Source organism: Myodes glareolus, chromosome 2 (assembly GCF_982192425.1).
Source record: "Myodes glareolus chromosome 2, mMyoGla1.1, whole genome shotgun sequence".
Classification (NCBI taxonomy): Eukaryota; Metazoa; Chordata; class Mammalia; order Rodentia; family Cricetidae; genus Myodes; species Myodes glareolus.
This window is the reverse complement of record NC_142027.1, coordinates 25,031,535-25,103,623: the sequence shown is the minus strand read 5'-3', so window position 1 is coordinate 25,103,623 and position 72,089 is coordinate 25,031,535. Positions and strand designations below refer to the sequence as shown.

General features: G+C 36.5%; 2 protein-coding genes across 7 annotated transcripts; one reads left to right on the top strand and one right to left on the bottom strand.

Annotated features, from left to right (window-relative positions):
• Window positions 1-12,032: 12,032 nt before the first annotated feature.
• Lipi (lipase I) lies at window positions 12,033-54,108 on the bottom strand. Of its 3 annotated transcripts, XM_048422898.3 has the most exons (11): window positions 53,935-54,104; window positions 43,170-43,217; window positions 40,663-41,048; window positions 37,351-37,459; window positions 35,756-35,857; window positions 30,467-30,556; window positions 29,326-29,493; window positions 27,241-27,345; window positions 25,631-25,742; window positions 20,599-20,775; window positions 12,033-12,772 (listed from the first exon to the last, which is right to left on the bottom strand). In XM_048422898.3, the coding sequence occupies exons 1-11, from the start codon at window positions 53,978-53,980 to the stop codon at window positions 12,694-12,696; spliced, it is 1,422 nt and encodes a 473-aa protein (XP_048278855.1). In that variant the 5' UTR covers window positions 53,981-54,104; the 3' UTR covers window positions 12,033-12,693. The 3 variants fall into 3 exon arrangements, with proteins under 3 accessions (XP_048278855.1, XP_048278858.1, XP_048278856.1); XM_048422901.3 differs by lacking the exon at window positions 25,631-25,742 and having other exon boundaries at window positions 53,935-54,108; XM_048422899.3 differs by lacking the exon at window positions 30,467-30,556 and having other exon boundaries at window positions 53,935-54,107.
• Window positions 54,109-60,469: 6,361 nt separating this feature from the next.
• On the top strand, window positions 60,470-70,940 carry Rbm11 (RNA binding motif protein 11). Of its 4 annotated transcripts, none has more exons than XM_048422816.3 (5): window positions 60,470-60,630; window positions 65,020-65,182; window positions 66,777-66,849; window positions 67,361-67,457; window positions 69,567-70,940. In XM_048422816.3, exons 1-5 carry the CDS (start codon window positions 60,535-60,537, stop codon window positions 69,852-69,854), a joined length of 717 nt encoding a protein of 238 aa, XP_048278773.1. In that variant the 5' UTR covers window positions 60,470-60,534; the 3' UTR covers window positions 69,855-70,940. The 4 variants fall into 4 exon arrangements, with proteins under 4 accessions (XP_048278773.1, XP_085541823.1, XP_085541824.1 ...); XM_085685697.2 differs by lacking the exon at window positions 66,777-66,849 and adding an exon at window positions 67,016-67,044 and having other exon boundaries at window positions 60,494-60,630; window positions 65,010-65,182; XM_085685698.2 differs by lacking the exon at window positions 66,777-66,849 and having other exon boundaries at window positions 60,494-60,630; window positions 65,010-65,182.
• Window positions 70,941-72,089: the final 1,149 nt, after the last annotated feature.

Here is a 72,089-nt window from a genome sequence, read left to right as displayed (position 1 = left end):
AAAGTGTTAAAATTCACATCTGGACAAGGCAAGGATCAAGCAATTACAATTAAAGTTGACATGAGGTTGACACCTGACTTGCTATCTCTGCCCAGCCAGGAACAATCATCGGTAAGGAACCAAGTTCTGGCCTGAGATCGCCCTGCAGGTCTCGGGGATCAAGACTGAAACAGGCTGCTGTTTGCTGCTAAAGGCGTTTCTCAGAAGCACTGTGGCCTGCGGTACTGGAAAGGCTGAAAACAAGAACTGTATTTCATGCCTTGCCCTGTAGTTTTTGCTTACGTAGAATCTGAAGTAGAGGAGAGATACATTCACACGCTGGTGCATTCACCTGAGCTCCCTAATATGGGGGGTATAAAGAGTGTGACTTTCTTCCTTGGCATTTCAAAACATCGCCTGAGGAAAAGGTGGAGAACTTCCGTCCTTGGTTTAGGTTTTACCTCCAGCACTGAGGTCAGCAGTGATAAACACACAACTTGCAGAGGGCAAAGAACTTGCTAATAACCTTGCATTATCACATCAGTATTTAGTTTTAGATCAACTGCCTGGAGATTGCAAATCACAAAACAGCAACAACAAAAGCCTGTTCAAACCCTGGGGCTGTGAAGAAATTTCTGTTAAAAGGCTGCCCTCTTGTGGCAATGTGATATATTTTACTAGCCAAGAGCTGTTTTTCTCTTCAGACTGTAACTCGCAGTAGCTTAATAAGAAATATCTTAGTGTAGTATTTTGTTTTGGGTTTATTTTTTTAATATCTGGTCCTTTTTGTGATCCATATTATACTTAGCTAGTCTGATATTTAGATTTTGTAGAATATATAACTTCATCATGTAGAAATGTCAGGACAAAAGTCTCACTCATCAAATGGCAGACAGTGCACAGCCTCTGACTTTACACAGTGTTTGGTCCAAAGCTCAGGTCACAACTGTAAACAAGGCAAACATACATGTGTTATGGCACTGGTGTGTGTATCACACCTGAAAGCATGAAAGGGTGATTAGGAGAGGGTAGGTGAAGGACACCCACATGCCCTCCGAGGGCCAACTGACCTAGGCAGGTAGAGTAAACCATAGGTTCACCCAAACCATTGAGTAAATATATGGTGGGCTGTGGAGAGAGACAGGGCATGGGGAGGGGGCAGAATGGTTCATGTCAGCCACTAGCTGTGTCCTTAGTGACTGAAATAGTTGCCCCTAGACAAGGAATCTCACACCAGAAGAATGTCACCTCACAAGAGCCTATGTACAGGGACATGACATAATCAGTACTGAAGCAAAAGGACAAATTACTGTGCTGAGAGGTGGTGGCTTGTGGAGGGCCGGACCACATTCTCCATTGCTTCAAGGAACAAAGGTAGAGATTGACCTCTGTGACCCCAAGGTGTGGCAGTACACGCCTTTAGTCCTGATGCCTGGGCGGCAGAGACAGATTGACCTCTGTGACCTCAAGGCGTGGTAGTACACGCCTTTGGTCCCAATGCCTGGGAAGCAGAGACAGGCAGATCTCTGTGAGTTCAAGGTGATGTAGCACACGCCTTTAATCCCAGCGCATATGTTTGTTAACTCTCTACCACTGCGTTTCTGCCTACTCCCGAGGCATCATCTGGGATAATGGGCAGCAGACCAATCCAAAAATGACACGTCAGAAGCGAGGACTGTTTCCTTTATAAGGGCTGGGTTCTCCTCATTTTGGGTCTCCGCCATGTAAGCTTATGCTCTCCCTCTCAAGACACATAAAGCTTTACTGCAAAAGAATCCTAAGTGTCCCGCGTCGTTCTTGCTGGCGAGGCCGAGCGCGGGGCAACTGGTGCCGAAACCCGAGACGCTGAGGGACCCTGACAACTGCTCACACCGCCGGAGACCCCTTGGACACAAGGAGGATTCAGAACTACAGGGTGTTTGCTCAGAAAGGTATGACTATTCTTGGACTTTTCGGTTTTGGGCTTGACTTGTCTCCACCTTGGAAAGATTTTATAAAGGCCTTGGTACTTCTTAGCAGTTCTCTTATCACTTTAAAATTGCTTAGAAGATAAATCCTGCCAGGCTGTTGTTACAGACGGACAAAATATATTGGAGGAAGTCCAGGATAGCATATCAAAAACTAAATGCAATGAGAGATTAGGCGCGCCTGTAAAAAATAAAAAAATAAAAAAAGGACCCCCCATAATTCAAAAAATGAGGGAGACTAAAAAAAAAATTAAAAAAAAAAACCCCAATGGTTCTAAAAATGGGGGAGACTGACCTACAAGGTCAAAAGCTTTATGGTATGTTGTTTATGTTGTCTTTTATATACCGGACAGGAGAAAGATATTTAAATTTGCCTAAGGATATGATGTTTTAAAAAGGAGGTTCTGTTTTCATCTCCACAAAAAATGAGAGCCTAAGGATGTACTTGAGATTTATATGGTTTAAATCACCAAGACCTCCTAAAATGTTGTAATGTATACCCCCAAAATGCAACGGCCCAATTCAGCAGAAAATAGTCAGAGAGAGACTAACGACGCCCATATTCCCTAAAAGATTATTTAAATGAGGTCCTTACAATGGTTTCAGAGCAGCAAGCCTGCTTCTGAATTCTGCTTTACTCCATGCACCGAGTTTGGACTCAAAATGAATACAGCTGCGGCTGAAGGGTGGCTGAAGCGGAGCTTTGCTGGATGGCTATGATGGGGGGCACGTCGCGCTGGCTCAGTTGGTGCCTGGCCTGAAAGGTATCCCAGCAATACTGAGAATGAGAAAGGTGCCACAAGCTGCCAGGCCAAAAGGCTTGCAATGTGCCTAAAACTATGAGGGGCTCTGAGGCTAAAATGGCTTCTGTTCCGCTTGGCTGAGCTGAGCTATGCTGATCCTAGGTAACAAAGGCGGACCAATAGCCTAGGGTAACGGGCAGGACAAACAATACCAACTACTAGCCAGAGAGATTTTCCATCTAAATAAAAAACTAAAGAGATAACATAGGGGTTAAAAATGCTGCCTGCTCTTCCAAGGGTCGTGAGTTCAATTCCCCAATGACCACATGACAGCTTATAACTATTTGATTTTAAATCTAATGTTTCAGGATCCACAGGGAGGTAGATGCAAAAAGCCCTTAGATTTTTAAGATGATTGGGTCATTGGCTAAATCTATGACTATGACAAAAAAGCCCATAATTTCCAACATGCCTCTGGTAGACTTCTTGATGCAGCTGGAGAATTGCGCCCCTGCGATCCCAGATACAATGACTAATTATTAAACAATTGTCTAGTTATCGTCTAGGTAATTGGACTAAAAAACTTGATGAGAAAATAGCAAGGACGACCCTCTAAACAATGACAAGGGCATGGCCCATACCAATACCAATTCTTGTTAAAAACAAAAAAAGGGGGAATATTGACAGAGCTGCCCACGACGCCAAGGGTGGCTATCGCCATGGCTCTGTTCACCATAAATTTTTTAAATCTGGATGATAATGGCCAAAATGCTACAACACGACATTGTTCGGATCCACAGCGGCCCAAAGATTTGGTTAAATGGAAAGATGTGCTTTCTAATGAATGGAAAGGCCCGGATCCCATTCTATTGAGATCCAGGGGAGCTGTTTGTGTCTTCCCACAGGATCAAGAAAGCCCATTCTGGCTGCCAGAGCGATTGACCCGAACAATAAAGAGTGATCCACAACACACGGATTCGCCTGAGGACCTGGCTGCTGTTCCTCCTGCCATTTTGCGGATGGATGACAGAGCACCGATGGAGGACACTCTCAGCCTTCCTGAAGCTGTTACCAGTCAACCATAGGATGGCGGCGTCTCCTCGATTTTTTACAACCAATAAGACTCTGGGCCCCCTCCCTACCGTCCTAGAGATGATTTATAAGCTTGGCCGTAGGACTCCAGTCCTGGGCCATGTCTCTCATTCCCCTACTTCAAAGAATGGGTGGGGGTGGAAATGTTTTGGGACAGTCCTATGCTATGGATTAGTGTTTCTCCTCTGGATGGTCTGCTGACTCAAATCCCAAAATCGTAGGGACAAAGTGGTTATTGCACAAGCGTTGACAGCTCTGAAACAGGGGCCTCTACCGATATGTGGTTATCTATGCTAAAGCAATAAGGTTTATGCCAACCAGCTCCTGCACCCCTAGGACAATGGTCCATTGCACAGGGTGGAGTGGTTGACTTAGCTAGCCCTGAAGGTTGTCGAGCTGAAGAGCATCGCACAGAGAATGGCCCTCTCTGAGAGATATGTCGTCCTGCATAAGGGTTTCCTGTCGTATATTCCCTTTCCCAAAAAAATGGCAGAGGGCAGGCCGGATAGGTTCCAGGTGTCATGAACCTAGGGGCAGATTCCGTGCAAGCCCATCGTAATGTTTTCGCTCTGGGAAGTGCGACCTCTATCTTTGCCTTCTGAGGGAGTTGCCTTTCTGCAAAGAAGTAAAAAAAGGGGGATATGTGGAGGGCCGGACCACATTCTCCATTGCTTCAAGGAACAAAGGTAGAGATTGACCTCTGTGACCCCAAGGTGTGGCAGTACACGCCTTTAGTCCTGATGCCTGGGAAGCAGAGACAGGCAGATCTCTGTGAGTTCAAGGTGATGTAGCACACGCCTTTAATCCCAGCGCATATGCTTGTTAACTCTCTACCACTGCGTTTCTGCCTACTCCCGAGGCATCATCTGGGATAATGGGCAGCGGACCAATCCAAAAATGACACGTCAGAAGCGAGGACTGTTTCCTTTATAAGGGCTGGGTTCCCCTCATTCTGGGTCTCCGCCATGTAAGCTTATTCTCTCCCTCTCAAGACACATAAAGCTTTACTGCAAAAGAATCCTAAGTGTCCCGCGTCGTTCTTGCTGGCGAGGCCAAGCGCGGGGCAGTGGCTCACTGTTTAATCCCAGCACTCAAGGAGGCAGAGGCAAGCAGATCTCTGTGAGTTCAAGGCCAGCCTGGTCTACAGAGTAAGTTCCTGGACAGCCGGAGATACACAGAGTAAAACACAATATCCTTGACTCAGTTTGAGAAGCTTTTTGTGTGCATTGGACTTCCCAAGGAGAATTGGAGTACAAACCTAGCTGTGGTGAGTTCAGACCTGTGACCCCAGCTATTAGCATCCTGAGGAGTGTGTGTAGGGGTTGTTAGCTAAATACAGCCTAGGTTACAAAATGAAACCATATATCAAAAATAAAACATATTAAAAATAAAATAATAAATATATAAATGGATGAATGAGAAATCCTCCTTGGGTGGGCTGAAGGCTTTCTGGTGATTCTAGGCAACTTCTTGCCCCCTGCAGCCCTCAGGCCTTCAATACAGAAATATCTCAAAATGAATCCTCAGAGTGTGATTCTGAGAATATGATGGTAACATGTATGTTTCCAAAGTGTAATCTGTAATTGGGCAATGGAAAACAAACAGAGGTCCACTTATATGCAAGGTCAAGAAGAAGAGGTTTAAAGTAGAAATCCAGATGGTTTAAGGGGGTTTCTTTGATGAGTGATGCAATAATCTGTAGTTTTAAAGATATTAACCAACATAGGCAAAAGTTTAATAATATGAACATGTGACAGGATAATCGCATTTATTTTTACCCCTGGACCTGAGACATAGTAGTCATGGGTTTGGAATTCAGTTAATAGTACCAGACCAGACTTTTGTCTTGTGAAACGGATCATACAATGAAGTGATGAGTTATTCTTACACTATCCATGGCACTTTTGCACCAATGTGCAAACTAAGACAGTCATTGCTGCAGTTCACAATATTCCCAACCGGAAAAGATTACTGAGCAGTTTTCTCCCAAGATTGCATAAACAGAACTTTCTAGTACTAAGGAAGCTAGCCTGTATAAATGAAGTTCCAAGTCAGTGCTAGCATGATTTCTCCACATCCTATGAGTCAATAGGGTCTTAACATTAAGTTCTGGAATGCAACCAAGAGCAACTGACAATAGCCCATAATAGCTGGAGATCAATGAGACCCCACTGACCAACAACTTTAAATCTATACCTGGCACTGACCTTTTTATTTAATAGCCTGTGGTATCTGGGAAAGGCATTGTTCCCTGTTATAGAATAACTTAATTAAAACCCTGTCGTGGATATGTATCTGTAAATATTTATATGTAAATGTTAGATACTTTCTGTAGTAGTACATACCAGAGAGAAGTTTTAAAGTTTGCTAGTTGCTACTTATCACTTCACACACTATGTCTACTCTGCTCTTCCCTCCTTCATCCCACTTAGCTCCTCCTACACTATAATTCCCCTTTTCTCCTTCAAGCCAAATATACTATATCACAATTTTCTTGAAATCACTCCTGTGGCCACTCACTAGTTTTCTCACTTGGAAGTGGGGAGCATTTTAGTTTAAACAACCTAAAGAGCAAAATAGCACCAAAAGAACCTAGTGGTCTTACAACAGGAAGACATGGACATCCCGATGCAGTAGATGTAAAAGAAAAAGACCAGGAAAATTAATGTGTGAAGATGATTGAGACCGTTAAAGAAGAAATTAAAAATGTCTTAACAAAATTGAGGAAAAGATAAAAAATCAATATGTTTCTTAAAGAAACCCAAGAAAAAGAAATCAAACAGGTAAAAGAAATAGTTCAAAATTTGAAAATTGAAATAGACACAATAAAGAAAACATAAACCTAGGGAATTCTGGAATTGGAAAACCTGGGTAAATGAACAAGATCTATAGATGCAAGCATAACAAACAGAATGCAAGAAATGGAAGAGAGAATCAGACATTGAAGATACAATAGAGGAAATGGATTCATTGGTCAAAGAAGACATTAAAACCAACAAAGTCATAACCCAAAACGTCCAGAAAATCTGTACAGCATGAAAAGAGCAAATTAAAGAATAACAGGGATAGAAGAAGAATATCATCTCCAATGCACAGAAAATATGTTCAACAAAATCATAGAAGAAAACTTTACTAGCCTAAAGAAGTATTTGAGAATACTATGAAGATATGAGACACTTACAGAACACCAAATAGACTAGATCCAAAAAAGTCCCCTTACCACATAAATATCAAAGCACAGAACAAACAAAATAAAGAATATTAAGAGCTCTAAAGGAAAAAAGGTCAAGTTACATATAAAGGCAGACCCATCAGAATAATACCCAGCTTCTCAATGGAGACTCTGAAAGCCAGAAGATCCTAGACAGAAGTTATATAGCCACTAAGAGACCATAGATGCCAACCATATTACTATACCCAGTAAAACTTTCAGTCACCGTAGATGGAGAAAACAAGATATCCCATGACCAAACCAGATTTAAACAAAACCTATCCACAAACCAGCCCTATGAAAGCAGTAGAAGGAAAACTCCAACCCAAAGAAGTTAGCTGTACCCAAAAAAAGCATAGGCAATAGATAATCCCACACCAGCAAATCTTAAAGAAGGGAAACACACACGCCCTGACACACACACACACACACACACACACACACACACACACACACACAAAATAAAAGGAATTAACAATCACCAGTCACTAATATCTCTTAATATCAAAAGATTCAATTTGCCTATTAAAAGACAGAAGCTAACAGAGTGGATATGAAAACAGGATCCATCCTTCTGCATACCAGAAACATACTTCAACTTTAAAGAAAGACATTACCTCAGAGTAAAGTGTTAGAAAAAGACTTTCCAATCAAATGGACCTAATAAGCAAGTTGGTGTAGCTATGCTAATATCCAGCAAAATAAACTTCAAACTAAAGGTAATTAAAAGAGATTAATAAGGACATTTCATATTTTCACAGGAAAAATCGACTAAGATGAGGTTTCAGTCCTTAGCATTTATTCCTCAAATACATTTGTAAAAGAAACATTACTAAAGCTTGTATCACACATCAAACCCCACACACCAATAGTGAGAGACTGTGACATGCCACACTCTCACCAATGCACAGGTCTACCAGACAGAAAGTTAACAGAGAAATAAGGGAACTAACAGATGTTAGGAGTCAAATGGTCTTAACAAACATCTATAGAACATTCCATCCAAACACAAAAGAATATAGCTTCTTTTCGCCACCCAATGGAACCTTCTCTAAAATTGACCACATACTCAGTCACAAAACAAAGTTCAACAGATACAAAAACAAAACCAAAAACAAAAAATTGTAATAAGCCCCTGTATCTTACTGGATCACCATGGCTCAAAGTTAGAAATCAACAACACAAATTCCAGAAAGCCTACAAGCCACATGGAAACTGAATAATGCTCAACTGAATCACCCCTGAGTGAAAGAAGAAATAAAAAGAAATTAAAGACTTCCTAGGATTCAATGAAAATGAACGTACGACATATTTAAACTTATGGAACACTCTGAAAGCAGTATTAAAAAAATTTTTTTATCACTAAATGTCTACACAAAGAAGTTGGAGAAATCACAGACTAGCAAATTAACAGAACACCTGAAAGTTCTAGAACAAAAGAAACAAACCCACCATGGAGGAATAGACACCAGGAAATAATCAAACCGAGGGCGGAAATCAATAAAATAGAAACAAACAAGAGAACAATACAAAGAATCAAAGAAGAAAAAAAAAATTTCTTCTAGAAAATCAACAAGATAAGCAAACCCTTATCCAAACTAACCAAAAGGCAGAATAACTAAATTAACAAAATCAGAAACAAAAAGAGGGACATAACAACAGACACTGAGGAAATCCAGAGACTCATTAGGTCATACTTCAAAAACCTATACTCCACAAAACTGGAAAAGTTAAAAGAAATGGGCAATTTTCTGGATAGGGTCCATGTACCAAAATTAAATCAAATCCAGATGAACAATTTAAATAGTCCTATAACCCATAAAGAAAATAGAAGCAGTCCTTAAAAGTCTCCCAACCAAAAAAAGAAAGAAAGAAGGTTTGAAATAAAATAACATTCATACATTTCTTTAAAATCTCCATGAAAAGCACTCTTGAAACTAATGACACATTCGTCTGGTAAAGTATAATGATTTTAGCATCTTTATTGCTGTGGATGCTGTTTGTTTGCCAGTCAATATTAGTTTTCCTAAAATATTATTAATCGAAGACATAAAAATGATCATTATTTTATCTGTTCAGATACAATGAATGTTTTAATGCTCATATAGTTAGGAGAATATTTTTTAATTAATTTTTAATTGAACTTATTACTCGACTTGTCTTGGCTAAAATTTTGTAATACTGAATCCTTGTATTAGAAGAGTTTAAAGCCGTGAGACTCTCAAATTATCTCTAAGAACTCTCTAATCTTCAAGCAGACCTACCTTTAACATTTTGTTCCAGTTTGAATAATAATTGCTGCCCACTTTTCTCCCACTTAAAAGATAGAAACTTGAAAACATTATTGTTTCATTTATTTAATTTGGCATAGGTTGCTGAACAATTGAAATTATCCAGTCTTTATTAAATTTCTGAAATAAAGATACATGCAAACACTTTTCATGATGGAAGACAAATGTTAAGAGATACAGAAGAGCCATGCTACTGCGACACAGACATGGGACAGCATTTCTGGCTAACAGTGGAGACAATGGCAAAGGTGGGAGTGTGCTTGGAACAAATAAATAAACCATGAGAGCAGCCATGCCAAGGATCAAGGGAGAAGTGGTAGGTGGGTGAATCTGCCCTAAATTCTGATTGTTGCTGATAAGGATAAAGGGAAGAAATCAGGAGGTGTATGTGTCTGTCTGGGTGAATGGTGCCTTTAAATTTAGTCTTCAAACACTTTCTGTAATCTTGTGCTCCACTTAAAAGCACTTTTAGGCTGCATGCAAAAACAATCTTCTATGTCCCTGTGAGACAAAATTCTGCTCTGAGCCAAGAGGAGCCTAACATTCCAGAAATGTAAGCCCCAGTGCAGAAATCCAAATTCAATTCATCAACACCATCTGCATTACCAGCTGTTCACCTTCCAGATTTTCTTTCATTTTTCAAGCACCCCATGTTCACAAGACAACAAAATATTAAGGAAAATGCTCTTCATGTTTTGAAGTTTTCTATCTCGAAATGACCCGACCCCCCACCCCCATGTTCTTCGTTGATGTTGTTTATGCCACCTGAGAAGCAAAATAGATTTATTCATCTTGGAGCTACTTGGTAATGTTTAGCAATCTCTTCATCGGGAAATCTAAAAGCTCACCCCAGAGAAACAGCATGTGCTTCTTTGAATTTGACAAGATGGTCACATTCAGTAAATTCTGTGTCGTTTGGCTCAATATCCCCAGTCACATCACACTTTTGAGGCGCCCAGCTCCCCCAATTGGCCTGTGCTTCTGCAGAGGATTTGACTTCTCATTCATCCATTCATCCGTTTACTCATTCACAGATTTACATAATGCTCACTGATTACTCATTATATAACATACCAAAAAAGTCTTTCTGATATTGCCCATCCTTCAATTTTTATTTCTTGGATTATTCAGTCAGTCACTGAGGATATTACAAAGATATGCTTATGGAGAATTTGGAGAGGTACATGAGATAGTATTGCAAGTAAAGATTTTAATGAATAGATTGACTTAATAGTGCTATAACTTCATCTTAAATGTCAACTAAGTGAAGGATTATATGTTGAAGTTCTCAGTTGATGGTGGTATAGGGAGGTTGTGGAATCCTTAGGAAACTGGACTTAATAGAAGGAAGATAGGTAGTTGGGGTCAGTGTTGAAGAATCTATTGGAATCCCAGCTACCTTCTCTCCTCGATTTGTTATTGGTAATTTTAACATATCAGCAAAAAAATTCACAAAAATCACATCAACAATACGTTTAATAATGTTTTCGGTTGGATATATAATTTGGCTAGAAAACTAATCATTGTCTGGGGGAAATGGCCCTGTCAAAAAAGTGCATACTTGCTCCTGAGTCCAGTTACCTACCCAAACCGGTGTAAAAATGATAGAAATGGAGGCGACGAGGTGACTCAGCGGCTAAGAGTAGTTATTGGTCTTGCAGAGGACCTGAGTTCAGCTCCCGGTGCTGATGTCTGGGAAACTCAAGACCACTTATAACTCCAGGTCCAGGTGATCTGACAACCTCTTCTTAACTCTGCAGACAACTATACTCATGCACAAGTGTGCATGCAGACACACGTACATACATGTAACTAACCTAAATAAATAATCTTTCAAACAAAATGCCAGACATGGTGTTGCAAGTTAATAGTCTCAGTTCTGGGCAGTCAAAAAAGGAGGATTATAGGGGTCTCTGACTAACCAGCCAAACTCACTTGTGAGATCCAGGCCAATGAGAATTCTTATTTCAAAGGAGATAACCAACACTCATGAGACTAACACTTGAGTTGGTCCTCCAGCTTCAACACACACAAGCACATTTGTGTGTGTGTGTACTGACATGGACCCCTGACCCAACATACACAAGAAAACACACACACACACACACACACACACACACACACACACACACACACACACACACAGTTTTAATTTTAAAATGAATTTAATTACATCCAACTTCAGAGAGGTGATTATGTTAAAACAAGACACTGTGTGGGTCACACTCTAGTCTGGCTGATCAACTTATACTACACTAAGCAGACATTTTGAAACAGAAAGGGACAGGTGGTGTTCACATACATAGTAGATCCTGTGAGTATATAACAAGAAGACAGTCACCTGCAGACACTAAGACACTAATACAAAAAAAGAAAAAAACAACGAAGAGCATCCTTTTCAGTAGCATATAACAAACTATAGAGGTACAGAAACTCAAGGAAGAAATTTCTGTGGCCGGGAAGTGCCTTGATTAAACAGTGAGATAGAGAATGCCACGGAAATTTAGATTGCATTCCGAATTACAGTGGTAATTAATCAAACTCCTCACATTATTAAAAAAGTTGATGAAAGAAGGTAACAAGGTGATTGACATGCATCCAGATATCTCTGACAGGATTTGAGTTACGCATGAATCTTCAGCATCTTGATGCTGGGGTCTCTTCATCAGTTATGTAGAACTAGTTTCAAGTGGTTTTACATAGTTAGATGGGTTAATATTCTCTAACAGCACAATGATCTATGCAACTGTTAGCTATAATCATCTTTATTTTTATCATCATAAAACAGAAACTATTTGTAGTTCACTTGAGTAAATTTCATAAACATTTCTTAGAGAACTTAGAAGCACAATGAATTGAATTAATCTACTTAAAGTCATCAAGTTATGGATTTAGGATTACATCTTAAGCATCATAGGTTCATAAATTATTAATTTATTTGACACAGTAACACAACATTGTTATTTGAAGCACATAAAAATATTCATATTAACAAGGATCACATTAATCCAACTTATTTCACTAAACAATGAATTTTCAAATTAAAAATCATTTTTTACAATAGAGAGGTACAGTGGTATTGATTTTCTTCCACTCTAAAGCACTAAACTTGCTATTTCCCTTTAGAAAATAAGTTTTTAACATTTCCAATGATTAGGCTAAAATATAAATACTCAATTTTAAAATGTATCTAGGAAGCAGATAAGGGAAAACAAACAGCCTTGGAATATATTCAGAACATTTTTTATCATATGTATATTATTTTTTTCTTATCTTGAATCTCCAAAATCTGTTAAAATATATACACCTGAATTACAGATTGAATAGTTCATTCTAAAACAATGCTGGTTACATTATTGTAGCAGACAAATCCTTTGGCCAACAATTTTCAAATGGACCAAAGAAGGCGTTCACACCTTGCATGCATCTGGTCGGAGTTCTGTTATTCTTCTTTCATGAAGTACAAAATTATACTTACAAACTGGTGGTCTTGGAAAGAGAAGAAAAGAGGGAAACAGCTATTAGTAAAGTAGCAAAATTTATTTCCTTTTCATGCAAATATTAGAAAAGTCTAAATCTGAAACGAGCTGGTTTTCCAAAAGTACGCTGCTGGAAGGATCCCTTAGAACTAAATCCACTTGTCTCGTCTGTGTTGGGACGACATAGAGACAATGCTTGTGGAAAGAAAATAATTCTCCCTTTCCACTTCTATCTCTTTTGCGTCACAGAATATTCACACTGCATAGGCTAGACAGTGCTATTGGAATCAGCCCCTTCCTGAATTCAACTTTAAAGTAACTAAATAGCTCTTCCATTGTGACTGCTCCCAAGCACAGAGACTGACATATAAGATATTATTCATCTAAATTCTTTTCTTCCACCCCAGTTTACCTTTTATTACAATTAACTTTGAAATTACACCATGTAATATAGTGTATTTTTAATAAGAACATGTATACGGCACTGGAGATCAAACCACTGGAGTTAATTAAGCATCTTGCTCAGTTGCTTATTTTCCTGTTAATGTTTGGAAAAATTTGAAAATAAAAGAAAATGGATAGAAAAATGAAACACGGTATAAACATTTTTTTTAAAATCAATGGTTATTAAATCAAGAGAATTCAGATCAACCACACAGATTATCTTGGTTTTAGTGACAGGCTCCAGAGTTGCACGTCTCCCAACCTCCTTGCCTGGGGGAAACACTACTGGGTGGTGTTTGTTTGTTTTCCTTTGTCTTAGCCATGACTTGTTGCACACCTCAGGCTGTCCTTGAATCCATTTTAAACCTGTTCTGTCCTCTACATCCAGGGACCGCAGGCAGGCATGGACCACTACAGCTCTCAATGTCGCAACATGCTAAAGAGCAAATTTGGTTTGAATTTCTTGATTTTTAGAAGACATAAATTTTATGTTTGTGAATAAAATATAAACACCGATCTTTATGGGAATTAATACAGAATACTACAGTGCTTTCCATTTGAAATACTAAAGACTGCTTCCAACTGTCATTTTCGCATTGTGGCACCATAATTGCAAAATGATACTGTTCAGAGACTATAGAAATTTTCAGATGCTGGCAGAGGAAGCTTTCTATAAGTCACAGCAGATGGTAATCTGTTCCTCTAGGGACTGGCGGTGACTCAGCAGTAAAGGCACTTGTTGCTCTCCCAAAGGACCCTGGGGGTTCATTCCCAGCAACCACAGCTGTGGACAGTTCCAGGGCCTCCATGCCCTTGTCTAGCATCTGCAGGCACCACATGCAAACAATGCAAGGTCGCCTCACAGGTAAAACACAAACACAGGTGAAATAAATTAAAAGTAAAGTTTCTTTAAAAACTAGAGAGAAGTTCAGGAAAGGTTTTCATCCCTCAAACACTTGCACCAATCCCTGCTCTGTTTGGCTTATTTATGTGTGAATATACGCCTTCAATATTTGATTTTCTTGTGCATCATTTTTTCACTTTTTTCGTATTAAAAATGTGTCAGATCGACAAAGGAAAAAATTACCTCAACCACTCAGAGCCTTCCCAGACTGTGTGTCTGAAATATACGAGCAAAGCAAGGGTATCATATATTTTCTTTTTAAATAGAACCGAGGCTCACAAGCTAATCACCATGAATTTGTATTAACATATAGAGTACATGTCATATCAAATAGCCCTCACTCTCTAAAGCATGTATGACATTATAAGAACAGTTTAAACAGATGTGTAAAGCCTGCCAACCTTAAACTTCACCAATATTTATGAGAAAGTTTCATTTTTCTTCTCTTTACACTGTGAGTAGTCACATTTTTTACATAACTAATATTGAAATATCTTGTTTTATACAATTAATAGTTCGTTCATTCTTATAAAAATGCTGCTATTTCAAAAATGTGTATTTGTTAAAAGTTCCAAGAGAAGGAAGGGTTTCACATACTTAATTTCAGCATGAGCTTTGAATGCTACATTTCTACTATTTTGCTTATTACATATGAACACAAAGGAGAATATTACATTAATAAAAAAACTTAATAACAACAGAGGTAATTCAACGATTTTATCTAAAGTTAAACCTAATCTAGTTTTTAACTGCAATCCATAATTAGCGTAAAAATAAGAAATATATTTTTCTTATTTTAAATATCATTCTGAGATATCACATTATTTTTCAAATATTCTTTTGTAAAGCAACTTAAAGAAATATTTTAAAGCATTGAAAGACCCCAAATGTCAGGGGGTCTCATTTGGAGCCCTCTGTCCAAGAACCAATCCACTGGATGAAAGAGCAAGAGGCAGTTTATTTAATATACACAGGCACCTATAGATGCTTCAGCAGCATAGCTGACTAAGCATCCCAAGCTGAAGGCACATTATGTATTTATAGGGATTTAAGAGTTACATAAGAGGCTGCATAGCAACAAGCATTTCATTGGTTCTCAAATTGGCGGGCTTAGCTCACCCTGGGGAATGGCCCCATGTCTATTCCCGAATTTCCCTGAAAAACCACAAAGCGAGATAGAGAACCCTGCAGCAAGTTGACAGTTTAGATAGAATGCCTTGGGGATGGGGTACTCCCTCTCCTCAGCCTAGTCAGCGAGTCTGCAACCCATAGACATCCTGTTTTAGCTTCGACTGGGGGGGAGGGAGGGGGAACTGGACAATGACTTTCCTTCTATGGCCCAGCTAAATTTCGCAGAGTCAGTAACTGAGCCTGGGGGCTTTTTCTCCCTATGGCTCAGTTAAGTTTCAGCAGAGTTTAACATAGTATGGGGACATGGGGGTCTTTCAAGTACGGGGGTGGGGGGGGCTTCAGCATTAATACAGAGACAGAAATATGCCTAATTGCCGGGCAGTGGTGACGGACAGGTTTAATCCCAGCACTCAGGAGGCAGAGACAGGCAGATTAACAAAATCATTTTAAACTAACCTTAAGACATTATTTAATGTTTTATGCTGTGATATACACCGAAACCCCTGAACACGTCTAAGATTAAAAGAACTTGAGGTAGCCTAGCTTCTGGGGCTCAGTTGTTTTCCTGAATCAGTAACCTAATCAGTAAGTCACAATCTATAGGACTCCTGACAAAAAACTTGGAAGTCCTAACTGACAATCTCTTATTCCTATTTTCTATCCACTGCAGTTCCTGCTTTATCAGGGACAGGGATAACACTATATCCTATCTTTACCTATATTAATTTTTCCACTAAACTAACCACTATCATACTCCCTCATTACATTTGTTAAAAACCCTTAATTATCAAAATCATCACTACTATTGATTAAATCATTACTTCAATTAAACAGTACAGCTTAAGAGGAAATCATCTTCTTAATAATCAACAGGTAAAAATGCCCAGTAGAACTGAATATTTACATGAGGTAATCATACGACATTAAAAGCAGTGGGAACACTCCCACATCCATACACATTATGACAGATAACCAGAGAAAAATGGCAGCGGCCACCATGTAAAGACACAGTAGTAGAAAGAGTTATTCTGGAAGTGAAGCCCTCAAGGCTTTGCTTTGTCTGAGATTCTCCCATCAGAGACTTGGATTTTAGTGGACTTAACTCGGGAAGCTGCCACCCTCCTCTGACATGGCCAGAAATATTATCTTTCAGGATGAAGAAAACATAAGGAATTTTCAAAAGGTCATATTGGACTTCACAAACAGTGTAGACACAGGAGAATAAATGTTATGGAAACCATATTAGAAAGTAAGTTAAAGCAGATAAAAGATGCCCCTATCAGCACAAGAATCTTAAAGGGGGCTGAGAAGTTCCACTTGGCAAACTTCTTTCCATGCAAGCATGAAACTTTGAAGTCACACACCCCTGTAAAAACCATGCACTGGCTTACAAGTCTGTAACCTCAGGACTGGGGCTGATGGGGCTGATGGGTGCCAGAGAGAATGCCTCGAGATCTGCCTTAGACCTGCGTAACAGAATCATGAGTTCTAGATTTAATTAAAAACCATGTCTCCAAAGGAAAAACAAACAAACAAAAAAATCAGAAGTAACTAAGGAAAATTGATTTACTGATTTTATCTCTAGCCATTGTAAGACACATTCACACACATTTTTACACAAACATGAGCAAACACACACACACATTCACACTTGAAAATATATGCACACACATATACTATATACACACACATGTGCCATGTCTCTAATTATTTTTATCTCTTTCATAGACTAACTGTTTAAGAAGAAATGGTACAGTTCATCAAGAAGTTTTTAGGACATTTGAAAGAAAAATGCTTGCCAACAACACCACAAAAAGTATTACCAAAAAATGAAAGTAAGTAAATCACTTGAAGGTGAATTTCTGTAAACTAAACTAATATAAACTCCAAAGAAACCACTTGCAAATCCACATCAAGAAGCAATGAAATTTTATAACTCTTCAATTAATACAAAAGAAAGATTTGTAACAAATGGGCAGGGAACCAATAGGACAAATGGAAAACAAAAAGGCAAAGCTTGAATTAACATGCACTGTCATTAATTGTAATTGGTTAAATGTGTAAATGCCCAAATTCAAGAGCACAGATGACCTCATCATTGCCTTTTGAAAAACACAAATTAACAAGCTATATTTGCATACCTCTTAAAAAAGTAGAACTGAAAAAGACAAGAGACCAATCAAGCAGCAACATCATAACAAAACCAAAAACCAACCTAGTTGTGGTGATTTAAATGAGTGCCTCCAGAGGTTTCAGTTGGTGGTGGTTTGGCCAGGACTAGGAGGTGTGGCCAGGACTAAGAGGTGTGGCCTTGTTGGGGAAAGCACCAGGCCTGCTTACCTTCTGCTGTGCTCCCTGCATTAAGTTGATAGATGCCTATCCCCTGGGAAGTGCAAGTCCCACTGAAATGCTTTTTTATTTCTTTAAGTGGCTTTAGTCGTGGTGTTTATCACAGTAATATAAGGTAACTAAGACAATGCTAAAAGTACACTTGCCAGAAGAGCAATAAATACTTAATGTCAGCCAAAATAGTTACTTTGAAAAACACTTTGACTGTTTCTTATAAAGTTTAAGACACAACATATGACCAAACAACCCTATTTCTAGGTATCTATAGAAAACAAATGACACTTGATAGTCACATAAAAGCCCATATATAAGTTCAGGTTTGTTCGTAGGAAACAAAACTGTTAACCCATGTCTTTTAAGTGGTGAGTGGATGAGAAAGGTGTGCCAAACTTTTACAATGAAAGACTATTCGTCCATAACCTTCACTGATACAGGCAAGAGATAAGTGAAAAATTACACACATATAATGATCTACAATCTTGTGTATATAATAATCTAGAAAAATATGAGCCCGCAGCAGGTGAGGTCAGAATTGAGCTGATAATCAAAGAACAGAACCAAGAAACTTTGGTGAATTCTAAATGTTTGCTTGTGGTATTAAGTACTATTCTTCTACCCAATAAAATCTATGCAAATACACACAAACAGAAATATTTAGTACTAATTTTTTAATCAGTTTCAGCCAAGGAATTTTCCGGAAGTCATTGATGGTCACACCTCTTACGTGTATTTCTCTTAGTCCCTCAAAACAAGGAACTAATTTACTTGGGGCAGCTGGGAGGAGGTTCTGGCTGGTGTCTATCAAACTACCCCTGGAGATTACTCATCAAGGGTGTGCAAAGTAAGGTGGATCACATCCTTTATTGCTCACATCTCCAACAGCTGAACAGTCCAAATTCTCAATGACTGTATTATCTGTGTGGACATATCTAAATAGGAATGTAAATAGATGATTACAGTAATTACCCAGGCAATTAAACATTAAGCATACTTTCATCCAAGCATCATTTTGCGTTTCTCTCTCTGGCCAGAAGATGATGGCTGAGAGCTTCATTAAATATCCAGAAGATGTATTTTAGATTTTCACTTTTCTGAGTCAAAAGAATTGCATCCAAATTTTATAAATCTAGTAAATAATCATAATCCAGCCAGAGTTTAGGTTTTGGGAAATAAAATCCCATACCTGTGTGTTTTATGTACTGGAGCATATATGAATGGCTTTACCCTATTTCTTACTTATTACTGAGTTTTATGCAGCTTATATCTGCATAAAAATGAAATAAGAAAATGTTAATGGAAAAGCAGAAAACATTAATAATTCTGTTTTAGCAGAAACATTACATATAAAACAAATTTTCCAAATGTCTACAATGAATAAATTTACAGTTAATGGAAAATGTTTTTATTGTAAAAATAAATACCAAATCAAATGTAGTTGAAAACTTAAAACCTTGTCCTTCAAGATATGACATTCTGCTCCAATCACATATTTGAAAGGTAAATGTTCTTGCTTAGATACCTACTGGTTTGATATTCTTTGCACACACTTCAGTCACAGGAATGGTAGAAACTGCCTTTTGTCTCTATAATAACATTTTACTGATTTTTGAATGTATGTATATTATCATACTAAAAATCTGTAAAACGATTTGCACTTAAATTAGTTTCCCAACACTCTTCTGTGGAGGTAGAGCTGGTCAAATGTTTGTTCTCAGATTGGGAAACAGTTCAGTCAGTCAGTAACACAAGTGTGAGGAACCGGATCCCTAGCGCTCATGTAAAAAGGCTCAGACAAGGCACTCTCTTACAGTTTAAGCGTTGGAGAGGTGGAGAGAGGGAGAGTCCTAGGGATTATGACTGTGACGCCAGTGAGAGACCCTTTCTTCAACAAAATGTAAATGGCACTTGAAGAATGATATCTAAGGCTGACCTCTTGCCTCAACACACACACACACACACACACACACACATATGCACATGCATCATACACTCATACACAGGCATTATATATCACTATATACACACAGATGTTATCATATATTGCTCTTGTTCTCACTATCTGCAAATACTAATCTGTACTGCACTTTCATAAAAGAGAGTTGAGATCCATGTTTGTGCATGTGTGTATGTGTGTGTGTGTAAAAAGTGAATTAAAGTAGAAACATTACAACCAACTAAAGAGATTACAATCAGTCCACAAACCATTTCTTTTATTATTGGCATGTAGGTGGGATATATATGTGATATGTATGCATGCATGTGTGTATGTGTGGTGCATGTACTTATGCATGAGATATGCATGTAAGCATGTGTATATATGTGGTGCATGTGTACCTATGTATGCACATGCAGAGGCCAGAAGATAATGTTGCTATCTTTCCCTACCATTTTCTACATTAAATTCTTTGAGATATGATCTCTTATGGAACCTGGAGATTACTGAGCAGAGTAGCCTGGCTGGTCAGAAAGTCCCATGATTCCCCTGTATCCATTTATCCAATAGTGGAATGGTAGTTGTGTAGAACAATGCCTGACTTTTTCAATGGTGTTAAGAATCCCGCCTGAAACCTTGTCCACCCTAACTTGAAGAACGGGGTTTCTGTCTCTCTCTCCTAGTCTCTTCTCTGCCTCGATCCTCGCTGCAGCTGCTGAGATTTGCAGCTTTCTTGACCTATTCTTTTTCTCTTAAACTCTAATAAAAAAACTGTTTTTGAGCTAAAAATAAAGAAAAAGGAAAATATAAATCTTTTAGGACTGTATTGTGTCAATTTCAACACTACCAATACCTTTTGAAATTATTATGTGTTTTTCTAATGCTCAGATAATGTAATTATGAACTACCATAAGTATCACTCAAGATAAAAAATACGTTTTATGTTTTTTTAAACATTTGAGATCCTTTTATAATAAAATTAACCAATATTTGCATACATAAATTCTTAGCCAAAACTTAAAGAGCAGTTTTAATATTAAGACAAAATATTGTAATAAAAATTTAGAGTTCCTACCTTTCTGGATGGGTAAGTGACTTCAACATGAGACTCTGGAATAGGTGTTGGCATGTGGCACAGTAGGAATCTGAGGACTGCAAGTATGTGATATAAATGCATGAAATGTGCACAACATCTGCTTTGAACTGAGCAAGGATCTTGAATTCTTGAAGATTATCAAGTGGTTTGCTCTTCCTAAGCAGGAAAAAAACCACGATATTCTCAGTTTGTCAATAAACTTATACATACTTTTCTAAAATAAGTGCAATGCTAATGAAACACGGGGCAGTTTTCTAGGGCAGAGGTCAGACAAGACAGAATAAAATAACAGGGAGGGCGTATGCATCTCCATATGAACATGTAGAAGAGCATATTTTCTCCAAGAGTGTTTATCCTGTATTTGACTTCGTAGGTCATCTTCAGCCGCTGCAATTCCTTCTGTTGACTAGGACTTCAAATGAAAAATGTTATTCACCAACACATTTTAGAATATTTTCTTTAAAGAAAATATCAATAAAATACTGAGATTTAAAATGAAAAGTCAAAGTAATATTTTATAGACATAATTTCATGATCACTCTCAGTGTATCACGGATAGTAACAAGGCTTCAACCATACACTTGGACTTTATTTAGCCAGTAACCTTCTTTTAACAATATTATAAAATGGTCATATCAAGAAAAGTTAGTTTCAAATCATACAGATTGCTTTCTTGAATTCACAAAGCTATTAGTTAATCATGTGTGGTGTAAATCCATACTTTTAAATCCTGTTTATTACTCCTTTCCTCAATTCTTCATCTCTGTGTGGCAGAAATATGAGTCTATAAAATAATTCCTGTCATTATAGCTTTGTTCAAATCCAAGAACCCTCTCTATTGTAATCTCTCAGTAGCTAAAATTAAGGGCCTAAGCAAGTTGGACCAGAAAAACCACAAGATTTGGGTCAGAAGAAAGAAGCAAATGGGAAAAAGAAAACAGAAGGAATAAGAAAAAAGGAAAGAGCACGGAAACCCCCATTGAAGAAAAAGGTACAGCAAAATGTGCCGGAACAAAGACAAGGGTCTATGTAGAACAGAGAGCAAAGCGGCAGCTTTGGTGTGGAAGCCCCAACATTTCCTACCAAGCTTGACTTATCTGTACTCTGTCATCCCTTTTATTCTTTACAAAAGTTGGGTTACCCAAAGGATGTAGCCATTTTCTCCAAAGATCATCTCTATTCTCACCCTGGCAGGGTTACCCACTTTCCCCCAGAATATAAGTTGATTTTGTATATCGTTTATGTATTTCAAAGAGCATATCCAGATTCCTTAGATTTCCTGCAACACACTCAGATAGGAATGTCACCTACAAATTCACATCTTCTAGGTTTTCCAACTGTCTGAACTCTTATTTCCTTAGTATCAAGGGTTTCTCCTCTCTTCTCCTTTCTTCTCTTCTCCATTCTTCTCTTCTGTTCTCTTCTGTTCTGTTCTGTTCTCTTCTCTTCTCTTCTCTTCCCTTCCTTTCTTCTTTCCCTTCTGTTCTCGTTTTCCCCTCTCCCTTTTACTTTCCTTCTTCCCTTCTCTCTATCACTGTCAGTCTCTAAATTCTTACACTCTCCACTGTCTTCAGGCTATCTCAGTATAAACAATCCTTAAAGAACATCTGAAGGAATGATGAATATCATAATTTTGGTTTTACTTTTAATTTAAAGTCTATCTGCTGCACTAGTATATACAAAGATACTAGTGTGTATATATACTACTGTATATATACTACAATATATGCTTTATATATGCTTTAATTTAAAGTCTCTATATATGTATATAAAGCTTCACATGCTTCCTTGCCAATGCACTTTATTCAAATATTTATTGAATGATTAAATTAGATACATCCCATAGAAAACCCTCTACTTCACATATTATGGTTTGGTATGGAAGGACATTTTGAATACTTTTGAAGCTATACAGTTCAAACTTTGCAGTTATTCTATACTACTTTGCCTTTCTCAATATTCTTATTTAGATAAATCATCACACACAGATTTGGAATCCTTAGAACTTATAGGTTCTCTCTTGGTCTTTGATTTTATTCCACTGAACTCATTTAGTTCCTTTTGTCTATCACACAAATACAATAGCTATTTCTGAAGACTATAAAATTTCCTTTAATCTCACTATTATTTATCTGATGGACTGCCATAATCTGAACATCTAATACCCATATCCCTTCTTTAAAAGCCTACCATGTGTGTGGGTGATATAAAGCCTACAACCCCTAAAAGTCTAAGTTTCATTCCTGGAACCCACGTGATGGAAGCAGAGACTCAAAACCTGTGATATGTCCTCTGACCTTCATATGCAAGCTGTAGCATTTGTACCCTCCCTTCCACCACACAAACAAATATGCACAACCAATATACTAAAAAGAAATAAATAAAATCCTAAATTTTTAAAAACATTACATTTCAAATCATACTAAAACAACTGAGTACTTTTAAGTGACTTTAAAAAAATAACCACACTACAGTAATCTACAAAAATCAGGAGCCAGAACATTTCCAGTGAAGACCTAATTAACTAATAAAATAAAGAACCAAAACATAGAGTGTTTACAGATCCTGTACAGAGCAGGTGAGTGGAATGGGGAGGGGAGGAAGCGGAGGAGGAGAGGGACAGGAAGAAGGATCAGGATGGGGAAGAAGAAGTGGAGGAAGTATAATGCAAACAGGAGTTCAGCATTCATGTGTGCAATACTCAAAGATGATTCTAAGTGTTTTCTCTATAATCTTGGGCATTTTGTATAAAGAGCAAATAATCCCATTTCAGTTCTTGAACGGGAAATGCATGGTCTTTCAAGATTCTTTGATTCTTCTAGTGTTCAAAGAAAAGTTCAAATGACAAATAACTCTAATAGAAAAACAATAGCCAAGCTTAGGTTGACATACTGGAATAAATATACATGTCCTCATAATGTTATTCCTTTGTGTACTGAATCCATTATGAGCAAAATTCATCGCTATTTCACAGTGTTTCACTGTTTGCGAAGTAAATCAGAACAAATTTCCTTACCTACTGGAAAAATCGGAGCAACTGCGTTAGGAGGTTAGTCTACATGCTATTTTTGAGTTTAGTCACTCTGTCTTCTCTGAGCTTTCCAAAGCAACTTTTCCCAGTTTGCTTATGGGATTGTATTACTTTCAAATGTGTTTACTCCTTTTCTGCCTTCTGACAGCACATTAAGTGCTAATCTATCATGCAGCTCACTACACAGATTCAGTTATGCATTAGCCTTCACCAGTCTTTTGTGATTTTCTTCTGAACAATAACATGATTTCGGTTTAAGTGTGCAGATGTCCCTAAAACACCTGGATATATTTAGTCATAAGTAATGTGCTGGATAAAATCAATTTAAAAGATAACAGCATAAATTTAAAATTAATTTAAAAGCTAACAGTATATTTCTGGTAAGAATAAACAGTACGCTATATATGTGTGTATAATATATACAAAAACTTTTTACAATTTAAGAGATCTGTATTAATGAACTATTTACTGAGCAGCAATATACGATCAATGTTCAATATACAATATACGATCAATGTTCAATCTTGGACAAAATGTTCTCTTAATGAAACATGGACCTTGACAAAAGTAAGGAATTTAGAATATAATTCTTATATATTTTCTATATCTTTTTGAGTGATTGAAAGGAGGTGAAAATGGGAAGAAAAAATTACTTTTACACCATCATTTTCCTGTCATCTGCAATGACTCTTATTAATTTAAATGTTATATTTATGTATTGTAATATCAAAATATTTATTTCAATTTTTACTTTCCTGATGTTGACACAGTATTTCATTTCTGAGAATGATCATAGCACCCATGATGGAAGCTCTTAGTTCTACTTCATTATGAAGTTTTTCAATTTTTTGTCACCATGAAACTTTTTCTTTTGATCTTCTTCATAAATTCCAAGATTTGGAATTTTTCTATGTTCCATATCACATCTACTATGTGATTTGGCTATGTACTATATTTTTATGTCATTGCAGATTTTTAATTAAATGTTAATAGCATTGTAATATTTAGGAGGTTGTTACCATTGTTTGATAACTAAACTTGCTTCCAATCAGGGAGGTTTTCCTCTCTCATAGATGACAACTGAATAAACCTGTGTGTTACAATATGTTAAGATCCAAGACTCACCACACATTACATTTAGGTTATTGGCCAGTTCATATGTTATTATTATTTAAGCTGCAATGACAGTAAATTTTGGAGAAAAGAATTATGACTCCTGAAAACCAAAAGTCACCAATAACAGGAAAGATTGAAGCCAATTTATGCCATATTAACAGCTAAATAAAGTTTATTATTTATTTAATTACCAGACGTGAAAACAGTTTCATTTTCTAGATGGTTAAACCAGCACATTGGAAACAGTAATTTTAAACAAAAATGAACCTTTATATTATTCTTTGGCTTAAGAGAAAAAAATTAAGAATTTATCTAAGATATAAACAGATATTCTGCAAACTTGAGCTCAAAATGAGCTTGAACTTTAAGTGACATTAGAAACGTGTACATACAGTCATACCCGTGTAAAAATTCATTTGGAATTGAGGAAAAAGATACCTCAACATCTATTTGGGAGCTTTGTTATATGGAGTTTTCTAAATGTTAAATTTGTGTCACTCTATCATTGACTAATGCCCCTGTAGTTTTATTTACAATACTGCGAAAATCATATTTCATAAAATCTGGAGGAAGTGAGCAAGCAAGATGGTGAGGATGAATATTGGAGTTGAGGGTCAAATATGTAATGAAAATGACTTCTCCCGTTCCTTTAACATTTGTGACCATGAGCAGTGAACCACGTGCTACCTGTTACATATTCACTGTCTTCCCATAGAATGAAATACTAGAACATAATAGGTAAACATGATATGTAACCCTGTGCATTTAGAAAATTAATTCTGCATTATCTACCGAACCATGTGTAGATCTGCAAATAAGCAAACATTTAATTTCTCAAAGAAGTAACTAAAAATCGGTACTTACACATAGAGCCTCGGATGTGAAAAATGGTTATGCGGGCTTAATAAACTAAATGAAATTGAGACATCCTTCACAGTTTTGTTAAAAGGAACTATACTGAGAGAAAAATAATAGGCTACAAAATAAAAATGCAGAATGTTATTCATATTATATTACAAACTATTTTGTTTTGTCACAAATGCAAGAAATGTACACAAGCACACATGATGCTTCCATATTTTATGCAAACAAAAATTTTAGGGAGAATAATTTTATCAATGGAAAACGCATTCTACTTCTTGTTGGGTTATTTCCAAAAGATTTTTCCTAATTCTTCGAGAATTTCTGACCACATTTATCCTCACCCCAGCTCCTCCCACATCCACCACATCTGCCCTAACTTTCTAATACCCAACTTTGAGTTTTCTAATTCTTTTCTCCCTATTGACTAGAGATTATTTTGCACAACTATTCTTGGGAGTAGGATCTGCTCTGGACTGTGACAAACATATGAGGAGTCACATCATTATAGAAAACATTAAAAATAGTCATATTTTGAAGACTAAAAACCTGCTAGTCAATCATCAGTCTTGAGTATGGTGATAATTTGGTTAAATTGACACTACATTATGACTTACCTGAAGACATAAAATCAAATAACATAAGGCAACATTTTGTTTTTCAAGGACATATTTAAATATTGTAAGTCTCTTAATTACCTCATTAATACATACAACTAAATTTGCTTGCCAACTTTAATCATCTATTTCTTTGCCTAGTGAGCTGTTATACCTCGAATAGATACATGCTGCAGGGAGTGCTATTCCAAAACAAAAGGGCTCGCAGTGAACTAGAAAGGTTTTGTTCAATGATTAGGAGTCATACTGCTCTGGCAGAAGACAGGAGTCTAAATCCCAGCAGACATGTCAAGTGATTCACCAATGCCTCTAATTCTAGCTCCAGGGGGATTAAATGCCTTTGGTCTCTATGAGCACCTGCATTCATGAGTGTGGGCACACACACAAACACACACATATGTGCACACATAAATATACACACAAAAACACAAACACTGGTAAAAAACTAAAGCTTTAAAAATAATTAGCCGAAATGACTACTGAAAAGTGATCACGAGGCTTTATTTTAGAAATAAAGATATTAATAATGAAAAGAAAAAGTGAGAGATGGGGAAGTTAAGATATATAAGGAGAAAATTGAAATTATGAACTATAAATGAATTTTTGATGCAAGAAGTAGTTGGAGAAGAAAAGATGAAGAAAGAAGCTGGAGAGATAGGAATAAAAGGAGAAGAGCATCAAAGAGATGGATATGTGAGTGCAGAAATCTTAAGAGCTTGAAACTAAATGGAGCTAGCCTGGATTGATGCTAAAATTGTTTGGGAATGTTGGCACCACTGTCATTATATCTTTTTCCCCCATGATTGACATTGCCTGCCCTATGTTACTTGGCTAACTGTTGGGCTTGAAAAATAAGTAACTTGACCCTTTAATTTACAGGTTTAGAAAGCAAGACAAATTCATTTTTAAAGATTAGTTATAAAGATGGTTTCAGTTATCCCTAAATAACATATACTTGGGCATAATGGTTCACTTATGTAAATTCTAACCACTTACCACAGAATGGATTTTTGCTGCTAGTATCTAAAAATGCAATGGTCCTGGAAGGCCAACTTTCCATTCTTTTCTTAAAACCTTCTTTCCACAGCTTAGCTTGGTTACCTAAGATTTGAGAAATATGCACAGGAATTGAATTTCATCAAGTAGCACAAAAATTCTTCATATCACTAAAGCCCTTAAAAATCAGTGTACAGCATCAAATATAAATTAAAAGATACGTTGGGAAATATGTAAGATGTTTTACAATGATTTTTTAAAGTAACTCACGTTCAGGATTCACAAATATCACCACACTCTCTGAAAGTTCTATCAGATCCTGACATAATTTGTATGACTGAGATACACTTCTACCATTTTTATACCATATTATATATTCAGAAGTTTTGCATAACTCTTTTTAGCAAATTCACCAGAATAAGTGAGTTGCATAAAATTTTAACATGCAGTTTAGTTCCATGAATGAAGACCCAAAATTATCCTACAGCTACAATATTGTATTGTGCCATAATATATATAAGCATATAAATAATATAAATACATATATAAGTCCTATGTTTTGAATGTATTTCTTATATTTGTGCATACTGAATACTAATTTAGTGGTCCATTAAATATTGCCAAGTGTCTCTTTATATCTACATCAAAACTTTTGTGTGTTCATATAGCAAAGAGAAAACTTAAATTTCAGAAATTTTAACTTCAGCTCAATCTTGTGCTCTTAAGCAATTTATATAGTTGCTTTGACTCACAGATGGAAAAATGATGCCATCAGAAAAGCAATCCCATCTAGAGGTAAAAGCAAATTCCCCTAATTGGGATAATTTACACAAGTTTTGTTTTTGTTTTTGTTTTTTACTTCTCGGTCTTGTGGACAGAAGAAATGTATGGAAATGAGGATTTGACAAATCCTGGATGGATCATGCTTTATATAACGATGTCCATGTGCATTCAGTAGGGTTAAGTAAAGCTTGGTGCACTGGGTTCATTTCAGTCCCATTCCTAGAGATGCTTTGACTTTGCAAACATTTCAGGAAAACCCTTCCATAATACTAACCATATATTGATATGTTTATACCATACTGAGACCTAATATTTTCTTTTGAAAATACTGAACAGTATCTGAAATTCTTTAAAGCTCTATTTTTTATTTTTACTTGAACACATTATTTACTACTTTATTTATATGTATAATAACTATAAACATATTTGTTATAAAATATATGGTATATTGACATACCCCAATCCTCTTTACCTCCTTCTACTTAATCCTATCTTCTGTAGAATCTATTGTTTTTCTGTATTTTCCATTGGCTGACTTTCATTTTCAAAAGCTGCCAATGTAACTGTCCTTGCTATGTCTTACTGATATGGAAAGCATGAATCACATGTAATTTTTGACTACCTGATGAGAGCAAATGTGAACCTAACTATGATGCACATCTCTTCACTTGTGCCTAAGATTTCCTATTAAAAGAAAAAGAATGTAGAATGTAGAAATTTCTGATTGTATGCCTAGGAGGAGGGGTGGGCAAATTCCTTAGGAAAAATGGTAGGAAATATATAATCTAAATCTACCACTATCCCCATTGATAATTTCTACCAAACCATAATATATTAGAAGATTTTATGAATCACAAGTTAGCCTCCAGTCTAAAATACTACCACAATGATGTTACTCATCTGGTGTAGGATGTGTTGCTTTCATTGGTTGAATAAAGAGACTGCCTTGGCCTTTTGATAGGGCAGAAACTTAGGTAGGTGGGAAAGACAGAGCTGGATGCTGGAAAGAAGAGCAAAGTCAGGCAGACACCATGAATTTCTGGCCTGAGACTGACGTAGGTTAGACTCTTGCCAGTAAGCCACAACCATATGGTGATACACAGATTTAATAAAAATAGGTTAATCAAGATGTGAGAGTTAGCCAATAAGAAACTAGAGCTAATGGGCCAGGCAGTAATTTAATTAATAATATTTCTGTGTGATTATTTTGGGGATTAAGCTATCCAAGTGGCAGTATGCGTCCCATCCTCTCCTAGTACATTCATCTTCCAAAGGAATCTTAATAAATATAAGTTCCCTTACCAAGCCTAGGACAGGAGTCTTTGGAAAGGGTCCCACAGTCCACACATAAACCATTAGTGTAATCTTCATAGGAGGAACAAGGAAATGAAATAAAACTGCAGTTTGTTTCAAAAGATGCAAGAAACAAGTAGACAGCTCTCTGATGGTCACATTTTATGTAATTAACTCCTTAAGGGTGAGAAAAACAAACAAAACAACGATAAAATTGAGTTCAAGAGAATTAGAGAAATACTGACCATTGAGTTATATTAAATTCTGTGTTTCTTTTACATGCAAAGCATTGACCACAAAAGTTACATATCAACCAATTAAAATCTTAAATTGGGCATGACTTTCTCATGAAATAATATTTCTCATGAAATAAACAAGACATTTGCTCTAAGTATTAAATGTAAAGCATGGCTGTTTAAATTTAACAGGCTACACATGTGTACAGCTACAATTATACTATTACTATTATAGTGCCGTTACTTTCTTACTTTATACCTCTAAACATTTGGTCCAATGTAAAACATGTTTCTGAAGACAAGTAGTGTTACAACTCACTGATCTTACTTCCCTCTCCCAATCTTTCACACATGTTTCCTTTAGTTCGAACTTTTCTAGTCGTGGCGGCATTTGACCATGTGTAAACCTGCCATGGTGCTAAAGTGAGCTATATTTCACACTCAGAGGCCACGCATCACTACATGTATGGTACAACCAAGTGGTCACAGTTGACAAATCTGTGTATATGTGGTAACGTGTTGATCATAAGTGCTAAATTGTGGGATCAAACTCAAATTCTAGGATATTTAGCTGTATATGTTCAAGATGACTTAAAATTTCTATTTGTGCTTAAAATGATGAACTAAAATTGTTAAAATCACAGAAAAAATCCTCATCCATTACTAAATGTTGTTTATGTTAGTAACCTATGGGTATTGAATGGTATCAATTTAAATTATATCTTGTCAATAACTATTCTATGTCATTAGCAAAAAACATAATATGAAAATATTACCCACAGATTATGAAATCAAAACGGTCAGCTATTTTCTCATATCATTTTGAATCATGTATAACTGTACTCAGAATATATCATCTGGAAAAAAGTCTATTTTCTATAAAAGAAAAAAGAATTAAAATACTTTTAATATACCTGAAAAAAGGTTTGTAGGACAACCTGGCTGTTGTTTTCCTCCATTTGGGTAAAAATCTATATGGCCCAATGGCTCTACAATGCCTAAACCTAGGGGGAAAAGCACCCATAAAATTAAAAAGAATAAAATGTTGTTTGAGCAGTTGTATATAACAAAATCTGTTAACACCCAATAAACTTACTCTTCAGAAGTTTGTGTCAATGATAAATGCAAGTTTTACCTTTGTTAGTTTCTTCTGCTTCCAGCAAATCTATTTTCTGCCTCTCTCCTCCCCTTCCTCTTCATTCCTTCTTCCTCTCCTAATTCTTCTCTTTCTTCCCTTTTTTTTGAGATAAAGATATAAGCGATATCCCAAACTACCCTAGAACTTGCTATGTCACCTAAGCCTGGCCTATCTTCTCTCTCTCTCTCTCTCTCTCTCTCTCTCTCTCTCTCTCTCTCTCTCTCAACTTAATAAACTCATCCATTCAATCAAAAAAGGCTAGTGTCATTCTCAATAATTTTTCTAATGAATTTATCCAAAATTTTCTAATCAGTGTTACAAGCAGCATTATAAAGACAATAAAAATCAATAGAGAAATTATTCTCTGCTTATAGAAAAACAGTCCTTCTTTGTGGTTTGTATATATCAAAAGAGGAAAATGAATAGAAACATAAATAGCAGCATTGACTATTGTTGGCCAAGACTATTCATTTGTTCCCAGCTGCCCAGACATGAAATAATCACAAAGAAACTGTATTATTTGTAATACTGTTTGGCCAATATCTTAGCTTATTTCTAGCTAGCACTTACATCTTAAATTATTTCTATTATTTTGTATCTTACCACAAGACTCATGGTTTACCAGCAAGGTTCTGGCATGTTTATCTCCTGGAGCAGCTACATGCTGTCTATTTGACTCCATCTATTTTCTCCCAGCATTCAGCTTAGTTTTCCCACCTAGCTCTATTCTGCCCTGCTATAGAACAAAAGCAAATTTATTCATTAACCAATTGTATTCACAACATATAGAGTGGAATCTCACATTGCCTCCCCATTTCTGTCTAAATAAAAAGGAAGGTTTTAACTTTAACACAGCAAGATTATGTACAACAAATCAGGTTTCAAGGAAAAATTAGAGTTAAAATGTTTATATCTACTTTATCTTTTATCTTAACTAAGGAAAACTATAACTATCTATTGTTCAACTTCATCAAAGACTCCAGAGGGATATAATACCTAAGTAAACAGGAAGTGCATTGTAAGCAAGTTCCAAAACTCTAGAACTGACAGAGATACCTCACTGCCTGTTCAGTTACCCAAAGTTCTTCTGTAACATTGGGGCATCCGTCTTCAGCCTACAGGCCCATAATATTCAGCAGACTTTTCCATGAATCAGGAAATTTGAAGATCTGTTCTGCCTTGTAATGGCAAAGTCCATCAGTTGTTTTCTGTGTCATGCAGAATGTCTGGTAGTTTCTTCTGTGAAGTAGGTAACATGAAGGACAATCCCATCTTGTGTAATGTTCAGCAGTAACTTTTCTGTGGGTTCTGCATGTCCAGTTCATACAGCATACATTAAAGCAGTTCAGGCAATAGCAATTTCTTTTCAAAGTGACTAACAAACTTCATAAGGAGATTCTTTGATTCCTAATTTCCTCTTGAAGTAGATTGGTACTGCCAGGAGCAGATGTGTCTCACTGTCATGAAAAGTCCTAAGCTCTTAAAACATTTTAAATGCCATATTCTGTACATCTTTGAAAGTTTTGAAGAATACTTATTCATCTAAAATACATCTCTGTATATATGAATACCTAACTAACATGACTACAAGTTTGATTATTTTAAATGACTATCTATTAATCTGTACTTTTAATTATAGATTACTTTTTAAAATGAATTGCAAAACCACAATACCTTAATCAAGAGCAGAAATATAAATATAACAAAGTTGGCCTTAAATTTATCAATAGACCAAGATCCATACCAATGCAAAGTATTCATCTCTATAGCATATACCCCTTATAAATGCAAATAAATGTTTATAAAAAAATCATTTAAGGAATTTGGGTATAGTTCTCCAAACTGTTTTCTGCTTTTGTTGGGCGAAGTAATTTTACAGGTTTACCCAGACCTTTCAGGGGGTCTTGTTTCATTGAACCACATTAGTCTGAAAGGAATCCACAGGTTCTCATCTTCTGTGGAAACAAAATCAGATCCTCTTTTCCAAAGCAACATAAACTTAGGCCCAAATTTTGAAGTCAAGATACCTTTATATATATATATATATATATATATATATATATACATATATATATATATATATATATAATTTGCCTTAGCAGCTCATTCCCAGTCAAAAAATTCAAAGAAAACAAAAAAAAATACATAATCCAGACTATCTGTGTATATTCCATCTTTATGTGGCTTATTTTTCTTTACTCTTTTAATCTATGACTGCCTGTACTCTGTGTCTTTAAAGACTTTGTTTTATTTTTTGAAATGATTTACTTATTTTTATAACTCTCTATACTCTTCTTCTCTCTCCCAAGCCTACATACATTTTTAAACACACTGTGACCTATTCAGAGGTTTATTTCTGTCTGAGTCTGTCTTTATTGTGTATCTAATATCATTTTGACCAGGAATGCTTTAAAATGGTAAGCAGCTTAGTCACAGAGACTCTGAATGCTGGCTCTGCCTCTCTCAGGCTTTCAATAAGGCAGAGGTAGCTTACTGCCCAGTCTGGGGCTGCCGGGTGTGAACCACGCTCACCGCCTCAACTCTGGGTAGCACTGTGCAACATGAACCCTTAATGTCTCTGTGTATAGTCGTGGGAATTCTCCATGCTTTCCTGCCTGTGCACACCTAGCAGACCCAAGCCCAGGCCAGAGTACTGAGTAGCAGGCATGCTCTCAGTTCCTTTCCTCCTAACCTGGAGCTAGCATAAAAGCAACCAGGCCCAAAACCCAACTCAAGTGTTTGTCCTCCTGAAAGAGCCAGAGCTGTTCCTGTAACTAGCAGGAACCATGAAGCCTTCTTAAAGAAGCCACACAGTTTTTGCTGCTACTGCTGAGTCAGGAAGACCTTTCTTAAAGAATCCACAGAGCCCCTACTCTCTGCCTGCAAACAGAGCCCATCAGGAAAAAAAATGCCAGCTACCAAGAAAACATGCTTAATTCTGTTCTTTGTGTCTAGAATTACTTTCCAAGGTTTTTCAGGTTTTACATGTTGGAGCACCAATTTGCTTAGTTTTCCCTCTTAGCTCTATTCTGTCCTGCTATAGGACCAAAGCAGCTTTATTCATTAACCAACAGTATTCACAGCATATAGAGGGTAATCCCACATCAGACTATGGCAAAAAATATTATCAAGTCAGTGACTGCCAATAAAATTAAGATGATTATTTTAAAATGAAATTTCAATGTATACAAAGACAAGACACATATTAAAACCTAAAACATAATTTTGGCTGTGAGCCTACCCTTTAATGGTTGAGCCATCTTTCCAGCCCAAAGAATGCACACTCATACCACAAGGACAATTGCTTAACTATGTTCATAGTAGCATTACTCATAATAGCCAGAACCTCAATGCACTTCAATCAAAGAATGTATAAAGAATATTGGTATATTTACACAATGGAGTACTACTTAGTACTTAAAACACAATGACATCTTGAAATGTGCAGGCAAATGGATGGAACTAAAAAAAAAATCTTGAGTGAGGATACTCAGACCCAGAAAGACAAACATGGTATGTAGTCACTCATAAGTGGATATTAAACACAAAGCAAAGGATAACCAGTCTTATGTGGGACTTCCCTCTGTATGCTGTGATTACCATTAATGAATAAAGAAACTGCTTTGGACCAATATCAGGGAAGAACATAGATAGGCAGGAAAAACTAAACTGAATGCTGGGAAAAAGTAGACAGAGTCAAATAAAAGCCATGTAGCCTTACCGGAACTTTAGCCAGTAAGCCACAGCCCCATGACAATACACAGATTGATAGAAATGGATTAAATTAATATGTAAGAGTTAGCCAATAAGAAGCTAGAGCTAATGGGTGAAGCAGTAATTTAATTGATACAGTTTCTGTGTGATTATTTTGGGGTTGAGCACCAAGAAAGCAACAAGAGTCCCCTCCTCCTACACCAGTCTATGGTCCTCAACCCAAGAGAAGCCAGGAAATAAGAAGAATCCTTAAAGAGACATACATGGATATCCCTGCAGAGGGGGAATAGACTAGATCTCCTCAGTAAATTGTGAGCATGGAAGAGGAATGGTGAAGGGTTGAAGGGGAGTGCAGAGGGATGAAGGGGAGTGGGGAAAAGAGCATGAGGGATTCTGGAGGTCAGGTTGGGGGAAGGACAGAGAAGGAGAGCAAGGAAACAGATATCTTGATAGAGGGAGATATTAAGGGATTAGCAAGAAACCTGGCACTAGGGAAATTTCCAGGAATCCACAGGATGACCCCAGCCAAAAATCTAAGCAATAGTATAGGTAGTGTTTTAACTGCCTTTTCCAATCAAAAGATAGATGATTACCTTAATTGTCATCATAGAACCATCATCTAGTAACTGATAGAAGCAGATGCAGAGATCCACAGCTAAGCACTGGACCAAGCTCCTAGAGTCCAGTCTTAAAAAAGGAGGAGCTATAATATGAGCAAAAGGGTCAAGATCATAATGAGGAAACCCACAGAAACAACCGATCCTTGCTAGTGGGAGTTCACTAACTCTGGATTGACAGCTGGGAACCTCCATAGAACCTAGCTAGGCCACTCGAATGTGGATGATAGTTGTGAGGCTTGGGCAGTTTGTGCGACCACCAGCCATGCAACCAGTATTTATCCCTAGTAATGACCATGGAGGGATACCTTGCTCACCTCAGATACAAGGGGGAGGGTCTTGGTCCTGCCTCAAGTGATTTGATAGACTTTTTTAACCCCTTTAGGAGGCCTCAACCTCTCTGAGGAGTGGGGCTGGGGGTTGAGGGAGGGGAAAGGTGGAAAGAGCAAGGGGAGGGGAAGGAGAGAGAACTGGGATTGGTATGCAAAATAAAAAGGGTTGTTTTAAAAAAAATAAAATAAGAAAAAAGAAAAAGTAATAATAAATAAACACAAGGCAAACAATATCAGAAACCATTGCAAAAACACAGACAAACAAACAACAACAAAACCCAAAAGTCATTAAACACCAAACATTTTATCCACAATGCATCCTTATTTTATAACATCTTCATCAGGAATCTATATTCCACACTTTGTTTTCACATACAAACTAATAGATAGGTATTATTTTACCGTTGGAATCAGTGTGAATGACATCCACAAACTTTGCATCAGTGTAATCCAATCTGCTAGTTGATGGTTTTCTAGAAAAATTTGGTCCAGCTGGGTCAAGACCTGAAATACAAAATAGGAAGTATCAGTCTAATAATGTTTTAGTACTTTGTTATATTTTATACCTACTGTATTGTCAATTACAAATATCATCAATTTTAGTTTAAACGTGTCTAAACCTATCTAAAGATATTAAGTTTGGCAAATGATAAGTGCCTTCATTATTTAAATATTTATTGACATCCTTCACAGGTAGTCGAAAAACAGGAGAAATGTCTCAACAGAATATTGTTAAGCTATTTTTAGCACTTTTATCTAAAGAGCAGATAGAGTAATTTATGAAACTTTGTATTTAATAGTAACAGATAGTCCTCCTAATTGAGGAAAAGAGCTAATGAATACCATCCAGACCTCTCTTGAGTTGTTCTTTTACCCACATTAATATATAAATAAATATTATTTTAACTATTGTTCACTTCATGCTCTTCTATTGTCCTATTTTATTTAGCCTAATTGACATAATACCCGACCTTTCTCTTTCTCTACATTTTTCTAAAGTGAGAAACCTGTATTTTTGGTCTTTCAGACTTTTGCAATAGTGTGGTGGCAGAACAGTAGCAAGTAAGCACATGCATCAAGATGAGTAATTCTACCTCCCCTTTCTTTTATGAAATTTTATTAAGACAATGTTATCCTTCATTAATAATTGGGATTATTACATACCAGTAACATGCATATTGATAATTGCTTAATAAACCTGATGTAGACAAACAATAGGAATCTCTGCGAGCACCATGTCATTGTTGCCTTTAACAGTTAAATTTACTGTGTGAATCTTAGTGAACATGAGAATGTTTCAAATTTGAATAGCAACTGCTGATTTGTCTGGTATTCCAATGAATGTTTAAAAGAATTAAAATCCAACAGTGCTTATAAAAATGAACTATATAGCTAATTTTTTTAGCTAATAAATAAATATTTTTTGATGGATCAATTTTTTTCAATGTAGCTTTTGACATTTAGGTAAATCTATAAAAACATAATATTTGCTTTTCATGTTTACCATTATCACTAAGGAAGAATTAACAATCCAGTAAAAAGTAATATTTGAATATATTTTGTAGCAGTGTGATATGGGATTCCCTTCTGTGTGCTGTGAATATGTTTTATTGCCATTGGTTAATAAGGAAGCTGCTTTGAGTCAATGGCTTAAGAGATTAAAGTCAGTCAGAAAATCTGAACAAAGATGTAGAGAGAAAGAGTAGGCATAGTTGAGGAGGTGCCATTTTGCTGCTGAAGAAGAGAGATGCCCCAGAACATTACCAGTAATGGGTTAATTGAAAATGTAAGAGTTAGTTAGTAAGAAGCCTGAGCTAATAGGCCAAGTAGTGTTTTAATTAATATAGTTTCTGTGTGATTATTTCAGGTCTGGGAGGCCAGGAACAAACAAGCAGCCTCTGCCAACAGAGGTGTCTTCAGGTTTTAAACAGAATAAACTCTAGGGGGAAAATGTGCTTAAATGATAATTTGACAAAAAGAAAAAAAGATAGTTTTACCTGTGATTCTTCCAAGTTGACCATGAAATAGTTTTCCTACAAAACCACTAATATGAGCCCCTAAGCTCATACCTACAAAATGAAAATTATCAAGAGATGCTCCATGGTTCTGCAATTGAAAAATACAATGCAATGATTTTAATTTTGGCAAATCAAAATTATTTCTAATATACTGACACTCTGAAGTTCATTATTGACACTGACTTCATTCATTTGTGGGACATAAATAAGGGGCTTACAACTTTGAAAAAATGATAACTTTGTTCTGCTTGCATCCTGAAATATCTCTCTTTTCATTCCAGTAACATCATTCAACTTCAACTGTGAATTTAAGTTTTAATTATCCATAATGTATAGTGATATATTTAATACTTAATTATCACATTTAATGATCAAATTAAGGCATTTAATGAACAGCAGAATACAAGTGATAGAAGAAAGAATCTCAGACACTAAAGATACTGTAGAGGAAATAAACTCACTGATTAAAGAACAAAACAAATCCAAAAAATTCTTAACACAAAACATCCAGGAAATCTGGGACACCGTGAAAAGACCAAACCTAAGAATAATAGGGGTAGAAGAAGGAGAAGAGTTACAATTCAAAGGCCCAGAAAATATATTCAACAAAATTATAGAAGAAAACTTTCCCAGTGTAAAGAAGAATAATCCTATGAAGGTACAAGAAGCATACAGAACACTAAATAGACTGGATCAAAAAAAAATCCCCTCGCCATATAATAATCAAAGCACAGAACATACAGAATAAAGAACAAATATTAAGAGCTGCAAGGGGAAAAGCTCAAGTAACATATAAAGGGAAACCTATCAGAATTACACCTGATTTCTCAATGGGAACCATGAAAACCAGAAGGTCTTGGATAGATGTGCTGCAGAAACTAAGAGACCAAGGATGCAAGCCCAGACTGCTATTTCCAGCCAAGCTATCGTTCACTATCAATGGAGCCACTGTGGAAATCAGTGTGGTGGTTTCTCAGGAAACTGAGAGTCAACCTCCCTCAGGACCCAGCAATTCCACTCTTGGGAATATACCCAAGAGATGCCCTATCATACTACAAAAGCATTTGTTCAACTATGTTCATAGCAGCACTATTGTAATAGGCAGAACCTGGAAACAACCTAGGTGCCCCTCAATAGAAGAATGGTTAAAGAAGGTGTGGAACATATACACATTAGAGTTTTACTCAGCGGCAAAAAACAAAGACATCTTGAATTTTGCATGCAAATGGATGGAAATAGAAAACACTTTACTGAGTGAGGTAACCCAGACACAAAAAGAGGAATATGGTATGTACTCACTCATAATTAGATTCTAGCTATAATTAAAGGACATTGAGCCTATATTCATGATGCTAAGGAAGCTAAATAAGAAGGTAAAGCCAAAGAAAATCATATAGCTATCCTCCTGGATATTGGAAGTAGACAAGATTGCCAGGCAAACTTGGGTGCACGGGGGTGGAGGGTGGATGTAAGGGGAGATGGGTAGAGGTGTTTCCAGGTCCAAGGAGAGGGCGCCAGATTGTTCCTCGGGCAGCAGAGGAGAGGGTGCCTGAACTGACCTTGTCCCATAGACACACTGTTGAATATCTTGCATATCACCATAGAACCTTCATCTGGCGATGGATGGAGATAGAGACAGAGACCCACATTGGAGCACTGGACTTAGCTCCCAAGGTCCATATGAGGAGCAGAAGGAGGGAGAACATGAGCAAGGAAATCAGGACCACGAGGTGTGCATCCAACCACTGAGACGGTGGGACTGGTCTAATGGGAGCTCACCAAGGCCAGCTGGACTGGGAGTGATGAAGCATGGAATCAAACTGGACACTCTGAATGTGGCTGGCAATGAAGGCTGACTGAGAAGCCAAGGACAATGGCACTGGGTTTTGATTCTATTGCATGGACTGACTTTGTGGGAGCCTGGTTTGTTTGGATGTTCACCTTTATAGACTTGGATGGAGGGTGGAGGACCTTGGACTTCCCACGGGGCAGAGAACCCTGACTGCTCTTAGGACTGGATAGGGAGGGAGAGGGGAGGAGGAGGAGGGAAAAGGTAGGCAGGGAGGAGGTGGAAATTTTTAATAAAAAAAAAAAAACTAAAAAAAAAGAAAAGACACCCATTACACACCAGGAACTGAGTCTTATCAGCTCAGAATCCACCATTCCCTTGTTCTTAGTTCTCTTAGTCTGCAGGTATGGCTTTCTGTACAGAGCCAGTTTATGGTGTTTTTTTTATAGTGCCTCAAATGGAATAAGATACGAACCTGAATCAGTTTGATTATAAAATATATGCTAGCCTTCTTCTGTTTTTTCCTTCAGAGTATATCAATGACCCCTAATAGAACTGGTAAAAATATAAAAGCCACTCTTACTTTTGAAACGCTAAAATGAAGTGTTTGTATTTAAGGTGGGTTCCAGGATTGCAGGTAATGTAGAACAGAAAAAACAATCTAAAGTCAATGTGTGAACATCTGTCTGCCTCAGGTAGTCAGCTTTGTGAGTTCACTGAGCGTGTGTATCTTTTAGCAGACTCCCAGGGAGCTAATAGGAGTTGGTGATGGTCCACACTATACAGTGATGTCTGAAGGCTCATAAAACATTGTTGAACCTTCACTACTCTTGGAGAGCTAGAGGGGGACTTTGCCAGCACAAAGCAATTTTGTTCTTCAAACTCCTCAAAGCAATGTCCGCAAAGCTGAAGGGGTATTTCTCCAAACCACAAAACTATGGCTACTTTCCTCCCAGCTCCTATAAATCCTTTGTAAGCAAAATACCATGACTTTTCTTTAAATTCTCTTCCTAACTTGCACTTACTATGTTATGAAGACCCTGTTTATCAGTTAGAGACAGCTATAATTCAGGAAAAAGTCAATTATTCAGTTTTATACACTGTCAGTCTCCTTGTCAATTATTTTCTCCTCTTCTCTCTTGAGTCACAATACTTTTAAAATTGGAAATTCAAAATAATAATGCTCCTAGCAATGATGACTAAAAAATGCAATGAGATTACAGTAATGTCTACTCCCCATATAAGATCACTGATTCATACTGAATTCAGGATAGATAAGGTTTAAAAGAGCCTTAAATTTTTAATTGTTTAAAATAAAATGGTTTTTACATTAAAAATGTAAAATTAAAATATAAAATTATTTAGAGTGACAAAATATGGCTACAAAAATCACTATGTCTAATATAAAGTCTCAAATGTTTATGGAAAAGTATTAATTTTGTGATGTCACATAGCAACTCATATATTGCGTAGCATGTATATTTTAAAAGTTTCATACTTACCAAAAGATTTTGAATGGACACACTCAAACTCGCAGCCACCATCCTGGTGTTTTTAACAGCTCTACTGTAAAGGAAAGTTGTGGCACCATGGTTCCAGTCTACGACAATGAGATTCACATCTTCCTGTTTCAAAAATGTCTCAGTAAACTTCGAGAGCCAAGCTGGGGTGGATCCCAGCGGTCTAAATCCATGAATAATCCAGACTGTTTTCTTTGACAAGTTGAAACGGGCATTAAGTGAGTTATTAGATCCAAACAGTGGTTCTGCACAGTTTGAATTGTTCCTTGAATACATCATTAGACTTATCTTTAGTTTGGGGATAAACAAATCTTTTACAGAATTCATTGCATTTAATCTTGAGAATTCAAGACATTTTTTATTAGTCTCTGCAAAGAAAGAAAAGTCAGTATGAGTATTAGGGTAATATTGCAGTTTTATTGGTACAATATTGTTCAAGTGAACAGAATTCTATTTTATTGGCACTTTAACATAATCTACTGAGCAGCTACGATGCTAAAACTTACATTGGATCAAGCAAAAAGGCTTCCTGAGCTAGAAGTAATAAAATAACAACAAATATGACCAAATGTGATAGGTTAAAAAATGACAAACACTTTTCAAATAAAATAGAAAGTGTCAGTCTGAAATTATTCCTTTTACTAATCACTTGGGAACATCAACAGTGAAGACAGATAAACTTACTGTGAATCCTCACAAAAGCTTTAGAGAAGGGTACTTACTAATTAGAAAAAACTTAAGCTCGCCAGTACCAATATTAACACAAAGCAAAATAAAATGTGTCATTTTGCTTTTAAACTTAAAATAGTGAAAAATTCCTTCCAAGGCACATAATGCCAGCACTTGGGAACATGAGGCCGAAGTACCTCGAGGACATGGTTAGCCATAGTGACATAGCAAGAGCCTTAGAAGAAGAGAAAGTGGCGAGGAAGGGAGGACAGAGAAATAGAAGAGAAATCATCCCAACGAAATGGGTGTGTGTAGATATACAAGCACATATAAGTGAACGCTGAGAAAATGCAATGATAAAATGCCGTTTTGGATGTATTTTGTATTATGTTATGTGTATATATTATACACAAGCATTGAAATTATTTATTTTATGAGATTTAAATTAATAAAATAAACAATTGCATTAATTCTAAAGTTATTAATCACAGGCTTTTGAACAGTGGCACAAAGAATAAGACATTTTTATCTACCTACTATTATCTATCTTTCTATAATCATCTGGACATCATCTATCTATTCATCTACTCGTCTGTTCATCCTAGAAAGAAAAAAGCCAGAAAATGAAATAACTGAAAATGGTCAATAGCAGTAATCATTGTAAGGCAGTGATATAATGGCTGCTTTATATTTAGCTTTTCATAGCATTCCAGAATTGTGAATTATTGAATAAGCATAAGTACAAAATATTTTAATGGGAGCATAAATTTGTACTACATCTAGAACATTAATCTGGTAATTCTATTTAGTATTTGTCAAATACTTAAAAGGTACTAGTAAGCTTCATCTCAGCGATTCAAAATTTAGAAATTGATCGCAGGAAGAAAAGAACAAAAATATTATTTTAATATTGCACATAAGATAAAACACTTATAATAATTCTAATTTAGAACATACAGATGTGTAACTGTCACAGTAATTTAGAGGAAAGAAATCAGTCAAGGAGCTATAACACTTGTGCAACATTCCCAGGTTAACAATGGATATGAGAAGACCTTTGATCCTGCATACACAGTAAGTGCCAGAGATAAAGGAAGACATAGGGAGGGACATTTAGTTCCATGGTGGCTATGAACTTCCTGTGCTGAACAAATTGTGTGAGTCATATGCATCTGCCACATTTATCACCGGGTTTGGACAAGTATGAAATATAATCAGATAATCCAAAGAGCTGCGTGGTTACAAGCCCTGATAGACTTTGCCTCATCCTAGAAGGAGTCATGGGAAATTAACTAGTAAGATCTCTTTGATTTAAATAAGGGGGAAAGACCTACATCTAAATAGTCATCAGAAAAATATAGCATCTATTACCAGGTATAGCATTAATTGCTAATTTTTTTAAAGCATTCTTATTCAGAATAGAAGAAAACAATGTCATTTCAAAAGCAACAGAAAGAAGCTATTGAGGCAAATTTTAGAAGTTATAAAAAACAGGATCAGTTAAAGGACAATTGAAACTCCAGTTAAGGAAAAATACAATTGTGTAATAAACATTCAAATTATAAAATCATATCAGATATGGAAATTTCTTTCTGCAGGAACACATAATAGAGGAGGTGTTAACATTATGATGAGAATGAAGACAAAGAGTGGGGAGAAATTTAAACAAATTTAAATGTGCCACTGTTCCTTGATGAGAGTTACTTGGTGGGAGAAGAGAGAAGGCCTGTTTCATTAACTAAGGACATAATTGTAAGGCATGGTTTGCAAACTCAACAAACTCCCCAAAATGTAGAGAAAAATCACTCAATCAGACTCACCAAGATTTTTATACCCTCCATAGAGTTTCGATGGCAAATTTAAATATCCTAAAATATCAAGACAGAAAACTCAGGTTACAAAGAGAATGGTGATGAAATCAATCTTTCCTGTTAAAACAATTCATTAGACGGATAGAATTAAAGAGAATGAGAAGATTTTAAATGGGAATAATTGGGCACTAACAATCTTAGGCCTTATTCTAAAAGTTACTATTTACAAGTGATTGTTACACTCATTGATACCGTGTGTGTGTGTGTGTGTGTGTGTGTGTGTGTGTGTGTGTACATGGAGTGTGCACATAAATGTATTGGCACATACCCCTGTGTGCATTCTTGAGAACACCATTGCAAAGCACCAGAAACCTTTCTTTTCTACCCTCAATGTGACTGCCTTGTGACAGGATGGCTCACAAACCCACAAGCTAGTCATTTTCACTAAATTAACAGTCAAGGGAACTTTAAAGGTCCACTTGTCTCTGGCTGTTCACGCTGATGCTATAGACACTCACAGGTCTTCCCACCTGTTTTCATGGGCACTGACACATTTAGTCAGGGTATGGCCACCTAGAGCCCAGGTAGAAAAACCTAGGGACTCAGGTGCATGCTGTCTTCGCGGTGCCCACCGGACCTTTTGGATTTCGGAACTCCCATTCTTATAGTGTAAGCTTCCCCTCTTTATCCATTCAAGTATTTCTGTTACCCTTGAGCTACTCTGGTTCCTTATCATACCAACCTAATTCGCGACACTTGGCACCCTGCAGTAATCTTTGAAGTTTCCAGGAAGAAGATGGGGCCCTACAACAACAACTCCACCTGGTTAATATGACATCATGATGTTGATAGCACTATTACAAGACCTGTTTTGGGTACCAGCTGCACAAGACGGATCCGACTTGGTTAGCTGAAACGGTGCACATCTTTTGCAACATTCTGGCCAGACTATTTGCAATTTTACCAGACAAAATATTAATCTTGGAATTTAACCATCATTTACTTTCACAGTATCCCCTAGGAAGAACATCACCCCCATAACAGCTGGAAGCAATTTTAGAGGACGACGTCCCCTCTGTTATGATTTTTTAAAAATGCTACAAGATCCCCGGCAGCAGTAGGCAGCAGAAATGCTGTAGGTCCCTGAATGGTTGTAGCAGGCCATGTGGAGGCAGGCAGCAAACCCTGGGAGCAGCCACCCGACAGAGACTGGAGACAGCTGCTGGTCCCTGAGCGGTGGCTGGTTCCAGGCAGGGAGACACATGGCGGGTGGGCAGAAGACAGAAACATGGATGGACACGACATGTAGAATGAGGTTAAATATTTATTCAGGGAGCTATGGAGGGGAAGGCAAAAGGGGAGAAGGGAGGTGAGGGGGAAGGGAGAGAGAAAGAGAGAGAGAGAGAGAGAGAGAGAGAGAGAGAGAGAGAGAGAGAGAGGAAGAGCGAGACAGAAAAGGGAGGGAAGCAGAAAAGTCGGGAGAGAGGCAAAAGCGAAGCTGCCTGTCCAAGAGGAAGATGAAAAAGAGAGCGAGCTCAGGTGGGAAGCAGAAGATCAGCCTGCCTCAGCAGATGGGGGAGGAAGTGGGCGTGACTTGTACGAACAATCATAACACCCTCTCCCAACAAAGTTTGCCCTCAGGTTTAGGGACATCATTTAGGGATTGGTTATAATTGGTATATGGTTGTGGGATGGGGGAGGAATTTTATAGGCTCAGGGATCTTCTTGGAAAAAAAAGAGGAATAATTGGATGATGGGATAATAGATTGGTATTTGTGACATTGTTTTTAGACAATTATATTGGTATCGATTCTTGTATATTGATACAAAGTTAAATTATATTGAATATTGTATGCTTCTACCTCTGTTTGAAACATTATGCATTGACATATATATTTACCATATTGCAGTGTACACTACTACCTCTGATCAAGATACTTCTACATTGTTTACATTTGAAGGTCATTGTTCTTATTTATTACACAGTTGTTTATTGTCTTAGTCTTTAAGTTAGATAGGTATTGAGAATTATAGATCAATAGTCATCTATGTTTGTTATATTTATATTTAGGCTATGCTCTTTAGATACATGGAGATTATATTCAGTATAGATAGATAGTCTTCAACCTCTTCAAGGAGCTGTAGAAAATGGCCTTTAATCTAACTTAGAGTTCCGTGGTAATGAGACATAATCACTCCTGACAACACCGATCTATTCCCAAGAGAATATTGAGCACCAAAGACAATCACCTGGAGCCTTTCTTCTTGACAGAGCTGGCCGTTGGGCAAAGAAATGCCCATAACTCAACCACTGACAGAGATACAAAGTATCCGTAAATGGGTAAAACAGGACTGTCATATCCTGATAAGAGAGGGTAAGATAGTTTTGAAAAGTTTCTTGCCTTTGAAAATGGTATGTCAGTTATGTTAGGCCTTAGCCAAAGTTGGCTGCTTCAACATTGCAAATGAGACTTTGAGTGATTGCCCAGGTAGTCAGTTGTCTCTGTCATTTGTTGCACAATTGGAAAGTTTCTCAATTACACTTCCTGTTTACTCAAGTAATATTGCTTCCCTTCTTAGATTTTTGATGGAGTTAAAGACTAGATAATTGTAGTTACCTTCTCCATGATTTAGCCAAACTTAATTTCAATGCATTATTTAGACTCCTAGAAATAGAATGTTTAGTAAAACTTTTGTCATGTGTTCCTTGCTTAATATTGTTTACTGTTTGTAATTTTATATTTGATATCTGTTCCTATTTTATATGGTTGTATTGGGTTTGGGTTGATCTTGATTAGACAAAGGGGGGGGATGATGGGGAAACTATCAACTGATAGTTTCAACCAATCACATCTAGTTAGGATGTGGCCACCTAGAGCCCAGGTAGAATAACCTGGGGATGCAGGTTCATGCTCTCTTCACGGTGCCGGCCGGACCTATTGGATTTCGGAACTCCCATTCTTGTAGTTTCCCCTCTTTTACCTTTAAAGTATTCCTGTTACTCTTGAGCTAGCCTGGTTACTTATCATACTGACCTAATTTGCAACAGAGGATTCTAACTCAGATCCTAATGCTTTCAAATTAAGGATCATTACCCATTGAATTGTCTCCCCAGGCCTGATGTTGTCATTCTTTAGTAATATCTTAGATTAATAAAGACATAATTCATAAAAATTTATTTAAAATACTGAGAGTGATTATGAAAACAGATATTAATTTAACTTTGAATATTATATGGCAGAATTTCATAGAAAGTTAACATCACAAGTCATTCTTTTACTCTTGTCCATCCAACTCTTTTTACTCCGAAGAATGTAAATGAGAAGTATAGAAAATTAGTCCTCAATTGAAGGTATCACAAGATTTCTGTTTTTAACTCCAAAAATTGAAAGTACCTTAAAATCTGGGAGAAAATGTACCTTAATAATTAGGAGAGAGAGAGAAAGGGCAGAGGGAGAGAAAGAGAGAGAGAGAGAGAGAGAGAGAGATTCAGAGGGGAGAGGGAATTAACATGTAAGACTAGGTAATGCTATCAAATTTCAATGGATGCAAGATAGGGAGAAATTAAGTTAGTTCTATGTTTATTTTCTCCCTGCTGACTCAATTTCATAGTGACAGGCAGTGCTGTACAGTTGCTTAAGAAGAAAAGGAGCCTTTGACATTCGTTACCCCCATTGTGAGCTCTCTGAACAACAAAACCAATCCACCAGGAAAAATATATTCGCTTGGTGCAATCATAGCTTAACTGTTATGGGGGTAAAAGACTGTTCTCTCTAACTAGATTGAAGGAATTCATGCCTAAAATATAAACACAATACAAAATCTACAGGCCCAATCCTTGGGCTCTAGACGGGATCTTACCACAGTTGTTTGCAAAAATTGACAGGGTGGTTTCCAAACATCTATATTTATACCTAAAAGCTAATGCTACTCCAAAATTCAATCCGAAGTACAGCTCACAGCACTTAGAATAAGTGATGGTTGAGTGCTTAGGCATAAATAGATCATTTACCTCATCCCTTAATATGCAGGAAACAATAAGGAAAAGCAGATGGGTAGAATATAAGTCAAGAGGATAGTGAGAAGGGCTATGAAATACTGTTTTCAGGACATGCCACATCCAAGGTAACCATGCTGTGACCACAGAGGATTCAGCCTCCAAGGAGCCTGCTCTCAACTCACCTGTCAACAGTCAAGCATGGGTTAGAGGATCCTACCACTCCCTACTGAACGATGTCTGGACAGAGGCAGACATTTCCTTTACTTACATACCCATTGATGAACTCACCAGGCTCTGATAGATAGCTACAAACACATGTTCAAAGAAAAAGAGAAAAATAAATTTTATTTTACCTAATGAAACGGGATTGTTTCCTAAGTTGCATTAACAAGAATAGTAATATTCAGTATACGTATACCTGAAAAGCATGTGTCTAAAAACTATATATAAATGTAAAAGTATGTGTGGACTATGCATATAAAAAGACAAAATAGCAGTCATTTTCAACTTGGCAAACGAAATGAAGGTGTTTCATAGAAATCCAATATAACAGCAAAGTATAAAAGAAAAGATACATCATTAGCCATCCAAAATATGGAAATTAAAAAATAAGCCATACACACACACACACTAAAATGGTAAATGATAAAGACTAGTGGCCAGGGGAACATTATTGAGAATATAAAGCTATTTAGACTGTAGAAGGACATGGGAAAATGATACAATAATTTAGAAAACAGGTTGATAAAATTCTTACAGTGAAAATATGCACCTTTTTGGACCCTGACAATTCATATCTAGATGTTAACACTGACAACTGAAAACGTGTCCTCATAAAAGTATATCCAAGTTGATAGTACCTTGCTTTCCATAACAAACTAGTTTTGAAAGAACAGACAAGCCAATCAAAAAACACATGAATAACTGAGTTGTAGTCTGTGTAATTCATTACATCCCAATCAATAAATAGTAGTAAAGTACTACAATATAGATAATCATAGTAAAAAATATTATGTCAAGAAGAAGATATAAAAGGCTAGAAAATGAAAGCAATCATTTATATAAAATTCTAAAAAAGACATCCAATGTGGAGTATCAGAAAAGAGGTTTGGATCAAATGGAATCAGAGTAAGAAGGAAATCAATTGCAAAGGTCACAAGACATTTGGGTTTAGGGAAAAATTTTACATCACAATTGATATGATTCTCATGTATCTTTTAAAATATGATACACATATTTCTCAAAATGTATCAATATGTTCAGTTAAATCTGTACATATTCTGCATTTAAATTACACTTTGATAAAGTAAATTTTCCATGAATACAAAAAATAAAGCTTTTACTTATTTATTTAGGGTGGAGTCTCAATTATTTCCCTAGACCTAGAATGGTCTTGAACTTTAGTCACAGGGGTCCTCCAACCTCACCTTCATAAATTGTAAAATTTATGGGCATGTACTACTTCTTAAAGTCATCTTAAACTCTAAAATACCCCTAATATCAAACATACACACACATGCACACACATAAGCTACATACTCGGCCAATAACACAAATTCAAAATTGAGAATGATCTCCTGGAGAAATGTATACCATAACAAAAGACCTAGAGAGGATAATTTTAATTAACATTACTTTGCATTTAATTAATATTACTTTATATATTAGTTAATATACACACATACTTCAAATAGAAATGTGGCTTATTAAAATGATAAAATCCTAGCAGAGATTATCCCAGTAAAAGTAAGAAAGCATAAAGGCATCTACTTCCACAGTGTGAATTGTTCTTAACAATCGTAAGATTGTGAGTGTGACATTCACTTCTAGCTTTAAAATACTGGAATAATGGACTGGAGAGATGGCTCAGTGGTTAAGAGCATTGCCTGCTCTTCCAAAGGTCCTGGGTTCAATTCCCAGCAACTACATGGTGGCTCACAACCATCTGTAATGAGGTCTGGTGGCCTCTTCTGGCCTGCAGGCACACAAGCAGACAGAATACTGTATACATATCAATCAATAAACATTTTTTTAAAAAATACTGGAATAGAAACTGACAAACAATCAGTACATTTAGAATAACTGGTATAGGAAATAAATGATTAGGATTATGTAAGTAATAGGTTATGAACTATGATTTTTAAAATATCCAAAAGCAAACAAGTGGAAATTTCTATTAATATTTCCATAATTACATTTATATTTTCCAATTTTACTTATTTTTCTTTTGGAAGTTTTTCCCTATTCTAACTGATTTTTTTGTTGTTGTTAGTATGGTTTTTGAATTTTTTGGAGGTATTTGGGTTGTTGTTTGTAGCTTTGGGGTTTTTTGTTCATTTTGATTAGCTAATCATGAAGGCTCTTTAAGTCTATTGTAAGACAATCTGAATACCCAATTGGCCTAGGCCTAGGATTGGACCTCACGGAAGAACTTGTGCCTCAAGCTTACTTTTAGGAGTGAGTTACACACTAAGTGCCTTCAGTCTCTTGGGAGCTCAAGGGAAAAGGAATGCATCTAGTAATAAATTTTTAAAGTACTTAGATTCAGTGGCATTTGATACAGAACTTTAAGGAAGTGGGTGTTCATAAATTATTTTAAGCTAGTTTAAAAAGGGTGCTGCTAACGAAAGTTCACTGGTTCTTTTCAAAACAGAAGAAAGCAGAATAGAAGAAGAAAGATACAGAGGAAGAATTAGAGGAAGAGGAGACAATGACAGGAAAGAAAATAACAAGAGACTAGAATAAAGATAAGAAATAGAAATATGTACTCACATAATAAATACTCATAAAATAAATACTGAAGGGGACAGGTATTTTACATAAAAATAGAGAATTGATTGAACATGGAAATATATCATGGTCCAAATGTATACTGGATTGATTTTTGCCAAAACTTACACGTACAATGCAATTTAAGGTATGGCTTAGTGCCGTAAGGAGGAAGGGGAAATTTATGAAAAAGACAAATTAATGCTTGCCATAATGCAGATAATGAGGCCTGCTTAAAATGATTTTTGTGTTACACGTAACAAAGTCAAGCATGTGAAACTCAACACCTAAGATAAATAACACCTAAAATAAATGAAAAGAAGTAATGGATTGTAACAGTTCAATACATCTATATTATGTAAAGATCAAATCAGGGGAATTCATATACACAACCTTGCATTTACCACATAGTTATGGTGATAATAATCTAGATCCTCTTGTTGTCTTGTACCGCACAGTACATTTTTGTTGGTTAATGTTCACCTAATATTTAACAGATCAGACAGTTCACTCTTCCAGTACTGCTGGACTGTTGTATCTGTTGTAAGACCCCCTCCACCCTCACCCCTTATCCCTCGATGCTTCATGTAACCACCATTCCCCTTTCATCCTCCATGAGACAATTTCTTTTCTCATTTATTTCACTTAACTGGGTGGTTTTATTTTTCCCCATTGAATGGAAGAAGGAGACAGAAGTGCTCTCTCATCTGCTACTACAATCTTTGACTTCAAACTCATTCTCACTTGGCAATGGCTGAGGATGGATCACCTGCCTTGTGACTTTCAGGCTTGTATAAGCGAGAACACAGGAGGCCTGTAACTGTGTAGCAGAAAAATCACTGAACAATGCACACATCCTAGGAATACCTCTGGTCTTTCCTTCAAATTCTACTCTATTCTAAATGGTCTGCAAGAAAAACCCTCTCTGGTTTTCAGTTCAGAAAATAAAATGAAAAAATAAAATAAAATGGACTTTTATCATAACTACAGTGTTAGCTATGACTCCCGATTCCTTTGCAATCACTGCATGTAAGCCCTGCCTTGTATTTATTTAGCATTTGTCCCTTCAGTGTTTAAGTAAAAAAAGTGAAGTACAAGATCAAATGTCTCAAGGTCACACATAAGGGACCATAGGAGGAATTGGAGCAGAGAGAGAGATGAAAGTGATACAGATACGGTACCCATCTATAAATTGTCTCAAAAAGGAAAGAAACACAAATATGCAAATATATATGTATATAAATACATATATATGCACAAATACATACATTTGAATTGTGTAGATGAAAATAAATTCATAGTGTTTAAACAATTTCATAATGTTTGGTTGGCAGTAAGTTATACATTGTAGCAATACCACAACTGAGTGTAGAGATATAATGTTTCCAGGGGGAGGCTGTATGATTGAACTGTTCTGTACTTGGACAGAGAGATGTTAATCACATTATAAAGGGAACTCTTTCTAAAGTAATGTTCGAAGACATTTCTACTCATCCTGAAGGGGAGAACTAAAGGTTTCCCTGGATCATTATTAAAATTCAGTTTTCTCATGGAAAAATTGTGGTCTCTGGGTTTTTGTCATAATATTCCAATTAAAATTTACACATTGCCTCTTGGGAGTGCAAGAATGAGATGGGTGCTGTATTCACGTGCAGGACAGCAGTGCTCAGTGTGTGAGCTAGTAGATACAAAGGAAGGGATATACAAGAGAGAAGGTGTGAAAAAATTTAATATAGCACTCATGCATGCAATACTAAAAAAATTAAATTAACAAAAACAATGTGCATTTTAACAAAATTACTATTTAAACTATACAGAACAGGGCAAGGTTTATAATTTTAGAAAAAAATGACTCTAAATCTCTATGTTTCAGTTTTTTCTGCTATGACATGGGAAAAGAGAACTGAATTAATCTGTTTTCAGCTTGTCTCCTACAGGACTAAAACAGGAATTCACAAACTCTGTCAGGAAAGTCAATCTAATAATAGCTTCATATTTTTAAAGTAATGTACTTATTCATATTTTATGTTCATTGATGTTTTACCTGCATGTATGTCTGTGTGATGGTGTCAGATTCCCTGGAGCAGGAGTCACAAATGTGAATTGCCATGTGGATGCTGGGATTTGATCTCAGTTCCTTGGGAAGACCAACCAATGCTCTTAACTTCTGAGCTATCTTTTCAGCCTCAACTTTTATAATTTTAAATGAATAAAAAAATATACTGGCCATATTTTTGTGATATTTAAAAATTATAGCTAATCCAATAGATTAAATAAAGATTTATTAACAGAGCCACACTGGTCTATTTTCATTGAGTCTAATGCTGCATTCAAAGTCAGATAGCAGAGCTGAAAAGACACATTGACTCTATGATCCACAAACTTCACCTACCTATTATCTGGCCCTTACAGAAATATTTTCCTATTCTTACTACAATAATAACATAAACAACAAAAATTGCAAATTTTGCAGTTAGCAGCTCCAGTAAAAATATATGTACATGTAATTTGAATGCACATGTAGATAAATACCTTTATTCAATCTGTTTAGCTACCTTTCTGCTTGCCTTGTAATATATAAATACTTTTTAAATGTTTTGCTCATTTTCCTTTTGTATAGAGAAGACCGCATCAATGATGTTCAGTGTTGAGAAGAGAGATCAACTATAGATAGCATAGAGCAGAATCTCCCATGAAGAAAGAAAAACTGTGTACAAGAGGAATGAAAGAATAGCCCATTGAAAATCCAGCAAAATCTCTTAATCGAGTGGAGAATTTTTAAGAAACTTAAGTCTACAAGTGTTAAAATTATGAAAGTCTTTAATTGTTACATTCCCTGTTAGCTAATATCTAAAAGTCTTGTTATTTTATTTTAGCAATAATCACAAATGAACTAAACTTTTGACAGAAACAAAAAAGTATTTAAGAAGTTTAATTTCATTTTCCCTATTGAAACACAGGAAACTGGCTAATTCTAGTCAAAACAATAATCTCTGGAAGTCTGCACCAAAGTGTGCAAACTATGATATCAAAATAACATTGAACTATGATATTAGATAATAACTATGTCTCTAACTTGCAAGTCAAGATGCTGATACCAAGTATCACAAACTTAAAATGTCTTTTTAAAAAGCACCCCAATGCATAAAATTTACAACATAAACTATGCACTATTGCCTAGTTTTTAAAACACTTATAAGAACTATGATTGGTTCAAATATTTAAATAAAAACAAGAGCAAAATATTAATTTCTACTTGATGTGTAATGTTTTTTAGAGTGCATAGTCAAGAATTTATAAAAGACATTTAAAACCTAAAGAAAATAATCTTTTACAAAATTCCACCAGAGGGCTATAATTCATTTCGACTTAATGAATTTGCTACTGTTTTCATTTACTGGAACTGGAATGGCTTGTTCAGCCGTAACCAACAAGTCATTCTCGTTCATGCTAGAACAAGAAGTTCTCCCATGAAGGAGAAAGTCATATTACTAACATTAGAAAGCTTTATTACCATGAGCAGCCAACAGAAGGATTACAGTTCTTGCCTACATTAGAGAGTTTGAGACTTCAAAAAAATTGTCGATCTGTATTGATAATTTTGTTTTGCATGGTAGACTACCTATTCAATGACTTTCTTCAAACTTAAAACTTTTCAAACAAATGAAACGAAAGCAAGATATATAGTAAGTCATGATTTTCAAACCTTGAATTAATTCCTTATTACTTAATTACTTTTTATCTTGAATGTTTCTACTTTTTCCCTATTTGAGTATTTGTTCTCTAGCTACTATTCTTCTGACAAATTAACACAACATAGAGCTCCAATTTAGCAAACACACACACACACACACATAAGTGTACACACATACCTCCTTAATAGCAATCTGGTTTGGTATAAATATCATAACCAGCAAATTATTCATACTATAATGGCATAACAGAATATAAAACATTAATTATTTTATAAGCATTTTAATGATAAGTGATTAATAAACATCTTACCAAATCTTATCCAGCACATCAAACACAGGAAAATGTATATTCTCATTTGGAATCAGAAACTGTAAAAGAAACACAGGAATTCACCAAAAAGAAATTCTGTGCTCATTAAGGTTCTTGTTGGATAGGAAGGTCTCCGTTGATCGAGCTTTCTTGTAAAAATGACTCTTGCTCCTCCCTCTCCATCTGGAAGAGATGAGGAAGTGTGATGTCTCCCACTGGCTTGTGTTGGGAGATGATTTGAAGCCTGTAGTAACTCACAAATGTTCAGCTACACAAGTAGGACTTAAGGGAATGGCAAACCTAATTGTAGATGTCTTTACCCCTTAACCTCAGGATTTTAGAAGTGGCATGGGAGGATACGTTTGTGGAAAGCATAGAAAAAAAATATGTTAGTAGAAATGCCAGAAATGGAAAGAGTCAGAATAAGTTGTGTTTTATCATCATTTTGATTATAAACTAAGCACTTTACAGAGCTAAAAGTCAGTAACAAGATCCACACCCATGAAGCTCTTCAGCTTTTTGTGTATGTCATTATGCATCTAAAACACAGTGGCTATTTTAAAATGTTGATTCTAGCTTGTCTCTTGAAGCCAAAATCTGAAAAGGAAAAATAGTTTTGCTTTTAATATGAAAAACAGTTAAAAATTATCTCTGTTTTTCTCTTTGCATGCTTGTTTAATTTCCCTTTGTCTCCTTTCCCAGCAAGAATGTTGAGGAGGCAAGGATAAGCAATACCTGTTCCACATACACAGATCACAAGTTCAAAACAAAACTGATACTTAGAAAATACATATCTTGGGAACGTTTCAACTATACAAGAAAAAAAGCACTGTTTTATTTAGATCAATCAACAGACACTAACCTGAAGCCTGTAGATATGCTTTAGAAATTCCTCAGCATGAGATACTCATTTTAAAATTGGGACTGCTGACAAGCCCTAATTAATTTGGAGTGTTTGACCTCTAGGAGGTTCGCTGAGACTGTGTTTTTAAGAATAAATTCACTATATTTTACTTTGTGACAAGAAAAAGAATGTAGAAACTTCTACTACATTCAGTTGTTAATAGCTGTACATTTCAAAAAGTGAAAAAGAAAAGTGTTATTTGAGAAGGAAGTAACAAAGCATATGAAGAACATGGAAAACGTGGTTTTAAAGAAATTATACTTAATAGACTAGAAGAAAACTTTTTTCTAAAGACAATAGTTACCTTTTTTGAGTTTTTTGAGACTTTTTTTCTTCTGTGAAGTCTTGGCTGTCCTTGAACTCACTCTATAGACTGAGCTGACTTCAAATTCACAGAGTTCTGCCTACCTCTGCCTCCTGAGTGCTGGGATTAAAGGTGTATACCACCACGGGATTTTCTTTTTTGTTTCTGATTTTGTAAAGTGAAACTATCTTATGACAAGATTTTTATTGCTATTATTCTGATCCAATATATGAGTTTGGGGTTTCAAATGGTACAGTATTTAGCAGAGTTTCAAAATATGAAGTGCAATCCCTCATTATCATATATTTTACTTGCTTTCAAGATGAGAACATTGAGTTATCAATGTATATTAAATATTAGCTGATGATAATATAGTATGAAATATGCCAACAGTTTTAATTAATATCTGTTTTATTTTATTAATATTTTATTCCCACTCAGACATACTCAAACAGTGAAAGAGATACATGAGCAAAGTAAGCAATGTCACAAAAGAGGTTATGTTGATGATATTTACAAACATGTATAGCTAATGAATCTCTGTGCAATGGGCATGTTATGAGCACTTGAACAGTAATTATAAAGCTAAGTAATATTTACATAGTAGATCAGTTTTCAGAATGTATCTGAGGATAAACTTTCATTTAATTTATATAAATTCTATTCAAAAATATTTAATGAAGGCTGAGAGGCAGTTCTGTTAATAGAGCCTGTACCTGACACGTGCCATACTCTAGGTAAATGAGAGATAACTGTGCTCCACTGCAAATCTTGCAATTAGGAGAAGGAGACAGAAACACAAGAAGTTTAAGATCAAGTATGGCTACATTTTAAGTTCAAGGCCAGAGAGTGACAAGATACTGTTAAAAACATAAAAAAAGAATTAAAAATGCTAGCCTCTGAGTCAACAATTAAACATCCAAAGGACATTGCTTTGCTACAGAACTACAAGTTCCTTCCATGCCATAATAAATCATACATGCGCAAAAATATGAGAGCAAAATGTTCATTTCATCATTAATACAGCAGCCCAAAAATGGAAAATATAGATATCTAACAAGAAAGAATTCCTCTAATTATGTGTACTGTGATGATTAAATAATGCATACATAACATTCATGGTTGTAGAAAACTTTCATTACCAAGCTTTTCCAATCATTAATTCCTTCATCTGAACATTCATTTACACAACCTTTACTAAGCACTTACTGATATCCACAGACTTAGTTGGTGAGCATGCACTGTGGAGATTCTTGTTTTTTTTCCAAGAGGGACCCTTTCAACAGAAATTTATTATAAACAGGTGTGTCAGGGAGGTGTGTCAGGGTCTGACTAGGGTGCTTATATTTAATTATAAAATAGTAGTTCATAATACGGAATTTTTGAAAAAGTGTAACAAGAGAATTATGCTACTGCATATGTGAGGCAACCGGCTATCCTGGATTTCACAGTAGATAAACCCCAGTGGAACACAATTTCCTGGGCTCAGGCAGTGAGATAAATTGAGACATCTGTCTATCTTTCTATCTATATATCTATCTATATGTCTATGTATCTATCTGCGTATCTAGGTCACTGTTTATCTGTTTTTCTAGTCTGCATATACATAACAATTTCATATATATTTATATACTATGTTATGTTTATGCAAGTGGAAGTATAAAACTTTCTGATAAAGACTATTTAATTCTTTAAAGAGTTTTTCATGTGCTCTCAATAAGGCTTTATATGTTACTAATGGGCTAGTAAATACTGAGATCAAACTCTTTTCAGAATTTTCTAGAGTCATTCATTCAACATGAGTTAAAAAATATGCATGAAAAAATTCCCTGTTGGTATCTAAGTCTGAGTAAATAAATATTCAAGTGCATGAGCTTAGACTCAGAATGGTGACCAAGAACTCTAAAACGATAAAGAACAAAAATATATGTAGAACCAAAGAGAATAGGGTCTGGTAAGTCACTAATAACTTTCACATATGTATAAAAAGAACAACACTCATTTCATATAATGATATAATACAATCTTATTTATTTGGAAACAAAATGTATTATAACATTCACAGTTATGTAAGCACTGAGTATAAATGTTAAGAAGAAATTATCTTGGTTCGGCTTAGATTTAGGAAGAAAATAAGTACAAATATGTAAGATATCTACACAGAATAGAAAGTTTCAAATGTCTACTCATTTGATCATGCAATTACTTACTTTAATGTCTTACCGTACTGTATTTACTTTAAGGAAAAGGAAAGAGAGACAATATTTATAGACTTGAGAAGTAACAACTAAAGGTGACTACTAATGCTACTAGACTCTGCATTATCTAGATAAAGCCTTTCTCTCCCACTATCCAGATTTCTATATTGACTTTTGTTCCTGGGACTGAAAACAGTTCCTGGCACCTATGAAGCAATTCAAAAAATAAATACTGCATGAAATAATTTATTTAGACCAATCCGGTCCCTAAAATGTATCTGAATTCCAAAGTCAAGTTATTTGCCCAACTCACACAAGTAAGCACATCAGAGTTAGCGGAGAAATGATCTTTCCTAAAAATGAATCTCTTTATTAAATATTTTCACGCAATATAGTTTGATGATGATTTCTCTTCCTTTAATTCTTCCAAGATGTTCTCCAGCTCCCTATTTGTTCATGTTCTCTTCATGTTCTCTCTCTCTATTTGTGAGTGTGTGTGTGCATATAGTCAACAAAAACCAATTATAAAACTCAAAAAAACCCACAAGTATGACAAAAAATTGCCAAACAAAACAAAAAGCCCACAAAAGGGAGTTTGTTTTGTACTGAATGATTAGCCTTGGGCATACAGCCTTCCCTTGGGTAGATCTTGATTAGGTATGGTACCATGTCAGAGCTGAGACCCTATCTAACTTAGGCATGTGCAGGTCTTTGGCATGCTGCTACAGTCTCTGCGATTTCATGTTTGTCAGTCCTTTGGTATACAGATGATTCTGCTTGCTTGGGTTATTCACCATCTTTGGCTCTTACAGTTCTCTCTTCCTCCTCTCACTCAAGGATTGCACATTAAGGGAGGAGCTTTTAAAGACATCCAGTTTAGGGCTGACTGCTGACAAGTCTCATATTGTCCAGTAGTAGGTCTCTGTGTTAATTCCCATCTACTGCAAGAAAAGACTTCTCTGATGAAGACTGATGGAGGCACTGATTTATGGTATAACAATATGTCATTCAGAGTCATGTGGTTGCAAAATAAAAGTAGTATGATTCTCCTTAAGTCCATGAGCTATTCAATCTTAGATTCTTGGCCACTTTAGCAATATCAAGCATGAGTCCCATCTCATCAGGTGCATCTTACATCCAATCAAAAAGCAGTTGATTACTCCCATTGTGCCATCATTGTTCCAGTGTATCTTGCGGACACTTCACTATTATAGGTCACAGGGTTTGTAGTCTGGCAATATTGATGATTATCTTTTTCCCATGTTAATCTACAGAGTAAGTTCCAGTACCATGAATACAATTCAGGAGGGTGAAGTTTCTATCTGGACACCAGGTCAACTTCTCTGTTTGATGACATGAATGTTATCTTCAGCAATAGAATCAAAACATTAAGATTTGTAGAACAAACAGTAGTGTTAGCAAAAGCCTGTGATTTGGGATGACGGGTTAGAGATGGATCCCATTGACCAAGGGCTCAACAAGCTGCATGCCATCCCTGGACCCGGGAGTTTTACTCGGTGGCATAAGATGTCTAGTTGGAGTATTAATTTTTCTATTATTTGATGAGTGCATTTAAATTTATTTCACATATGTATATATTTTGGAAGGTTCCACAGTAGTAGGCTCCCATGGGGTTTTCAAGTGGTCTTAAGCATTAGTTGCCCCTCCCATCCTTCCCCCTACACTCTTCTTTCCCCCTTCTCCATTTAGTACTCCTGATTATCTTCTTTATCTCTTGATAACACCACATTCTATTTCCCTTTTCATGGAATAGCCTCTTTTCCTGGCTGGCCCCTTACTAGGTACATGAATCTGTCATTATTCATATTGTAGCTCGAAAACTAACATCCATGCATGAGAGAGAACACACAATGAAACAATTGCTTTTGGGTTTTTGTTGTTGTTTTTTATTTGTGTGTGTGTGTGTGTGTGTGTGTGTGTGTGTGTGTGTGTGTGTGTGACTCTGTTACCTCGCTCAGAATGATGGCTTCTAGTTCCATCTATTTACCTGCAAATTTCCTAATTTCATTTTTAGCAGCTGAATAATATTCTACAATATAAATGTGCCACATTTCATTAGCTATACATCAGTTGATAGATACCTAGACTGTTCCCAATTTATTTTTTGAATAGATCAGCAATGAATATGGACATCTTCATAGTAGGTTGTGGAGTACTTTGGGTATATTCTGAAGAGTACTATAGCTAGATCTTCCTAAGAAACTGCCACACTGATTTTCATAGTGGTTGAACCGGTTTGGACTCCCAGGAGAAATGGGTAAGTGTTCCTCTTTACCCACATCTTTGCCAGCATGTTCTGTCATTCGCCTGATTGATCTTGACCCTTTTGACCGTGGTAAAATAAAATCCCAAAATAGTTTTAATTTGCATGTCCCTCGTGGCTAAGGTTGGTGACCATTTCTGTAAAAGTTTCTCAACCATTTCCTTTTCTTTAGAAAATATTTTTTTCTGATCAATCAACCAAGCAGAAGCACAACGCATGAATTCAAAATGAATTCCTACCGCTCCATCAACCAAAGACTAAGTCGCATTATCATTACTGAATGATCTCTCCAGGACGACTTTAAAGTCCTCAGTAGACATCTTCCAATGATTCATTGATGTACGGTATTTTCTTGAGGTCAGTGGTCTTTCAGGGCCCACAGAACATTTTCAAAGACCTACCTTGGATCACTTAAAGGGTAAATCAACGTTAAGTTCAGTTTCCTCTACTATCAATATCCACACATGTAGACGTTTATTTAGATTTTACTTTAACAGTAACAACTTTGCCTTGTTAGTGATCTACCATTTACTTTGCAAGCAAATTAACTTTTCGCATTACCCTAGGCTTATCTATAGTGAAGTTAGTTTTAAATCATCTTCCTAGTCATTTTCTTTCAAACCTTGTTTGAAAGAACCTGAAATCAATAATTAATAGAGACAGTGGCACTGTGCTAGGCTTTCTGGTGAAGCCCTTGGGTGCCTGCCTCACTCTCTCCCTAGCCAGATCAGGATGGGACTGTGGAGTGGTGGGCGGTTCCCGCGAGGGCGTGGGGGCGTGGCCTGTCCCGCCCCGCCCCTTGGCGCGCGCCCGCCTCGGGCTCTGCTGCCCTCGCGGGGCCGCGCAGTGAGGCGGAGCGAGGGGGCGGGCCCTCGGCATCTCCTCCATCCCCTGGCTGCCGACCGCAGGGATGTTCCCGGCTCAGGAGGAGGCTGACAGGACCGTGTTTGTGGGCAATTTAGAGGCCCGAGTACGGGAAGAGATTCTTTACGAGCTATTCCTTCAGGTACCGTCCGCGGGGAAGGCCGGGCGGCGGCTCTGGAGCCCCGGGACCCCGCCCCACCGGAGCTCAGGTCTCTCTTCCTTCCCTTGGGCACACAAGTGCGCGGCCAGGGATGAGTGGTTCCTTCCTCTGCAGCCCCGGGTGGGCAACGATCTCCCACCCCAACCCCCCAGCCTGCCAGCCCCGGGCGAGGGCTGCCGGAGCCTCTGCGGGCCCTGGATGTGCTGCGGAACACAAAACAACCCGTCACTGTCCTCAGGGGATAGTAAGCACCCTTGTGTCCAATCTGAATATGGTACCTGTCCCTGGTCATTACCCTTTCTTCCAAGCCTTTTGATGGGGAAAGCAGTTTATTCTAGAATCTTACAAGTGATTACTGACTGGGTACCCTGGCCATGACACTGTATTTCATAATTGGAGGACCTTCGGGACCTTTCTGAGAACTGAAAAAAAAAAAAAAAAAAAAAAAAACCTTGCCAGCGAAGGTGTCTTCAACCCTTCATTTAGTTGGTTAATGACACAGAATTGCGGAGCAAGCCAAAGAAACCAAAGTGCCCAGAAAACTCTAAAGGGGGGGATCAAAACTGCTTCCCATGATTGATGCTAATCCGTCAGTCAGTGTTGGAGTCTCAGTTTGTGGTGTTCTATACTGTGAAATGGAAGTAATAGTGTCTGCAATGTAATTTGATTGCCAGAAGTAAACTTAGCTCAGTAAAGCAGCTACCTCCATTGCGGCTGGCTGCTACAAATACTCGTTATCGCTAATAGAAGAATAAAAAGAAATCAGGAGTGACTTGCACTTAGAAAATAACGGGAAATTCTCAGAGACACAATAACAGAGGTGTGTTTCGAGAGTGAAGTTTGGGTACCAGCCGTGGAAGTAATTTTTTGTTTTAAGTAATGTTTAAAGGACTTACTTTGTCTGTAAATTAAGTAGAGATACTGAGAGCTGGATAGTTAGCAAGGATTCTCTGAGAAAAGCTCTCCTCTTAAACATTAAAATTTTTATTACTTAAAAATTATATATATTAAGACTTTTATCTTTATCCATTGCCATTTTAAAGATTTTCCTCTAAAAACATAATTATCTATTTTATGACCCAATATGGTTTGAAGTTCACTGTTCAGTAAAGGAATAATTTTAGCTCCTCCAGAACACTTTCCTCTTTAGCCTCCAAGGGAGACAGAAGAGATTTGTGGGGTTGCCAATCCTCTAACACCTGAACCATCTAGTCAGGAAGAACTAGGTCCATATCAATGGGAGCACAGAAAAGACGAAATAAAGTAGCTCCTTATTACTTTTATGATTTCCTTTTAATTTAAATACTGTCTAATGGGCCAAGCAGTAGGCTTGCGTGTCCATTTTACCCAAGGAGAATTGCTAATGTACAGGATCATTTGAAAGACTTTAAGATCAGCAACACTAGCAAAACCACCTTTCAGTTGCCCTGAAAATGTCTCATTCTGACTTTAGAAGGAAGTTATATGGTTGTTGGTTTCAGAAAAGACAGTTGAATTTTACCTTTTAAAATACTATAACAGAACCGGGAGTGTGGCTCAGTGATCAACACTTGCCTTGCTAGTATTGTGCCCTGCTAGACTCTGTCACCAGCACTCAGGAAATAAGGAGTTTGGACTTACATTTATAGGTATATCTTGTCTTTGTATGCTACTGTGTACTGTAATATTTTTATTGATTTTTATTGAGCTCTACATTTTTCTCTGCTCCTTTCCCTGCCTCTCCCCTCCCCTTCAGCCCTCTCCCAAAATACCCATGCTCCCAATTTACTCGGGAGATCTTGTCTTTTTCTACTACCCATGTAGATTAGATCTATGTATGTCTCTCTTAGTGTCCTCATTGTTGTCTAGGTTCTCTGGGATTGTGATTTGTGGGTTGATTTTTTTTTTGCTTTATGTTTAAAGACCACTTATGAATGAGTTCAAGTGATAATTGTCTTTCTGGGTCTGGGTTACCTCACTCAAAATGATGTTTTCTAGCTTCTTCCATTTTTCTGCAAAATTCAAGATGTTATTTTTTTCTGCTGTGTAGTACTCCATTGTGCAAATATACCACATTTTCTTATCTATTCTTTGGTCGAGGGGCATTTAGTTTGTTTCCAGGTTCTGACTATGACAAACAATGCTGCTATGAATATAGATGAGCACATATCCTTGTGATACGATTGAGCATCCTTTGGCTATGTACCCAAAAGTGGTATTACTAGGTATTAAGGAAGGCTGTTTCCTAATTTTCTGAGAAATTGCCACACTGACATCAAAAGAGGCTTTACCAGCTTGCATTCCCACCAGCAATGCAGGAGTGTTCCCTTTACCCTACAATCTCTCCAGCATAAGTTGTCATCAGTGTTTTTGCTCTTGACCATTCTTACAGGTGTAAGATGGAATCTCAGAGTTGTTTGGATTTGCATCTCTCTGATGACTAAGAATGTTGAACATTTCCTTAAGTCTGTGTACTGTAATATTAGTAGAGGAAAACTGAAACTAGAAAACAGAATAATTCCTTTTTTACTATATGAATTTTTATAATCAATTTCAAATTTCTCAATATCTTGCTTTAAAATTCATATATATTTCTGTCCTTTTAACCAAGAAATATTAGAGTAGAGATTTAGAGTAGGGGAAAGACAATGAATGTGGTTTCAAATGTATTGAGTGTGAAGTTTCATGATGTGGTTTATCAGAAAGCTGTCTTCATAGAAGAGGCAACAATGGGGAAATTGTTTTGCTAACCTCATCATGTTCAAAGGGAGCAGAAGCTAGTTCTGGGCAAAGCATTCAGAGAAGAAAGATTGAAATACAAGGCACAGCCCCGTTGTAAGGATGGCATACTTTCTTGTGGATAATAAACAAATGTACATATATTTGGCCAAATCTGCAGAGAAAAATAATCTTTAAGGTTTACGGCTCTAAGTCAGTTCCAGTCTTCGTGAACATATCTTCCAGTCAGGGTCATGGAGGTAACAAATTGGTGTAGGATTTTTCCTCAATTGTGATTAGCACTGTTCTCTAATATTAGGCGTTGCTTCTTTGCTTGACAAAAACCCATTGCAGGTTTTTGTACCCACACATCCTGAACCTTAAAATGTGCGGTACTTCATGCTGTTTGAAGAATTCACCATAGAATAATATTTCTAGTTGCTTTTTTTAAAAATTGTTGACTCTTATGAATAGTTTACTTATTCTGCCATATCTTAAAAATGTTAAAATGAATTTCCCTTGAACATATTTATGAAGCAGTGTTACTAGATCAAAACACATAATATATGTAGTTTATTTAGAAACACTGTGTAGTATATGCAGGCATGTGTACATGTGAGCACACACACACACACACATATTCCTGTGTAGATGGAAATTTCTGTCCCCCTGGAACCTTCTGTCCTGGAAGGGTCAGTCCCAAAGAAACACTCAGCGGCTTATATTAGTTATAAACTGTTTGATTAGGATTATTATTAACTCGTGCTTACAACTTAAATACACCCATAATTCTTATTTATGTTTAGCTACGTGGCTTGGTACCTTTCCTAAGTGAGGCATTCTCTTCTTGCTCCCTCTGCAACTGGCTGGTAACTGTATCTCTGCCTTTCCGTTTCCCAGAATTCTCTTAGTCTGGTCACCCGGCCTACACTTCCTGTCTGACTACTGGCCAATCAGCATTTTATTAAGCTAATACAAATGACAAATCTTTACAGTGTACAAAGGCATTACTCAACAGCATGCATGTTCATGAACGTGCATGTGTGAGTACCACCACATGTGTGTGGAGGTCAGAGAACACTTACATTGGTCCTTGAAGACCCCCTTTGTTGGAGGTATTTTTTCTGTTGTATACTCCATGTTGGCTGTGGCTCTAGCTTCTGGCAGTTTGCTCTTTGCTGACTCAGACTTAGTCCTCACAGGTTCGTGGCAGCACTCTTACCCCAAGCCATCACCCTAGCCCTTCCGCAGTTTCGAGGCAGGAACATGACTCTGCCATGTCATGTTACTGGCCTTTTTGACAGCAACCAACTCAACCAGATTATTTTTTTCATTACAATTTACTTTTCAGTTAAATGCTGCTAATATGCGCAGAGAGGCAGTATTATTTTCATCTGAGATTCAAATATTCACTAAGTTGAATGTAAAGCCTAAGATAAAGATAGTCTTTCTTTCCTTGTAATATCTCAACTCTACCCTAAAAATTCCTTGTCCATAAATGCTTCTGATAAGCTAGAAAGGTTGGGTAGCTCTGTTGCTGAATGGGAAGATACATGATTTGTGGAGATATTTATGACTGTTCTTTAGTTTAGTCAATCTTGAATTTATTAAATTTATCTTAGCATAAAAACAAAATCCTTGGATTTATGAGAAAATAATTTTAGTTTCTTACAGGCTGGGCCACTAACCAAAGTAACTCTGTGCAAGGACAGAGATGGGAAGCCCAAGTCCTTTGGCTTCGTCTGCTTCAAACATCCTGAGTCTGTGTCCTACGCCATAGCTTTGCTGAACGGAATCCGTTTGTATGGAAGACCAATTAATGTGCAATATCGATTCGGTAAGTTCTGTCACTGATAAATCCTCAAAGTGCGCTTTGTTGGTGCTATGATCAGGGGCTTACTTATTTTGTTTTCTATATAGTGTATGATAGTAGTTTGCGACCTTCCAAATGCAACCCTTGAATGCAATTCATGTTGTGGTGGCCACCAAGCATAAAATTATTTCATTGCTTCTTCATAACTGTAATTTTGCGACTATTATGAATTGTAATGTAAATATCTGATGTGCAGAGTATCTGATATGTGACCTCACAAAGGGGTCTTGTTCCAGAGGTTCAGAACCACTGGTGTAGGACAATTAAAAGTGTTTGTTTGTCATCACTATTAATCTTGAAATGTCTTTTTGGTAAGTTCTGTCACCTATCAATCATCAAAACGTGCCTTCTTGTTGAACCTGTTTTCAGGGGCTTAAGTATCTTGTTTTCTGTATAGGACAATAAAAAGTGTCTCTCTTATCACTGTTGTTGTTTGAGGGGATTACATATCTAATGCTTAATATATAATTAATTGATATTGCCTCTTATATTACCAACCCACTTATCTCCTCTGCGTTAAAACTTTTAAATTTGTACTTCAGAACCAACCAGGAAGTGCCTATAAAGGTTGCTAGCAACTTGAAAATCACATGAGTTAAAAGCAATTAAGTCTAAACTTTATATAGCAAGACTGTTTGACCTTGGTGACACTGTTCAAGTACCTATTATCTCAAAGAAAATTCTTCCCAAGTAGTCTTTGTTGGGAAGCCAGTCTGTGAACGTTGCTAGGACCTGAATTTAAAACTTTAGACATCTGTTGCAAACATCGTGAACTAGTCATCTATAAACGAGAAGTACAAATAATGTTTGCAGGCTAAGAAAGGGCTGATAGAGGCATCTAAGTACTCTGGGGGCCTCCCCAGGTTGGTGCTGGCTTCTTGGTGTATTATTATTGTTGTTGATCTACTAAAGTCAACAGTAGCAAAAACCATGCTTCTGCAAAAGGAAAGCTGTTTCTCCCTTTCTCTTTACCCTCCACCTCTCTGCCAATTGGTAGAATAAGCATGGGTGTGTTAGGTTCTAACACTTCTTGTGTAAAGTTGGACTGGCTGTTGTCCATAATATTAAGAGAACTCAAATCTTATACTCTAGAAGCAAACGACAGTGTTGGTGTGCCATTTTTAGCTTACAGTAATGTGCAATAAACAACATTGTTTACCTCACTTAGCCCCATGCCTGCATAATATTTATATCTGTCCATGGCTTTTTGACAAAGTTCAATTTTTATCCAGTCATTTATAATCCTTGATAAAATCTGTAAATGTGACTCTGGATATAAGTTATATGTGCAGAAGTTTGAATACAAAAAGTAGATTTTACATTTGCCTTTGTTTTGTTGTTATTAAATAGGGTCTCACTATATACATCCCAGACTATCCTGAAGCTCTGGATCCTGCTGCCTCAGCCTCTCAAATTCTGAACTATAGGCCAGAACCATCAGATTTAGGGTTTTGGATGACTTTATGACTTAATGTTATAATGTTCAAACTCCAAGTAATTGTGTCATGAAATAATGTTTCTTTTCTATTTTATTTTCTTTAATTTTGTCCCATTAAAGGCAGTTCTCGCTCTTCTGAACCAGCTAGCCAAAGTTTTGAGAGCTGTGTTAAGATAAATTCACACAGCTTCAGGTAATCAAATGCATGTATTTGGATAAATATGAACTTTATTATCTTAACTTGTTAGACATCAACAAGTATATTAAAGCAGCAGTGTAGGCACATAGCATTTTAGTTAAATTGTAACGATATCTTTACAACTAAAGTGATAATTTCCACATTGCTTTTCTATCTCTAGAAAACCAATGTTCTCTTCGTGACTGCAAGGTACTTGCTTTTACGTTCATATTTGAGCATTTCTTTTTTGCAAATATAACGTGGTCTAAGATGTTCCTAATAGAAAGACAAATGCAATTATAAATATTGTAGTTTCAATACTTTATAACTAAGTAATTAATGTAATACCATGTCAATACATCATCAGTGAAATAGCACATTATTTGTGTGTGCAAAATATTTAATCTTAAAGACTACAAGAGAGTTCCTCTGTTCTACTTAGATAAGGTTGTAATTATTTTTTATGAGAAAATGACATTTGTACCTTTTAATTTTAAGATGTCCTTGCTTCTCTTTTTTCACCCAGGAATGAAGAAATGGTGGGCAGATCTTCATTTCCCATGCAGTTTTTCCCAATTGCAAATGCTGCTTTACCTCAAGAATATTTTTTCTTTCAGAAAATGGTGGGTGTGGAATACATTTGCTTCAGTAAACAATTTATAAACATTAGAACAAAAGCACCCTTCTTGACAATTGGTGTTGAAATTTGAACTTGGTACCAACGCAGAGTATGCCCCAGCACATGCACATACTGGGATCATGAGAAACCCTGTTTATAGACCTCAGTGACTGGCCCATTCTCTATAGCAGCAGGCAGGTGACGGTCTGGCAGAAGTAACCAAGTAACCCCTAAATACCACATTCTCCAGAAAATGACCTCTGCCAGGGATGTTCTTAGCCACAAAGATTTTCTCTCAGTATGTAATATTCGTATGTGTGTCTGTCAATCACATTTAAGTATTTTTGTTTAAAAACTCACTTGATTGTGTCTCCAATGAAAAGTCAGGTGTAATTCTGATAGGTCTGCCTTTATATGTTACTTTGCTTTTTTTTCCTTTGCAGCTCCTAATATTCTTTCTTTATTTTGTATGTTTAGTGTTTGGATTGTTATGTGGCAAGGGGATTTTGTTTAGGATCCAGTCTATTTGGTGTTCTGTAAGCTTCTTGTATCTTCATAGGCATATCTTTCTTTAGGTCGGGAAAGTTTTATTCTATGATTTTGTTAAATATATTTTCTGTGCTTTTGAGTTGAACTTCTTCTCCTTCTTCTATATCTATTACTCTTAGGTTTGGTCTTTTCATGGTGTCCCACATTTCCTGGATATTTTGAGTTAAGCTTTTGTTAGATTTAATGCTTTCTTTGTTTGGTGAGTCTATTTCTTCTATTGTGTCTTCAGCACTTGAGATTCTCTCTTCCATCTCTTGTATTCCGCTGTTTATTTGAGAGCTAGTCACTAGAAGGAACAGCCATTCTAACGTCTCTGCAGTTTGTCTGTAGCCTAGAAATCTTGGCCACGGATTTTGATTTTAGAATATTTTCCTCACAATTTTTTGTTTTGTAAGTAAAATAATGTAAATTCCAAGATATTACTTTGCAAACCTAAAACTATAGGTTTATTATCTATAGGTGTGAGACTATATTAGTTATATTGTGTTTAGTTATCATTGTTGTTTTGTGTTTGTTTGTTTTTATTCAGAGGCTGTTATGAATAGCCAACATATATTTAAACTTTAGTATTTTTAATATCCATTTTCAATCATTAAACAGTTATGAAACTTCCTGGAAAATGATTCTCTCACTTCTGGAGAAAACATTCCTAAATCATAGCTAGCTAGATCTGTATCAGCACAGAAGCAACCTGACCAGACACTAAGCCTCCCCAGCATCTTTTATCTTTTGGTCTAGCTCGGCTTGCTTTGGAAGATTGTCTCATGCTGCCCTGTCCTCTGATTAGAACAGTCAGAAACTTCAGCTAACTTGCTAAGACCCAGGACACATTTCTCTCCCTAAAGCAGTGACAACTGTGTTGGACGGCGTGGGAGCTCTCAGCTGCATGGACACCCAAGAAGCTTTTAATTTTCATTAAAATTTAAAATCAGTACCTGAATTACACATTGGGAAGTTTCTATGTATATTTAAAGCAACTAGAACATGGTAGTTATAAATTTTTCTATTATAAATGTTATGGAACTCATGTCAAGTCAGTTAACTTCAGTGATGATTTAGCTTCCAAATCAGATAAACTGTGAGCATTTGAGATTCCCCCTCCAAATACAAGCAAACTATCCCCTGGGGATATACCTCAGTGACAGATTGCCTCTCTAGCAAGAGCAAAGTCCTGGACTCAAAATTCCAGCTCTGAAAAAGAAAAAAAGCTTCTCAATTGGTAAAGGTGTTAAATGACAGTATTCTGAATATGTATTGGGATAAATAACTATACATTTATCTATTTATTTTCGTTTTCTATTGTGCTTACAAACTACCAATGTGTTTTTGAATAAGATTTCTGCTGGACACTGCTGACCAATGTGGTGGTAAACTATGTGTCAGCTTTAATCTTTGTGCCTCATGTTACCCAGGTGAAACAATGCCCATAAATCCCTGTACAATACAGTCACTGCGGTATACTCGGGTTGGCTTGGCTCACCTATTGCTGTCTGCAAGTGCCTGTGCATTGTGAATTTTCTTCTTGCGTTCTGAGTGTGTGTTCACATGTGTCTCCTCTTCACAGCCCTGGCACACACACAGTCCAATGATGCAGCCTCCTTTCTACGACATGACAGCTTCACTTCCCAGCGATGCATCTGGATCCTGCTCCTTAAACCATGCCCCAGACCTTGAGGCTGGACCCCGCTCCTATGAATGGACTCACCATCAGCCAAGTGAACCTGACCTTTATCATAGGAGCCAACGAAAGAGGCAAAGGCAAGCCAGTGACTCTGGCAGTAGTTCGGAAGACAAGAGAGGGAGTGAAGGTGGCCAAAAATGCCGGAAATGCAAGAGGAAGAAGAAATACTAGTGAAGAGTATCCACGCTGCTCTCTCTCTCAAAATAAAACAAAGAAAACGAAAAATAAGTCTGTTGTACCAAACTACCCATTTCTTGGCCACTTTGTCATTTAAAAATAATGAAACTATGACTCTGTGATTTGCTATTCAGTTTTTGCCCTGAATGATAAAAGCTTTTCAACAGTAATATAATGTGCTAATTTTGTATTTGCAAGATTATTTTTTGCCCATTGTCAAGAAGAATACACTTTACATCATTTTATTTTTAGAACTGAGGACGAAATTTCACTAAACTCTAAAGCCACTCACAAAACCCTTGAGGGTTAAACACTGTGCTCTCCCTAGAGGCTCACCTGAGGCTTTCAACCACAAGTGGGCTGGCCTCAGATGCATCTGTAGGTTGCTGGGGAAACAGTGGTAATATTTAAAAACAGCATGTTCTAACAACTATGTAGTAAGGAGGCGTCAGTTCCCTTGTAACTGACACTTTACCTTTTATGTCTAAACATGCTATCTCTGAGCATCACTAGCAGGGCTGATTTCATATGACCGTGACAGTGTCACCAAAAGAAAGATAACCGTCATATGCTCAGTGTCATTGGCTTAAAGGGAATGCTATAGGATTAGTCCCTTTTTTCATGATTTTATTGACATAAATATCTCTTTACATCTCATCTCTTGTTTGCAGTGAAAAAAAAAAATCAGTTGATGGTGTCAGCACCCACTGTCTACTCCCTGCCAGCAAGGGTGGCAAGTATATAGCAAATGTGTGAGTCGTCGTGAACTGTATGGATAGAATGATGTTGTATCATATATTCAATGCCTACTTTCAGGTCTATATTTTTAATTCACGTATTTTAGAAGATAAATGGAGTACATGTAAAATGAATGGTGTATATCAATTTGATTCAGCATAAACTAAAACTAAGAAAAATATGTGTTTGTTAAAACTAATTGAAAGAATCAGGCAAACCCACATGGATTTATCTACTCAGTTCAATAGGGAAAACCACACATGGATGTTACTTTTCAATGTTGCTTACTTTTTCATAAGTATTGTTTATTCAAAAGAATAAAAGTAGGTTTAACCAGAAAAATAGCTGAATTTCACTCTTGGTAATAATAAGTATACAAGATAGTAGCAGTTATAACAAATCCAAGCTTGTTTCCATCTGATCAATATGCAAACCTAAATTCTGCTGCATGGAACTTTAACTCATCTTTACATTCTTCAACAGTTAAATGCAAAAGCATTATTTTTCTTTTAAATTCATATTTTGACAATTTGGAATCAGGGACAAAATAAAATGTATTGGTTCAAAATTAGATAGTAACATTTTAAAACTCATTAACATTGTCTTCAAGTTTCCTCTAGATGTGTAATTTACCATGGACATTAATGAGATCATTATGATTGGCATAGTAGCAGAGCTCTGTAACTCCATCAAAGACAGAAAATTAACTCAGTATCAGGTGTCAGGTAGTCAGCCATTCAGCTAAACAGAATGCTAGAAAAGTCACTTTCACCATGGTGTCTTTGTTAAAGATTATAAATCTTCCCTAGAGTGTTTATGTTTACTACAACCCCAAAATTTTAAGTTGCCAGTTTTCCTAATGTTATATAAGTGGGTGAAGAACTGTTAGTATAATTGGCTTCACGGGGTTTTCTTTTCCAATTTTAATTTTCCGATCTCAGAATCTACTTCAAATGTGAGCAGAAATTAAAAAACTAAAAATGAAACTAGACACTTTACATATTCTCAGTTCAATAATTCATTTAATTAATTTTTAATATACCAGGCACTGACATAATGAACAAAAGTGTCAGTAGAAATTTGTGGCAAACACACCCTCAAGTTTACACAAAAGTCACACACTGGGCTGCAGGTTAGTTGCTTAGATAAAGGACACATACATAATCTCATCATTAAATGCAATTAAATACAGTATTTTTGTGACAAATTATTACAAAGTGCCGTTGCAATGAATATTTGTTATTGTCAATGACTTAAAATACTAAAAATTGTTACATATTGTTTAGTACTGTTCAGGCTAAAATATCATATGCAAAAATGTCCTCAGTTTCTTTATTGCAAGATTTCTCACTTGACAATAATCCCAACATTGTATCTAGATGTCCCCCTTTTCCTATTAAACATACTCACTAGGGTATGTTGTTAGCAATTGAACCTTTTTACTCTCCTTTCTAGTCTAAATTCTCCCCAAATATTTCTTCTTTGCTCAGT

Excerpts from the sequence above, each read along its gene's own strand:
- Lipi (XM_048422898.3), bottom strand. The coding sequence starts at position 53,980 with ATGAGAATATACATTTTCCTGTGTTTGATGTGCTGGATAAGATTTG. Across the intron at positions 43,218-53,934 it reads GATGTGCTGGATAAGATTTG|GATATTTAAATTTGCCATCG; the intron begins GTAAGATGTTTA and ends TTGATATTTTAG. Across the intron at positions 27,346-29,325 it reads AGACTCCTGTCCTAGGCTTG|GTAACCAAGCTAAGCTGTGG; the intron begins GTAAGGGAACTT and ends CTCAAATCTTAG.
- Rbm11 (XM_048422816.3), top strand. The coding sequence starts at position 60,535 with ATGTTCCCGGCTCAGGAGGAGGCTGACAGGACCGTGTTTGTGGGCAAT. Across the intron at positions 60,631-65,019 it reads TTTACGAGCTATTCCTTCAG|GCTGGGCCACTAACCAAAGT; the intron begins GTACCGTCCGCG and ends AGTTTCTTACAG. Across the intron at positions 67,458-69,566 it reads ATTTTTTCTTTCAGAAAATG|CCCTGGCACACACACAGTCC; the intron begins GTGGGTGTGGAA and ends TCCTCTTCACAG.